At 39.6% G+C, this 71,149-nt stretch overlaps 5 protein-coding genes across 16 annotated transcripts in view; 4 read left to right on the forward strand and 1 right to left on the reverse strand.

Moving 5' to 3' along the window:
• Positions 1–4,968: 4,968 nt before the first annotated feature.
• znf652 (zinc finger protein 652) lies at positions 4,969–32,622 on the forward strand. 6 transcript variants are annotated; one of them, XM_017457771.3, is made up of 9 exons: positions 5,318–5,464; positions 13,762–13,815; positions 13,973–14,008; positions 17,345–17,444; positions 17,705–19,125; positions 20,236–20,383; positions 22,405–22,520; positions 24,336–24,480; positions 28,042–32,622. In XM_017457771.3, exons 5-9 carry the CDS (start codon positions 18,151–18,153, stop codon positions 28,599–28,601), a joined length of 1,944 nt encoding a protein of 647 aa, XP_017313260.1. In that variant the 5' UTR covers positions 5,318–5,464; positions 13,762–13,815; positions 13,973–14,008; positions 17,345–17,444; positions 17,705–18,150; the 3' UTR covers positions 28,602–32,622. The 6 variants fall into 6 exon arrangements, with proteins under 6 accessions (XP_017313277.1, XP_017313260.1, XP_017313267.1 ...); XM_017457772.3 differs by lacking the exon at positions 5,318–5,464 and adding an exon at positions 5,524–6,411; XM_017457778.3 differs by lacking the exon at positions 17,345–17,444.
• A 4,618-nt stretch (positions 32,623–37,240) lies between these two features.
• phospho1 (phosphoethanolamine/phosphocholine phosphatase 1) lies at positions 37,241–40,823 on the forward strand. Of its 6 annotated transcripts, none has more exons than XM_017483720.3 (3): positions 37,242–37,395; positions 38,483–38,522; positions 39,251–40,823. In XM_017483720.3, exon 3 carries the CDS (start codon positions 39,283–39,285, stop codon positions 40,135–40,137), a length of 855 nt encoding a protein of 284 aa, XP_017339209.1. In that variant the 5' UTR covers positions 37,242–37,395; positions 38,483–38,522; positions 39,251–39,282; the 3' UTR covers positions 40,138–40,823. The 6 variants fall into 6 exon arrangements, with proteins under 6 accessions (XP_017339236.1, XP_017339209.1, XP_017339227.1 ...); XM_017483729.3 differs by lacking the exon at positions 37,242–37,395 and adding an exon at positions 37,421–37,981; XM_017483755.3 differs by lacking the exon at positions 37,242–37,395 and adding an exon at positions 37,421–37,924.
• Positions 40,824–43,013: 2,190 nt separating this feature from the next.
• Positions 43,014–48,645, forward strand: natd1 (protein NATD1). The gene is made up of 3 exons (XM_017461716.1): positions 43,014–43,253; positions 45,802–45,920; positions 47,447–48,645. Exons 1-3 carry the CDS (start codon positions 43,157–43,159, stop codon positions 47,561–47,563), a joined length of 333 nt encoding a protein of 110 aa, XP_017317205.1. The 5' UTR covers positions 43,014–43,156; the 3' UTR covers positions 47,564–48,645.
• A 2,720-nt stretch (positions 48,646–51,365) lies between these two features.
• tmem11 (transmembrane protein 11) lies at positions 51,366–55,018 on the forward strand. Of its 2 annotated transcripts, XM_017461682.3 has the most exons (3): positions 51,368–51,522; positions 52,011–52,077; positions 53,889–55,018. In XM_017461682.3, exons 1-3 carry the CDS (start codon positions 51,519–51,521, stop codon positions 54,406–54,408), a joined length of 591 nt encoding a protein of 196 aa, XP_017317171.1. In that variant the 5' UTR covers positions 51,368–51,518; the 3' UTR covers positions 54,409–55,018. The 2 variants fall into 2 exon arrangements, with proteins under 2 accessions (XP_017317181.1, XP_017317171.1); XM_017461692.3 differs by lacking the exon at positions 52,011–52,077 and having other exon boundaries at positions 51,366–51,522.
• A 5,910-nt stretch (positions 55,019–60,928) lies between these two features.
• dhrs7b (dehydrogenase/reductase (SDR family) member 7B) overlaps positions 60,929–71,149 on the reverse strand; it is a 10,659-nt gene continuing 438 nt past the window's right edge. The window contains exons 2-7 of the mRNA XM_017461379.3: positions 68,866–69,023; positions 65,705–65,820; positions 65,390–65,600; positions 64,506–64,598; positions 63,445–63,597; positions 60,929–61,734 (exon numbers count right to left, since the gene is read on the reverse strand). Of these exons, the coding sequence (XP_017316868.1) occupies positions 61,529–61,734; positions 63,445–63,597; positions 64,506–64,598; positions 65,390–65,600; positions 65,705–65,820; positions 68,866–69,023 (937 nt within the window). The 3' untranslated portion in view covers positions 60,929–61,528. The remainder of the gene's footprint in view (positions 61,735–63,444; positions 63,598–64,505; positions 64,599–65,389; positions 65,601–65,704; positions 65,821–68,865; positions 69,024–71,149) is intronic.

A 71,149-nucleotide genomic window follows, 5' to 3' on the forward strand; every position in this document is an offset into this window, starting at 1 on the left:
GTAAACACTTTAGTCCAGAGCCTATCTTCGGAACACTGGGCATGAGGTGGGAATACACCTTGAATAGGACACCAGTTGATTGTAGGGCACCATGCACACATTGGGAGGAAACCAGAGAACCCACATGGACACAGTGACATGTGAAACTCCTTTCAGAGATTAACCCAAGTTCAGGATCAAACTGGAGACTTTGGAGTTGTGATGTAGCAGCCAACGTGCTGCCCACCTAAATCACTATGGTAGTTTTGCCTTATTTTATTAATTCTACACATTTAAATTAATAATTCTAATAATGATATAAACCTTAGTAAATAGAGAGTATAAGAACTGGAAAACCTAGGCTCTGTAAATCTTCCTTAGACTGTAATACATCAACATCAACTTAACTGTTTGCTATCAAGCAACAAATTTACCCAAATACAGTCAGATCCATAAATAGTTGGAACTTGACAATGTTATTGTGTTATCAATAATTAAATAGTAATGAAATTATGTAATGCCAACCCCAGACATTAATTTGTGGGTATTTACATCCAAATCAGATGAACAATGTGGGAACTACAACACTTTTTTTTGTAGCCAAAAGTAATTTGATAAACTATCAATCATATCAATTCAATTGTCATTTTTAACACTTGGTTGCAAATCTTTTGCGGTCCGTAACTGCCTGCAGTCCGAAACCATACTCTGGTGAAGTCTTCTGTTGATTTTTGACTTTGACAGTGATATACCTACTTCCTGGTGTGTGTTCTTGATCTGACCAACTGTTGCTGAAGGGGTTTTTCCTTTACCAATGAAATAATTCTTCTTGCAGTTGTTTTCACTACAGAATTCACCACAGTTGTTTTCTGTGGTCTTCTGATATTCCTGAGCTCACTAATGCGTTCTTTTTTTTTTAAGAAGGTCCAGAATAGTTTGACACATTATATTTTGCTATAACTCTGATTTTTTTCAGCCTAATGATGGCTTGCTTCACTGGCAGTGACAGCTCTTTGGACTTCATATTGAGAGTTAACAGCAACATATTTCAAATGCAAATGCCGTACATCAACTGTAGATATATACACACCTGTCCATGGAACAGCCGAGCAGCCAACTGTCCGATTACTTTTGGTTCCTTAAAAGGGGGGGACCACATATAAAAAGTTCCTAGACCCCATTTGGATGTAAATCCCTTCAAATTAAAGCTGAAGCTTGCACTTTGAGGTCATGTTCATTATTTCACCGTCCAAATGTTTGAGTATTTATGTGCCTGATGGTAGCTAGCATTTACAAGTGGGGCTTGCCTGAGAAAATGTATTTTTATTTAGCCACATGGTTTGGTGGTTATCGCCACATAACAATAAATTGCTGTCAATATTTTGCAGTCTGTATTTATGTTACTTAAAAGGCTAATAAATGGTCCTTTGACCTGTTGCCATTTTGCCCCACAAGTTTCAGAAGGTTTATAAATATTATAATACTCCTCCTTAAATGAATTAATTCTACTTCCTAAAGCATATCAGTCTTAAATATTTACTTTTACTTAAAATTTGAAGGAAAATGTTCTACCTAAAAATTACTTCATTGTTGAAATAACCTGACAATTTCACTGAGCTAAAACGTAGCTGTCTAATAGCAACAACATAAACAATTAACATAGTAATTACTATTAAAGCTACATGGGGGAAGCCATTTTAACCCACTTTACCTTACTATAAGGGAAATATTTACAGCTTAATGCACCAGGTTAGGGGTTTCCACCCATTGTTTTCCAAATGGCACGTTATTTACCAAAATTGTTCATCCATGTAATGTTGCACTTTACCCTTGACCTGTGTTTAGCTCGCTGTGTACACTTGTGTATTTTTATTGAACATTGTCCACTAGATGGCCTGATCATCCATCTGTTACACAATCTCACATCTAAGCCTTTCAAAAAAAACTGATTCCTGTCTTTTCCTAGACACTAATTTAATACTAGCTAAAGTTTGAGGCATCCCATATTGTATTTTACTGTAGTTATCATTAGCATGCTTCCATAGATATTCATCCATCATATATTTTCGTGAAGCCAACTAATTTTCTACAGATACAGGTACAAATCTGGAATAGATTGTTAATTATTATCCTTTTTATATTGTGATGCCAATATATTAGAAGCAGCTTTCTCATTTTGAACGAGTGTGTTTCACATAAAACAGTTTCTTCATACAACTTCAATTCAGTTTTATTTGAATAGCACTTTCAACCATAAACATTGTCACAAGGCAGCTTTACAAAAATCTGGATGTAGATTTAGTTTGAGATCCTTGAAAAGGAAACCAGAGGTGATGGTGGCAATGAGAAACTCCCTGAGATGATATGAGGAAAAAACCTTGAGAGGATCCAGACTCAAAAGTGAACCCATCCTCATACTGGATAATCCGTCCATCCATTTTCGCTACCACTTATCCTACATATGGTCACAAGCCTGGAGCCTATACCAGGGAACTCAGGGCACAAGGCAGGGGACACTCTGGACGGGGTCCCAACCTATCATAGGGCACAATCACACACATTCACACACTACTAACAATTTTGAACTGCCAATTTGGAAATGCCATTCAGATTAGGGGTGGAAACCGGAGTACCCAAAGGAAACCCCTGAAGCACTGGGAGAACATGCAAACTCCACGCAAACAGGGCAGAGATGGAATTCGAACCCCCAACCCCAAAGGTGCGAGGAAAATGTGCTAACCACTAAGCCACTGTGCCCCCCAACACCAGATAGTGTGATTATTTTTAAAACATTCACTTCTATTTAACGGTATACTGTAGAGTCAAGTACTGCTAAGTGTGTTGACAAGATGTTCACTTTGAGCATCATAGTCTTAATAATTACAGCCACATTTCTTAGGTACACGATTACAGTATTCAGGTGAGATTATCCACTTACATATGTTAAGCACGTTTACTGAGCCCATGCTATCCTAGTGCAGTGTTCTGTCTCGGTTTTCACTTCATCTTAAGAATATGATGTAACATATAATACACAAACTGCAGAGCTTTTGGTGAAATATCTATGACTTTCTGTCTCCTTTTGATCTACCTTTATACAGAGCATTCAGAATAGTCAATGGTCTTTATACCACATTATCTTTGTTCAAAACTTGACACCCGCTTGCCAACTCAGTCCCCCATTCCATCCACAGAGGTCTAAAGACTTGCTTCTTCAGACAGTTGTCTCTTTGTTTTGTATAAGTAGTTACTTAAGTCAGAATTTGTCCTTGTCTTCTTAGTTACCAACTGTACCACCCCAGCACTTGGATAAACTTATGGGGAAAAGGGGTTATTAAATCTGCCTTCTGTCACCATAATGTCTTAATTTTGTGCCTTTATTTTTCAGCCCATTTTCATTGTTTTAATTGATAATGACTGCTAGAAAATTGTAGGCTATCCCTCTTGGTATATGGAAATTTCTGTGTTTCTACACCTGGTATTTAGACACCCACGTTATTGTTCTCATTCACGTGTTGTTCATTCATTAGAAGTGTCTCGTTGTTTTTATTTTATTTTATTTTATTTTATTTAGCTTAAAAAAGTGTTTTTAAAAACAATCCCTCAGGAAAGGCACATTACAGGTCTGTGATTATCTTTATTATTATTATTATTATTATTATTATTATTATTATTATTATTATTATTATTATTTGAAATGCATGCATTAAAAAATGCATGCAAGAATAAGCAAATGGTATGAATTTGCAACAAAGCAAATGAATAAACTGTAGTTTGAGCTTGTTTTTAGAATGTAATATAGATATATAGCCTTTTCAGTCTAACACATATTTAGGGGGGAATGGTCCATGCACAGGGTTATAATGACAATTACTGGTGATCAGTGATTTCACATAAATTTGATTCCACATACAGGAACAGGGCAAGGCACATAAAGGGGGAGGAAAGAAAAGATAGGAGAAGGGAAAAAGTCAACAACAACAACAAAACACAGCATAACCAAAATGGAACAAGTCAGACTATTACGAAGTCAGACTATAAATAACACTTGCTACATTAATCACATCACCTTTTCCATATGTATCTATAAAGGTCTTAAGATCTTTAGAGTAAATTTTTGATGCAAGACGTATGTTCAATTTTTCTAAGGGAATTGGTTACTTTTATGAGCCACATCTTAACCTATGGCACTTCAGGCTTAGACAATAATAATAATAATAATAATAATAATAATAATAATAATAATAATAATAATCTACATTTTGGCCAAATATTTATAAATGTTTAATGCATAGATCTCTTCATCCACGGCATCACAATATAAATAAAAAAATAAATAAATAAACACTGGGTCAAACTCTTTAAAATCCTTTGCATGAACCATTTTCCAAAAAGCTTCAATCTTGTCACAATTCCAGAACATGTGCATTACAGAGCCTATATTGAGCCTATATTAACCTGACATTTAAAACACAAATTGGAGGTGTTGGGGATATTTTCTGAAGAAGGATAGGAGTTAAATAGGTCCATGCATTTTTAACTAGCAGACTGTTATTGATGCTCCCTTTTATGGGATTTAAAAAGAAAAAACAATAGTTTATCCTTAATAGCTTGTCCAAAATGCAGCTGACAGATTTTTTTAATTATTATTACATAATATACTGTTTTGCAAGAATTGCACATGTTTTAACTGCCATCCAGATGAGCTATTTCACCCTGCATACTCGAATGAATTATTTTAAATCAGTAACTACAATCTCACATCCTGTTCCCAAAGCAAAATACAGAAATTGTTGTTTTAATGCACCAAGTATCCGGAACTTAATAGCACTTTTTTTCCCCAGGCAAAAAAAATATTTTTAACAAGGTTTTAGTTTTTAAAAAAAAAAAGTGTAATTGACTGTATATTACATGGGGTTGTCTGTTGAATGTTTAAAGCATCTTGAGCTGCTTTACCATTGGAAAGGTGGTATAAGTCCTTTCTGTAGGCGATAAAGGTCATGGCACTTAATGGATGGATAGATAGCTTTGGCACTTAAGACGAGCGCGAGACTAAAGCCAGGCAGCCACGTAGCGCGAGCTCTGCCGAGAATCTCCAGCTTTAGCACGGTAAACAGTGGAGGGCGGTAGTTGCAGAAGAAACTCATTATTCCGCACAGAACGCATGCAAACAGCTGTAAAAGATCCATACGTGCTCGCTCATATCGCCGAGGTGATCTCTATTTCGATTTGCAAACCATATTGATTTCTCCGATTATTCTTTCACGCCCGTGGAGCTCGCGCTCTGCAACTCCGAGTGCTCGCGATGACGGAGAGGGCGCTCGTGCTTCGGGTGAGTAGTCCAGCGGAGACCGGAGCTCGCCACAACTTCTATTTCCCCTCCACCCCCCTTTCATTTGCAATTATTTACAAAACAATAACAATAATGACATCCGTTCGTCTGTCGCGAAACGGCACAGAAATCCTCGCACGAGGATCTGCAAAGGTATGTCACTGTCACAAACAAACAGTGCTCGTTTTGGAGACTTATTTGTCAATCTGTAGATGGCTTTTTTTGTTGTTGTTTGTTTGTTTGTTTGTTCGGAATCGAGCACGAGGATTGCTCAAATGTTTTTGCTTGACGTTAAATGTTTGTTTGCAAACAAAACCATGCAAAGCAACGTCGCGCGCTGCGGTGCAGTTTGGATTTGCAAGCGTGCAGCAGAGCATGGGAACGTTAGCAAACGTGTATGTGCGAAAGGGGAGAAAGAGAAAAAATCTCAGGAGCAGCGTGTTGTAAATCTGGGCGCCTTTTGATGGTTTTGTGAAAAAAGAGGCAAAGTCTTAAGCATACCGCTAGGCTTGTGGTTATGTCAGTTAATGCAGTTTGCTGTTGGAAATGGTGTATCTGGGAAGCAGGGATTAAAAAAATATAAAGCATATGAGGCAGCACTGTGTGTACGGTCTGGTATTTGTTTAGCTAGCTAGCCAGTTGCTAACTACATTCACAGAGTCCCATTGCACGCAGCTGTGTTCTTGCTAACTGACTAGCACTACTCGGTTAGCCCAAAACGGCCTGCTGCTTGTCTCGTTTTGACCAACCAAGGTTTCCTTCAGCTTAACCCTTTCTTTGCGCTCTTTTCCTTGAAAGTTGTTCATTGTCTACAAGGCTGCTTTTTGTCCACAGCCTTTCACAGGTGTTGCTAGATTGAGGTTGTTCAACCGTGGCCTTTCTATAACGGAGCTGATTTTTGGTGCTGGACGCAAGGCCTTTCTGAAACACGAGTGGTTCTTGTTGTTTTTGTTTTTGTTTTTGGTTAAAGCAGAGTTGGAGCAAAGCGAACTTTTTTGCCAAGCTCGAGGGAGGAATTTCTACTTCCCTGCTTTAGAAACTTGTAGACCTGGGTCAACTGACAGCTATTCGGAATATGTTTTGTCCATCACAACAAACTAGTATGTATTAAGGACATGATTAGCATTAGCTAAAATAACTGTAACTCCTATTCCTTGTTTACAATCCGTGCCATAAAAGGGCCTTTAGGATACATGTTGAATATTTCTCGCCCCCCCCCCAAAAAAAATGGTAGCTTCATGTCCTGTCAGTCCATGAAACAGGACATGAAGCTACCATTTTTGGTGTTTCATGAAACACTTTGATGAATATGTTTATTGAGTTTTTGGACATTTTCGTTAAAAACAAACAGTCGAGGGATAGACTATGACATGAAGTGTTTACTTGGTAAGTAAATAGACCACTGAAAGATTCGTTTAGGTTTAGTTTATTGTTTTAAAACAACAGATGTTGGAACCAAAAGTGCTGTACAAGAAATATAAAACAGTATTAAAAACTAAACAACAACAAAAAAGGACCAATGAAAAAATTTACACCCTCAGTGAAAACATATTGAAAACAAAAAGGTCTTCGAGGAGGATTTAAACACAGGAACAGAATTAGAAGATCTAATGTGGAGAGTAGTGATGGGAAGTTCGGATCGTTTCAGCAGAATATAATTAAAACGTTGCATGTTAAATTCCCCAACTCTTTTAGTACTTATGCAAACGATCACATTTGGAATAAAATGTAAAAAAAAAAAATAATAATAATTTTAAAAAATATATAGGTTAATGCAGCCAAGGTTGAATTATGAGAAACAGAAATTATTCATTAATTGCTTAGCATTATGTCTTCAGGCTGTGCAATCTGTTAGGTCACCTCCCGATCCGAGTCGTTCTTTTGTCACGTCACGTTTGTAACGTCTGTTCCCCGTGTCTTGAGTGTTTGGGTTCGAGTTGTTTGTACGTCTCGTCACGTGACATCTCCATAGGCTGAATGCAGTAGGGCGTTCATGTGACGAACGATTCTAACCCAAAGACTCGAGAGGTGAACTAGTCATTTCTGTTTCCTGTGCAAAACCTATGGGGATGTTGCAGCGCATGCATGGTCATAAAGTTAACAAATCACTCTCTGAGACAACTCGTTCAAAATGAGCGAATCATTCATGAATGACACATGACTAGTGGAGAGGAAGATTATTCCAAAGCCTAGGAGCAGCCACAGAGAAAGCCCGGCCACCTTTAGCCTTAAAACGTGAGTGGGGAACTGAGAGTAGTAATTGACTGGATGATCGAAGGTGTCTTGTTGCAGTGTGCGGGGTGAGAAAATCACAAATATACTGCAGAGCAAGTCCATGCAAAGGTTTATAAACAAAAAGCAACATTTTAAAATCAATACTGAACTTGACCTGTAACAGTTGTGTCGAGGTAAAAATGGGCAACAGAACTACATCACCATCAACAATAAATGTTGAACAGACGAATATTGTGCAACAAGTTCCTGTTATAGCTTAATAACAAGATTATTTAAATGATTATTAAAATTATAGTAACTTTAAACAGGCATTCCTTCACCAGCCTCTCTTTTTAATAAGACACAAATTAGTTCTGCTTCTTACGTTAACTGTGAGAAAATGTACTGTTTCAAAACACTGACACTTGAGACTCCTTCCTTAAATGTTTTTCTTTGATATTTATTTATTTTTTTATTAGTCTTAGATTATGTGGAGCGTCTCTGTCGATGAGTTACTATAGAAATGATAATGTATAAGAACAAGCACATTAATATTTAAAAAAAAAAAAAAAAATCTTTTGAAACGGTGAGTAAAAATGGTTTGCCGTTTGTAATGTCAGTTGAACGGCCTCTTCCTGTGAAAGCAGGAGGTTCTTTCTCATGTTTAGTGACAAAATATATCAGACACTACCAAAAGCTTAATGCCTGGCTTGTGATACTAGTACAGAAGGTGCTTAACAGAGATGAAGACATCGAGGAGTGTCTGTATGAGTCAGAACTGCGAGCTTCTCTGAGAAAAATCACTGATTGTCTATTGAACAACATTTTCGCACCTGTCATCTGAGTTCAGATTTTAATCACTGCAAAAATCTTCAAGTGAAGTTCAAAGCATCAGAAGTATTAATGTATATTACACTTGGAATCAAAATGATTCAACCCCCATTGCAAATCAGGTTTATTGTCAAAATTTACAGACTTTCAGCTGTTTGCAATGTACAGTTCAAACAAAAGCATTTGAAATAGTTCAGCACAACGAATGCTTAAAGTGGTTTCCCCAAATTCAACTGAAAATGCAACTTATAATGGTTTCTCCACTTTCAAAATTATTCAACCCCTTCATGGCAAGCATCTTCAGTACTTAGTAGAGTGCCTTTTTGCTGTTATGACCTGCTGCAAAGGAGATGCATAGCCAGGCACCAGCTTCTGGCTGGTGTCAGGCTGCAACTGCCTTCTTGAAATCCCACCAGAGATTTTCTATGGGGTTCAAGTCAGGTGACTGTGATGGCCCTGTAGAATCTTCCAGGACTTCTGCAACCAAGCTTGATTGAATTTGAGGTATGCTTGGGATCATCATCCTGTTGGAATGTCCAGTGACCCCCAAGCTTCAGCTTCCTCACAGACGGCATGACGTTTTTCTCATAGGATTTCCTGATACCTCAATGAATCCATCTTGCCTCCCACACGCTGCAGGTTTCCAGTGCCAGAGGATGCAAAGCAGCCCCAGAGCATCACCGAGCCACCACCATGCTTGACTGTGGACAGTGTTTTTTCTTCCAGACATACAGCTGATCCATCGTGCCGAAAAGTTCCAGTTTTGTTTCATCGCTCCACAGAACAGAATCCCAAAACTTCTGTTGCTTATTTATATGATTTTGAGCCGACTTTTCTTGTGCTTTTGGGTCAGTAGTGGTGTAAGTCTTGGAGTTCTGGCATGGAAACCTTCTGCGCTTAGTATGTGCCTTACTGTGCTCACTGAAACCTGAGTGCCTGTTGCCACCAAGTCTTGCTGCAGGTCTTTTGCAGTCACTCGAGGGTTTTTCACAACCTGCCTTATCAGCTGGTTGCAGATTTCATTTTCTGCCCTGTCCAGGTATTTCATACGTTTTCTACCCCTAGCCAGTTCAGGTATTTCATGTGTTCCAGCTCAAGCACACCTGGTGCAACTAATGACACCCTTGATTATTTGTGTCAGGTATGCTTGAGACAACACCTGTTTTTATATTTGTGCTGTTGTGAGGGATCTATTCAGGGGATTGAGTAATTTTGAAACAGGAGAAGTCGTTATAAGTTGCATTTTCAGTTGAATTTGGGGAAACCACTTGAAGCATTTGTTGTGTTGAACTTTTTCAATTACTTTTGCTTGATTTGTTCATTGCAAACAGCTGAAAATCTGCAAATTTTGACAATAAACCTGATTTGCAATGAGGGTTGAATAATTTTAATTGCAACTGTATACTAAAAGGATTTGTTTTAAATAAATCACGTAGATGTAACTCAATAGTTTCCATACAGCGTCAACCTTTTCACTTTCTGTTTGATCAGTTCCACAACTGGCTTAACCTGATCTAACCAAAATTTACATTTGTTGCATTTATCAGCTGCTCTGTAGAATGACTTGGAGACTCAGGTTTTATAGTCTCCGTCAAAAAAAATCTAGTAAAAATGCTAGTAAAATTGTCAGGGTCTATTAAGCTGAATCCTGTTAGAGAGGAGTACCAGTAGGTAAATTTATGGGGTCAGGTTATTGAATTTCTTCCCTTCCAAGCTCTCTGTTGCTTTATTTTGCTTAGTTCTTGGCTCTTGGTGAATTCTTGGCGCAGTATTTTGGCCACCACTTCACTGCAGACGAAAGTGGTAAAGCATCTGAGTTCAGTAAGAATGGAAAATCTTAAAGATCCTGTTTTATCCCATCCTGTACATTACATTACATGGCATTATGTAATGGATCATTTGACTACAACTGACTTTTCAGATGAGAGTCCAAGACTGTAATGTTGCACTTTTTGGACAATTTGTATACAAAAAAAGACAGCTCAATTTAATTTATCACTTTAGTTTTGCTCTGTAGAATGTCTTCTAATAACGTGAATGAGTAATAACTATACAGAGAGCTCGATGGTTTGACAGTTTCCCACATCAAAGGGAGATACGTGTTGATACGTGTTGATGTTTGGTTTCATGCAGCATGCAATTAAACAAAGGTTTGTAGAGATGAAAAATTTTACTCTTTAAAAACAAAGATGATCACAGTATGGTTGATCAGAAATATGGCACAAGAAAAAGGTATTCAAACTTCTGTGTGTAGTGCATGGGTAAATTGCAAAAATGACTCAAGCATAAAGATCAGTGGGCCAGCACTAGATTTAAAAAATATATTTTTTAAAGCATTTACTTTTTTTGTTTTGTTTGCCAGTCCAAAAACAGAACATGTGACATTTCTGCAGCACTAAAGCTCTGTCCTTTGGCTCAGTTTGCAGCTTGAGGTTCAGTTTAGCAGCTCATATTGACACGATCTACACCCCCATCCTCAGGGCACGAGGGCTCGCAGAATGGTTTTATGAGGATGAAAATGCTGTAGATCATATGCTGTGGCCTTAATAATGAGCAGATTTTAACCCCATTAAACACCTTTGTGAGATTTTGGAGCGACATGTTAGATGGCGTTCCCACACATCATTTAAAACACCAGTTGATCTTTTGGTAGATGTTTTATACTGTTTATACTTCCACAATTGTTTATATTATCTAATATACTGTTATTAATATGATTGTGCTGTACAAGCTTTCTACTCTGTAAAACGTAGCTTTATGCAGCCTTAATCCCAAACTTGATTAATCTCTTTTAATCTTGGACATTCATTCTTCATGCAGGTTGACCAGTTTTCAGAATAATCCAAGTGACCACGTTAGTTATGATGGAGCTGAATGTGCCAATATACTGGTTAAAAATGAAAGGCTCATAATATCCCTTTGAATGAAACTCTCTTCCCATGCAGGAGTTCTTCTGTGCTATCAAGTCTTGGGAAGAATTAGAGAAGCCTCAGCATTGATTTGGTACAGGGCCAGCAGGTCTACTGTTAATGTCTCTTTTGGTAACGAAACCACAAAACTTTGGTTTCTTGTTGATTGACCCATCTGCCACAGCACAGCTTTCTGTTCATGTGCCTACACGCACAGTGACACAATTACAGACTCTGCTGATGTTAGAAGCAGGTTTGCAGATTTAGAAGATTGGTCAGATACATGTGTTTTGGTAAATTCACCTGTGCCTGTTCAAGTACATTGCTGGTTCTTGGGAAACTCAGAGATTGTGATGCTGTAAGACCCTTAATGAGAATTTGAAAAAGCCTCCAGTTCTTGCAACTGAAAAACAACATAAGTAGGTTACAGAATGACAAAAGCTGTCACAGTCTGTGCTGAGACTTTGAAACAATTTGATGATTGCACTAGTTGGCTACCAAATAGCAATCTGTTTACTCATTAGTCAGTGACCTGTTCTCAACCTTTCTTCAGTGGATAACCTCACCTAGATACCGTTGATTGGTGCGTAATATTATTGCTATAGTCATAAAGACTGTCCTGTGCTCACCACAGAACTTCACAATATGTTAGAATAATAATGACTCAAAATCCCACTATCCAGCTGGATTCCCTTTCACAGTTTCTCTCAAGGTTTCTTTTTCCTTCCTATTGTGGCATCTGACTTGCTTAAATCTGCTTTGTGACAATGTCACATTTTTTAATAGTATAGAAATGGAATTGAAGAAAAGGCTAAAACAGCCATTGTACATGCTGTGCTTTAGCTTAACTGGTTTACAGGAGATGGCACCATCTCTCCAGCCAGTTTATGAGTAACACCTGTAAACCTGCAGTTATCCAATCAGCCAATCATGTGACAGCAGGGCAGTGCATAAAATCATACGTATACAGGTGAAGCACTCTAGTTAATGTTTGCATCAAACATCAGAACATGGAACTTAAAAACAATATAAGTACTTTCTAGTGCAATCATCAAATTGTTTCAAAGTCTCAGCACAGACTGTGACAGCTTTTGTCATTCTGTAACAACACATTGATATCAGTGACTGTGTCATGGTTGTTGGTGCCAATGGTTTGAGTAATTCAGAAACAGTCTCTAGAATATGGGTGGGCAATCTTATCGGGAAAGGACCGGTGGGGGTGCAGGTTTTCATTCCAACCAGTCAGGAGCCACACCTGATTCCACCTGTTTACTCAGTTGATCTTTGCTTTCAATAGATTCAAGTGTGGTTTCTGCTTGGTTGGAATGAAAACCTGCACCCACACCGGCCCTTTACCGATAAGATTGTTCACCCCTGCTCTAGAATGTAGACAGAATAGTGGTAAAAACGGCAAACAAAAAACATTCAGTAACTGACAGTTCTGCAGGCGTGAATGCCTTGTTGATGAGAAAGCACTCTACAACTGTGGTGAGCAGAAAAACAACTCAGAATGCACACTGAACATTGAGGTGGATGGGCTACAACAGAAAAAGACCACACCCGATTCCAGTTCTGTCAGCCAAGAACACTAATCTGAGGCAATGATGTACAGAGGTTGATTAAAACTGGACATGTGAAAATGGGGGGAAATATTGCTTGGTCCAATGAGCTTGAATTTCTGCAGATGTCAGCAGCATTAATCCTTGGCCCCAATTTGCCTTGTATCAACAGTTCAGGCTGGTGGTGGAGGTGAAGTAATGGTGTGGGGAATGCTTTCTTGGCACACACTAGGCCCCTTAATACCAGTTGAGCATCGTTTGAATGCCACAGCCTATTTGACTATAGTTGCTGACCATGTGCATTTGTTTATGGTCACAGTTTACCCATCTTATAATGGCTACTTCCTGCATGATAAAACACAAGTCATCTCAAACTGGTTCCATGAACATGACAATAAGTTCAGTGTACTTTAAGGGTTGCACCTGTCACCAGGTTGGAATCCAATGGAGATTCGCAGCATGAATGTGCCACTGACAAATGTGAGGCTCAACATGGGCCTGAATCTCAAAGGAATGTTTCCAGTATCACATGGAGTTTTTCCCATGAATAATTGAGGCTGTTTTGAGTGTAAAGTGAGGTCCTGCTCAGTATTTGTTAGCTGTTAGCTAAAAATTGGCTGGTGAGTGTGTAAACAACTGCATATTATTGCGCATATCAAATCAAAATCGATATTACTACATTCTACAGTGCAGCTCAATTCCCGGTAACACACAAATAAACACATAGATATGACCGCTTGTGCACCCGTTGTGTGGTCTCTCAGTGCATATGCTGATTCTCAGAAAGCTGCAGGAAGAAAGGTAGCAGAGTTTGTCTGTATTTAGGTGTGGGTGTATGTGGGAGTGTACAGTGTTTTTGTTTTTTACTACACCTATCAGTCTGATTTTATGCTTATTTACCAGGTATTTCTGTGCTTTTTTTTTTGGATTAATGTAGAATTTTGACGAGGCATTACCATTGAAGCATGCTTTGCTTAACACGCATTTGCAGGTGGGCATGCAACACACACACACACACACATATATTCAAAGATGTGACTGTGACTCAGGAAGTAAAGACTGAGACCGTTAAAGGTAGAGCGTGGTTAAACTGAGCTGTTTTTCTTCCTTGCCATGTTGATCAGCGATTGTTGTTTATCTTCTTTCAGCATCCACACACTGGTCTACTCCATTGATTTCTGAAGGTCAGTGAGATCATTATAAAGCCACCCGCGCCTCATTGTGCGTTCTTCAGATGAATGCGATGTTTAAATGCTATAACTTCTCATAAAATCATTCCTTGAAAACACACACATATAGCCCGCTTCACACACAGTTCCACAGAACTCACTCAGATTGAAAGCTGTGGTTTCAGTGCTTTTCTGAATCTTACAACTGCCAACTGAAGGTTCGCTATACATTCTGACTATATACATTAGTAAATATTGGTTTCGGTTTGTCTGCCAATTTCCTGAGCACACGCGCGTTCACACGGACTAGCGATGATAAACAACTGCAAAATGTAAAGGTGCTGCCAAATACCAATGTAATGTTAATTCCACACGTTGACTGTGAAGGAGTGCTGTACGTTTGATTGGTTGTACAGTAAAAATCCATAGTTCATGGATCAACTCTGCTTCTCTGAAAATGAGTGTTGATACGAATAATGGTTTACACCCATCAGCCATAACATTTAAAACCACCTACCGAGTATTGTATCGGTTCCCCCTTGTGCCGCTACAACAGCTCTGACTCATCGAGGTGTGGACTCCACAAGACCTCTGCAGGTGTGCTGTGGTATCTGGCACCAAGATTTTAGCAGCAGATTCTTTAAGTCCTGTCAGTTGCGAGGTGGGGCCTCCTTCCATGGATTGGACTTGTTTTGTCCAGCACATCCCACAGATGATGCTCAATCGGATTGAGATCCGGGGAACTTTGAGGCCAAATCAACACCTTGAACTCTGTCATGTTCCTCAAAACATTCCTGAACAGTTTTTGTAGTGTGCCAGAACGCATTATCCTGCTGAAAGAGGCCATTAGGGAATGCCGTTGCAACTAAGGGGTGCACTTGGTCTGCGATAATGTTTAGGTAGGTGGTACGTGTCATAGTAACATCTACATGAACGCCAGGGCCCAAGGTTTCGCAGCAGAACATTGCCCAAGGCATCACACTGCCTTGGTGCCATCTCTTCCCCCTGGTAAGTAATGCACAGATCTAAAAGAAAACGAGATTCATCAGACCAGGCCACCTTCTTCTGTTGCTCAATGGTTCGAATCTAATGCTCACGTGGCCGTTGTAGTAGTTGGTTCTTTTGGAGGTGGATAAGGTCAGCATGGGGTACTCTGACCAGTCTTGGCTACATAGCCCCATATGGAGCAAGCTGCGATGCACTCTGTTTTGACACCTTTCTGTCATTAACATTCTCAGCAATTTGTGCTACAGTAGTTTTTCTGTGGGATCGGACCCCTGTCACCGGTTCACCAGTTATCCTAACTCGGAACACTTTTGGTAGGTACTACCACTGCATACCGTGAACACCCCACAAGACCTGTTGTTTTGGAGTTGCTCTGACCCAGTCGTCTAGTCATCACAGTTTGGCCCTTAATCGCTCAGATCCTTATGCTTGCCCATTTTTCCTGCTTCCAACACATCCACTCCAAGAACTGATGGTTGAGTTGCTGCATAATATATCTAATATATGATATACATCATTTGACTGGCACCATTGTAACTACATAATCAATGTTATTCACTTCACCTATCAGACTTTTTATGCTATGGCTGATTAGTGTATGTCCAAGCAGTATTATTGGTTGAATATTAATGATGAACTCCACCCTAAAAATGTTCATATTGAAGTATTTGTGATGTGCTTACAAGTCTGGTGTTAATTTGTTGATTTTCAACGATATCAGAAAAACAGATATTGGTTAAGTTTCGCTGTTCGTTCCTAGAAACAAAAGCGCAAGAGCTTCTTTTCTCAGATTAACCCCCCCTCCCGCATGTTGCTATATCATGCTTAATCATTGTTTTGTTTTTATTTTTTTTTACACAACACAAAAGCCTGCAATTTTAACAGGAGCGTGCAGACTTTTTATATCCGCTGTAAATGTCTTAGGTTTCCATTTTAAAGCATTCAACATTATACAACTACAATAATTGAAGCTTAATAATGACAGTGTTTGTATGATCCATTCAGACTCAGCAGCATATAATGAAACAAAAGCTGTGCATTATTAGAATGTAACAAAATTAACCATGGCCAAGCTTTCAGTGGTGTGACTCTCAAGGGAGCATCTATTGAAGCTTTTTATATCTCATTATGCTCTTCGCTATGTGTGCTGTCAGAAACACATTGCTCTCTGTAGCCCTGGAAGCATTTCTGAGTCCTGCATATTCCACTACAATACATAGTTTTCTTATCTGTAGTTAATACAATTGCTTTGGCATTATTTCTTTAGCCCATGTTGAATCAGACGGGAAATGCTGCCTGAATGCAGCAGAGAGGCATGTGCGCGCGCGCGCGTGTGTGTGTGTCGCGTAGTTTTTTTTTCATCTAGCATGTGTCTTGTTTCATAACTTACTTGGAAGCCAAAGTGTTCCCAAACACCAGACCCTAAAGATTTGAGAGGAAACTTCTAGCTTCTGCTTGCTGCTGACCATATACATTGCTGCTTTTCCTGAGCAATTATGTCAGTATGCTAGCATATTATCTCAGGAAAAACAGCATGCTTAGAAGAAGCGTGTTGTAAAAAATAAATAAATAATATTCTTTTTCAGAGGTGGGAGTTTGGACTTGTATTGTTCAATGTGCAGATGCATGAAATTGAGAGCGTCATATTGCATGATACGATAGGTCTTAGAAGCGGTTCTGTTTGACAGAGCTGGACAGACTGAAGGAATAAAGCACTGCTGCATCGCTCTCTTTAGGTAGAGATGAAGCAAGGGCTACAGCCCACTGGCTCCAGCAGTCCGTCGAACAACTTTGTGGGTAACATAGGAAACCATTAACAAAAGTGAAAATAGATGAATATGTCGATTTAAAGTTTCAACTAAAAAAAAAAAAAAGTCAACTCAGAATTGTATTAAAAAATAAATGTAGTTATTTAGGGTAACATCCCCCCCCCCCCTCCCGCCCCACACACACACAGATTTTCCAAAAATAACATTACTTTTTGATACCTTTGCGATACAGTTCATTTGGTAAATATATAGAACAGTCAATAAAAGTAAAACTTTCAGTTGCTTTGTGATCACACATTTAATATTCAGGTGTTTGTGTGTGTGTGTGTGTGTGTGTGTGTGTGTGTGTGTGTGTGTGTGTTTAAGGGTTTTAGTTTTCTCTACTCAGCTCCTTTGTGGTTTTAATTTAAGTTGCTCACACATGCTCCCACACAGAAGTGAAACGGTTGCGGTCAGGACTGTGTGTGTGTGTGTGTGTGCGTGTGTGCATGCCTATATGTGTGTCGGTAGTAGTGAGATTTCTAGATCTCTGCACCTTAACCAGATAACAGTTTCGTTTATCTCTCCCATTTCGTAGTGGATGCCGAAATGCTGACTTGCCTTTTATGGCCAGATATATGGTTTAAGAGCTAGCAATCTCAGCACTAGGAGGTCAGTTTGGGTAGAAAAAATAGCAGGTAATGTTACTTCTTGTACTAAATTGATATGCAGAATAATTTGCTCGTTGTGAGCGTGTCTGTGTTGTTTCATATCCTGTTTCACGTTCTTCTGTTTCATCTCCTTAGCTCCGGTTTGTAAGTTAAGTGTTGTATATGTCGCCTTTATTTAGCTGTCGGGTTTTAAGTATCAAGAAAAATTGGACTGAGTTTCTGGTTGTTGTTGTTTTTTTTGTTTGTTTGTTTTTTTTTTCACCCCCTTTCCTTCATTCTACTTTCAGGCCCCGTGTGGAACAGCGCTTCTGAAACAGACATGGAGGGTTGTTATGACCACAAGAGGTTAATCTCCATGCACAACTAGCCATCTAGCCCTTTTTGCTGAATCAGTAAATATTAACAGGACAGAGTATCCTCTCCGTCACCTAAAGTCATAAAGACGTTTCGATGCAAAAGCCAGCTGATTTGCTCCTACAGTGAGTGCAGCTTGCATGTAATTACCGAGCTGAAAATAAAGTGTGAACCTGCTACGTCTTCCATTTCCATTTCTTTTCTACCTCCTTCTGATGTGGTGGTCATGGAGGCTAGGTTCGGTTTGGGCTGAGGCATCTTCCTTTCTTCTCCCCTCGAGAGAGGGGTAGGAGATTGGTTGCTGCCTGGTTTATAGGAAACAGCCACATTGCTTGTTAAGCAAACTGTACAGACAACGCAAAGGACTATCTATACTGAGATGAAGTCGTGCCAGACGCGGAAGGGAGAGACGATAAAGGAAGCTATGTCACAGGAGGAAGGGTCGAGGACGCATTCCACGCAGACCTACTACCATCATACCTCTCTAGCAGACAGCGACCTATCACCAAAGCTCTACAAGCAGGAGGGAGTGTCCAAGCCCTATTCGGTGCTGGTGGACAACAAGATGCCCACCAAAGCGCTGGTTCCTGACCTCGAACCCAGTCCGGCTCCTCTTCAGCATTACTACAAAGAAGCTTCCGGAACCGCTGGAGCCGAGGGAGGGGTGAAGACCAAAAATGACGGGACGTCTGATGACACAGAGGAGGAGGAGGAGGAGGAAGAAGAAGAAGAAGAAGAGGCGGAGGAGTTCAAGCGAGCACAGATCATTGTTGAGGTGAACTTGAACAATCAGACCTTGCACGTTTCCAAAGGAGACAAGAGCATCCCTGCAGGAGAGGTGAAAAGTGACAGCGAAGAGGAAGAAGAGGAAGAGGAGGATGAGGAAGAAGAAGAGGAGGAGGAGGAGGAGGAAGATGGGGAAGACGATAGTATAGAAGAGGAGAGTGTTGAGGAGGACCCTGACGATGAGGAGGAAGAGGAAAACGAGACCCGGAGGACGAGATCCAAGCGGGCACGCGCAAAGAGTCACCACGTCACTGCAGCTACAGGCTCCATCGGAGTAACCACAAGGGGGCGGAGAAAGAGCGCTGAAGCCCCGCCTCAGAAGCGCAGGTCGGCGAGGGATGGAAGGAGCTCTGGTCCATCTGCTTCAGGAGGAGGGAGGGAGGGTGAGGAGCGTGGAACACTGGCGTGTGAGAAATGCCCACGCGTGTTCAACACCCGCTGGTACCTGGAGAAGCACATGAACGTCACACACCGGCGCATGCAGATCTGCGACAAGTGCGGCAAGAAGTTCGTGCTAGAGAGCGAGCTGGCCCTGCACCAGCAGACTGACTGCGAGAAGAACATCCAGGTGAGAGGCACATGCATTTATTCGCACGGCACAACACTATCCAATTATAGTTATTAATGGAAAAATCCACCTTGAACAACTTGCATATCAATAATGATAATAAATATCTGAATTTCAATGGTGCTTAAGATTGTTGTTATGATTAAATCTTGAGGTCAGCATGTTGGTCCATTTTCACTTTGGTGTACCGTTTCCTACATTACTCCCAGTGCTATTCGACTACCTGCTGATAGTGGCGCCAGTGGGAATTAGCACTTCTCTCTAAAGAGAGTGATGCAGCAGAGCTTTAGTGCGTAGTGCAATTGAGCCTGTTCAGCTCCTCATCTGTACACTCTGCTCAAACAGATCAGCTTCCAAAGCTTCAACCTTCACGCTAATACCGCTAGCATCATGCTAGTCATCTCATCAGCCTAGCCATGCTAGTCATGCTAATACTATTAAAACCATTTTATTTGCACTAGCAATGTCAACCTGTGACATCAGAGCCGCAGACAACCATTAACGTCTAAGAGGAATAATGAAAATACAGCACCATCCAACACATTAGTGACCGAATCACTAAGCACATCCTATATATTTCACTATGAGTGTGTTTAATGTGTTTCAAGGTGAACCGTTCCTTTAAAGGAGCTGACCAAAAGGCCAGAGACGTATGCAAAAACCATTGAGATGCAACCAAACGGTTATTACTCAGGAGTGCAAACTTAAAATTGTTTAATCATTTCATTGTCTCCTAATCTTAATGTACCAAACATTTTGATCTTGAAGGTTTACTTTTCAAAAGTTTTTGTCTCACTATTCTGTGACTCATAGAAAATTGTATGGCATATTAATATTCTCCTTAATAAAATGAATAAAATGGAGGTTTTTTCATAGATGGGTACAGATCAGATTTCTTGTGTTGCCAGCAGAGGGAGACAGAGTTCGAGACAGACAGATAGAGACATTGTGCAGACATTGTAGAGACCTTGCGGAAACATTGTGCAGCATTCAGGATACAACATTTAGTTTAGCATCAAACGGTCGATTTAATATTTTTAATTTGATGCTGTGAATCTCTATAATTGGCCATGTTTATGTGAGTGTGTGTGTTTGTGCTTTGCTCCTCAGTGTGTGTCATGTAATAAATCTTTCAAAAAGCTCTGGTCGCTTCATGAGCACATTAAGATTGTCCATGGCTATGCCGAGAAGAAATTCGCCTGTGAGATATGTGAGAAGAAGTTCTACACAATGGCTCATGTTCGCAAGCACATGGTCGGTGAGTAAGAAAAATATCCCCATCACATATAGTGGACACTCTTTACACATACACACACAGGTGCATCTCAAAAATTTTAATATTGTGGAAAAGTACATTTTTTTTCCATAATTTAATTTTAAAAAATTAACTTTCATATATTCTAGATTCATTAAACATAAAGTGAAATATTTCTAGCCTTTTTGTTTGTTTGTTTTAATCTCGATGATTGTGGCTTACAGCTCATGGAAATCAAAAATTCAGCATCTCGAAATATTAAAATAAAGAATTTATAATACAGAAATGTCGACCTGAGAAGAGGTCTAATCAGCGAATTAACTCTAAACACCTGCTAAGGTTTCCTGAGCCTTGAATCTCCCAGTCTGGTTCAGTACACACAACCACAATCACAGGGAAGATGAAAGTAAATGTTGCATTTGGAAATCACGGTCCCAGAGTCTGGAGGAAGAATGGAGAGGATCCAAGTTGAATCCAAGTTGCTTGAAATCCAGTGTGAAGTTTCCACAGTCAGTGATGATTTGGGATGCCATGTCATCCGCTGGTGTTGGTCCACTGTGTTTTCTCAAGTCGAGAGTCGATGCAGCGTATACCAGGAGATTTTAGAGAACGTCACGCTTCCATCTGCTGATAAGATTTATGGAGATGCTGATTTCCTTTTCCAGCAGGACTGTGAACCTGCCCACAGTGCCAAAACTACTAGTAGCTGGTTTTCTGACCGTGGTGTTACTGTGCTTGATTGGCCAGCCACCTCACCTGACCCGAACCCCATAGAGAATCTATGAGAGACACGACACCCAACAATACAGACGAGCTGAAGGCTATCAAAGCAACCTGGACTTCCATAACGCCTCAGCAGTGCCACAGGCTGATTGCCTCCATGCCACGCCGCATTGATGAAGTAATTCATGCAAAAGGATTAAAGCCCCGACCGAGTATTGAGTACATAAATGAACATACTTTTCATAAGGCCAACATTTCTGTATTATAAATTCTTTATTCTAATATTTGTATATATCTGTATGTATGTCTTTATAGTGTGCTTTTAAGATGAGGAAGTGAAAATAATGTCAGTTTAAACACAAGCAGAGTTTGAAATGAACTTTCACCAGCAATTATGGTTTAATGTTTTCAAACTTAGTAGCCAGTCAGATTTTATTTAAAAACTGTCACAACAATTACACATGAAAGTGGATCTGAATTCAGGCAAACAGACCAAAGTTTTGGCCAAAATTGTGTTTTTCTGCCTGTAGTGTGCTTTGATGCCTCAGCTTTAGAAACCGTGAATATATTTAACCAAGACGTCATGGAAAGACCATGTTGTCTAAGGAGCCAGTTTAGCAAACGCTGTGAGGAAACACAGTCAGCCTTCCTAAAGATGTCTGAATGCCTCAATTTGATCAACCTGTTGCGTCGTCGTGAACCTGATCAATTCAGTCTGTAATCAGATACCGGCTGTCAAAATCTCCACAATGCTCCTGACGTTTTTCTGAACCCAGATTTCTTCCACTTTGCAACCACTAGCGCTAACTCTTCCTATCACACGTTGGCTCCTAACCCAGGAATGTCAGAGCTAACACGTGATTTCTCCAAGACGCGTGAAGCCGTTCAAACGTATCTTTTCAAACTGCTGCTCATGTTGTCACAGGCAGCATTACACACTCGGAGGAAAGTGCTATCTGCCCTCTTCCACATACACGAGCTCACACAGATGCCTTTGATTGGTTAGTGTCGCTGTGATTGATAGAAAAGAGTGTCACATTTAGGCCAATATATAGAAAACCAGTCATATAGAACTCACATGTGCAGGGAGTTATTACATGCCTGGTACAAGTTCAACTATTTCATTTCAGTCCCTGCTCATGAGATATAATTTGTCGTCTTAATCGGCATGAGGTGTAGCAGACACTTAGAGAGACATATTTTTTTTAATTAAGCTCCATTAATATTCTAGCACCTGGTTTTCATATAAGCTGCAGTTGTAAATATTACTCTCTGTTCCTCTCTCATCTTTTCTCCTCCAGCTCACACTAAGGACATGCCATTTACATGTGAAACCTGTGGAAAGTCCTTTAAGCGCAGCATGTCCCTAAAGGTGCACTCACTTCAGCATTCAGGAGAGAAGCCTTTCCGTTGTGAGGTACACACACACGCACTCATACGCACACACTCACAAACTACTGCATTCATTAATCCTCTCACATGGAGGTAAAGCAAACACACATGCAGCCATCAATGCATATACGCTTGTAGCTTGCCTTTCTGTGTGTTTGTGTGTGTAGAGGACACCTGCCAATCTTTTCTGACGACATGAAAATAAGGCTCTATTTATTTTCTTTACACCAAACCCTATATTTGCATAAAAGTTTAATGAGGTCTATTTTTGTGTTAGTGTTGGTTACACATGTTCATATTTCAGTCTCAATATGGCATCGTGCTGTTTACAGCCAAATAAAGATTTATATTTGTCAAATCTTTTGGCTGTAGTGTTAACGTTGCCCAGGTTTTGGCTATTGCGACTATACCGTCGAATGCAGAAATATTGGCACCCTTCATTAAAATGAAGTTACGGATTTTCCAAGCCTAAAGCTTTAATCGAATGCACTATATTTCCAAGCTGAGTTTTCCTACAGAGCACTGGTTTTAAACATTTCGGCACCCCACATAAGTTATCGTTGGCCCAGGTATACGGTTAGCTCTAGAATTATTGGCACCTGTTGTGACTGAGCAAAAATGAATAGGGGATATAGTTCATTTTCTGGTGTGTTTTAGTTTAATTTGAGTGCAATATTTTTCAGGCAGGGCAAATTTTCTTACAAAACACTCGTTTTAAAATTTTCGCCACCCCACAGTTGATAGTTGGCGTAATCTCCATCATCATCCTCGTCACAGAGGAGGAATGTGTAACATTTTGAGACTTTTTTGAAGCCTCTTTTTTTTATTATTATATGGCTCTGATTGTGTTTAATGGTTGTGTTTAATTGTATTGCATTTATTATGCATATTTCTTAGTTGTATCAACGCTACTTTAATAATTAGGATGTTTTTTTTAAAGAAGCGAGTGGAAAATTTTAATCCCTGTATGTAGTGTGTGTCTGTGTGTATGTTACACACACAATTTAGTTTTGTTTTTTTTTAACAATAGTTTCTGCTCTTTCTTTTTAAAGGGTGCCAATAATTCCACTGTATATTCCACTATGTATTGATAAGTATTGTGTGTTGCTTCATTCTGAATATAATGATTGAGGCTCCAGATTGGGTTATTGCTCGTATGTTTGCTGTAGGTATTTATATTTGATTAACTACCCAGGGTTTGATTAAGCGATGTTCACTGTTCTTTCAATCAGTAACAAAAGAGATCACTCTAACTGATCCGGTGTCTTTCATTGTCCTCTCTGTTTCCTAAATAGCTTGTCTGGTGGTTGAACCATTTACATTTCTAGTATCATATGTGTGTGACAGCTGTATGCTGACATTTTATAGATTTAGAGCTGTTCCTCTAGAAAGATTACATTTATGTAGTTTTTTCTACTGTAAGGTCTAGCTGAGGTTTAATCTGTGTCTACAAGTTCATGTTCACACCCCCGCCCCCAGTATAATGAAATGAAAAAGCTGATTCTGCATCAGCACTGATGCTTTGAGTGTATGAGAGTAGACACTCCTGACCTCGTGGCAGTTTCCAACACCACAGTGGGTGTGGGGCCCACAGGGTGGTCTGGGTGGAGCTGCTTTTAGTCAAAAGCACAGTACAAGTGTGTTTACGTGAAAGAGGATGTGTGCGTGCGTGTGTGACTCATACAGGGTTGGGCTGTTTCATATATAAATAACTTTGGTAATGACAGGCTTATAAGATGTAATAACAGGTTATATCACTTATATTACAAAGCTCCCATCCTGTATTCTAGCTACAACTACTGCTTTCACCCACACTGTCTATTTCCGTGTGTATGCACAGAATTGTGATGAGCGTTTCCAGTATAAGTATCAGCTGCGGTCTCACATGAGCATCCACATTGGACACAAGCAGTTCATGTGCCAGTGGTGTGGCAAAGACTTCAACATGAAGCAGTATTTCGATGAGCATATGAAGACACACACAGGTGAGAGACACACATGCATATAGTAACACCACATATACACACATAAATACATGTGTACAGTTACATACAGTAACCACACGCATATACAGTGCCCTCCACTAATATTGGCATCCTTGGTAAATATGAGCAAAGAAGGCTGTGAGAATTTGTCTTTTATTGTTTAACCTTTTGGTCTTTTGTTTAGAAAATTCACAAAAATACTCTGCTCTTGTAGACATCGAATTAAGTGCAAATTAAACACAAGTTAAATATAGGTGTGCAACAATTATTGGCACTCTTTTAGTCAATACTTTGTGCCTTTGCCAAGATAACAGCTCTGAATATTCTCCTATAATGCCTGATGAGGTTGGAGAATACATGGCAAGGGATCTGAGACCATTCCTCCATACAGAATCTCTCCAGATCCTTCAAATTTCGAGGTCCACTTTGGTGGACTCTCCTCTTTGAATTCAATTCAATTTCATTTGTATAGCACTTTTAACTGTGGACATTGTCTCAAAGCAGCTTTACAGAAACATATAAACACACGATACAGATTTTAAATGTGTTAATTTATCCCTAATGAGCAAACCGGTGGCGACGGTGGCAAGGAAAAACTCCCTAAGATGAAAACAGGAAACCTTGAGAGGAACCAGACTGAAAAGAGAACCCATCCTCATCTGGGTAACACCGGATAGTGTGAAAGTAAAGTGAAGTTCATTATGGTTTTTATATGAAGTCTGTTTGTTGAACTAATCCACTGTTCACTAAAGGAGACTTGAGTGCAAAATTGTATGTGGTAATTGCATAGCAGCGACCGTAGTCCCAGTGACCACAGCGCAACTGTTCATGTGAAATTGAGGTCCAAAACCATTTCCATCTTTTTTCAAGCGGCACCATCCTCAGCAATCTCCAGTCTGCACTGCTTGGGGGCATTCTCAGTAGCAGAATGTAGCCTCCAGTTGATGAGAGCGCCAACCAGAAGTAGGGCATCAGGCAGGTCCGGAGAGCAGAAAGGGTTAGGATCACTGGAATCTCTATGATATAATGTGTAGCTTGACAGAAGAAGAGAGGGAGAGGGAGGTAAAGAGAGGGAGAGATTGTTAGGTATGCTTACCATCCCGTAATGGTTAAGACTGTGTACTTTGCGTAAAAGAAAGTCTGTTCATGGTAAGCTTGAGTAAACAAATGTTTTCAGCCTAGACTTAAACACTGAGACTATATCTGAGTCTCGAACACTAATTGGAAAGCTGTTCCATAACTGTAGGGTTTTGTAAGAGAAAGCTCTTCCCCCTGCTGTAGCCTTCACTATTCGAGGTACCAGCAAATAGCCTGCACCTTTTGATCCAGGTAGAAGTGGCGGATCAAAAAAGACTAAAAGTTCGCTCCGGTACTGAGGTGCGAGACCATTCAGTGGTTTATAGGTCATTATTAGTATTTTATAATTAATGCGAAATTTTACTGGGAGCCAATGCAGTGTTGATAAGATAAGGGTGGTGGTGTCATATATCTTCTGGTTCTAGTAAGGACTCTAGCAGCTGCATTCTGGAATAACTGGAGTTTGTTTATGCACCTATTGGAACATCCAGACAGTAAGGCTATTTTTTCTGCATCATGTAGTGACATTTTATTTCTTATCTTAGTAATATTTCTGAGATGAACGAAGGCTATCCTAGTAATATTATCTTCAAGAGCGCCAAATGAAAGACTGGGGTCAGTAATCACTCCAAGGTCTTTAACTGCTGAACATGATGAAACAGAAATTCCATCCAGAGTTACTGTGTAATCAAAAGCTTACTTCTAGCTACATGTGGTCCTAGTACAAGTACATCTGTCTTGTCAGAATTAAGTAGAAGGAAGTTAATAAGCATCCAATGTCTAATGTCCTTTACACATTCCTCAAATTTATTAGGCTGCTGACTGTCGTCTGGATACGCTGAAACATACAACTGTGTATCATCAGCATAACAGTGGAAGCTAATTTCATGCTTATGAATAATTTGACCCAGAGGTAGCATATATAAAGTAAAAAGTAGTGGGCCTAAAACAGAACCTTGTGGAACTCCAAATTTAACCTCGGTACGCATGGAGAGGTTGCCATTTACATCTATGAACTGATGGTGATCGGTCAAATAAGACGTGAGCCAGGAGAGGGCTGTTCCCTTAGTGCCAACAACATTTTCTAGTCTATCAAGGAGAATAGTATGATCAATGGTATCAAAAGCTGCACTAAGTTCAAGTTATACAAGCAATGAGACACAACCCTGATCAGAGGCCAGTAGTAGGTCATTTAACATTTTTTACCAGCGCTGTCTCTGTCCTATGATGAGGCCTGAATCCCGACTGATACATTTCATGTATGTTATTCCTATGTAGGTACGAGCATAGCTGCTGTGCTACAGCCTTTTCTAAGATCTTGAAATAAAGGGGAGATTTAATATTGGCCTATAGCTGGACAATTGAAAAGGGTTGAGGTCAGGTTTTTTAATCAGGGGTTTGATAGCTGCTAGTTTAAATGATTTAGGTACATGAGAGTAGAGGCTTTATTCTTGAAACCCTTACAAACAACTTGTGGTGATGTAGGTGACTTCAGATTGTAGTTTTGGAGACTTTCTGACCCCAAGACGCAACTAACTTCTGCAATTCTCCAGATGGGATCTTTGGAGATTTTTTGACCAGATTCCAGGTCGATTCATAACATTTCCAATTAACTAGAACTTCTTAATTATTGCCCTCATGGTGGAAATGGCCATTTTCAACGCTTGTGCTATTTTCTTAGAGCCACTTCCCATTTTGTGAAGTTCAACAACCTTTTGCCGCACATCACAGCTATATTCCTTTCTCTTACCCATTGTTATGAGTGATTAAGGGAATTTGGCCATTGTGTTACCTCATATTTATACCCCTGTGAAACATTGAAACATGTATTTAAAAAAAAAAAAGGAAAAATAAATATCAGATAATATAAAGTTTATTGAAAATCTCATTCCGTTTAACAGTTATTACTATGTAACTAATGTGGCCAAGTCAAGAGCTATCATACGATATATATTACTTGTGTTTTTTGAAAAGACACAAAATACAACCATTAACACCTACAAAAATCATGATCGCACCACCTAGTGGCTGATTTTGTTTAAATTTTGCACAAACCTTTTCGACCAAGAGTAAAATGGGTCCACCAAGTTTCTTTCCAATCGGCCATTGTTGACCTTGTCTAATAGCAGCTGAAAACTGATTGGCCGATGGTGGCCATGTTTTTCAACATACGTGAATGTCCTCATAGACACTTATGGCACCTGAGGCAAAGACACTGTCGGCAAATTCTGAAGTCAATCGGATCAACGGTTCCATAGTTTCAGCCAATTTCAGGTTTTTTCGGTATTATAGCGCCACCATGTGGTAAAACTGAGGCACCTTTTCTGGGTGACCATTGTCCACCATTGAGGACCACTATTTAGTACATTAGAATCATAGTCAGTCATTTTGATGCATTCTGCATTTCCAAGCATTCTTAGAGAAGACTACGTGTTGAACTGTTTAATTTTTGCAAACTCAAGCACTCTCGCTTCGTTGTTGTAGGTGAGAAGCCATTCATCTGTGAAATCTGTGGGAAGAGTTTCACCAGTCGACCCAACATGAAGCGTCACCGGCGCACACACACCGGAGAGAAGCCTTACCCGTGCGAAGTGTGCGGTCAGCGCTTTCGCTTCTCCAACATGCTCAAGGCGCACCGAGAGAAGTGCTTCCGGGTCACGAGCCCCATGACCCAACAGCCTGCCAGCATGCCCATCTCTGTTCATCTCACTGGCCACACCCCTTCTCCTTCTGGCCACACCTCCAGCCCACCACTACCCTCTCAAGGCACATCCACTGCAGCAGCCGTGGGCCCAGGAATGATTGCTTCGGGAATCATTGGACATGGCTTTTCCCATTTGCACATGCAGGCCACGCCCACGCAGCACCACCAAACCCATTTGCATCACCCTGGGCATGCTCCTATGACGAGCCACGCCTCTCCGCACCAGTCCGTGCCGTCCTCTCTCCTGCCGTCTCCCCCTGCGCTATTTAAAAGTGAGCCGATCAACCACTGCGCCCATGAGGACGTGTACCTGAGGCCAGGCTCCACACAGCAGCACTAAAAATAACCACACAGATCCGCCAGCTGTTCACACACACAGACAGATAGTGTGTTCAGGGGTGTATGAGGGAAGCTCAGCAAAACATTTGTGTGTGTGTGTGTGTGTGTTTGTGTGTTTGTGTTAGAGAGAGGCATATATGTAAGTGCTGATTGTGCATTTCATTGCTGGGAAGCAATCATGTGATCAGAGAGGATGTTAAAGGCTGGTGACCTCGGTGAACTTTCTCTCAAGTAATTATAAGCATTATTTTACACCTCATATACTGATAAGGAAAAATTCCACTTGCATCATAATGATGAAAACACGCCACTGTGTGTGAGCCAGCACACCTTCAGTCTCTTTCCTTTCTCTCTCTATCTCTCTCTCCGTCTCACATTCTGTATGTTTCTTTGTCCCTCTATCTTTTTCCCCTCACTTTCTATCTGTTCCTCGCTCCCTGAGTGTCTGTCCTCTCGCTATTATCTCTCTTGTCTCCCTCACTGTCTCACTCTCTTACACACGTTCTTTATACCCCTTTTCCCCCTCTGTCTTTCTTGCTGTCTGACTGTTTTGCCCTCCCTTGTTTTATCCTCTCTCTCTTTCTCTCTCTTTCTCATGCTCTTTCTCTCTGGCTGTCTCTATTTATCCACCTATCTCACTCTCTCACACATTCTGTGTCAGTTTCTTTGTCCCTCTGTCACTTTCTCTCTATGTCTCTCTCATCTTTTTGTCTATCGTCTCTCTCTGTCTCACTCTCCATCTTTTTGTCTCTCATAACGTATCCAGCTGCTGCTGCCAGGTTCTACGGGTTCAACACAATTACTTGTAAAAGCTCTAAATTTGAATAATGCAGTTTAGCCTTCTCTATATGGAAGTACACATTTGACATAAACACTTTGTGTGTGTGTGTCTAGAAACTTACACATGCAGACTTTTAGGCACTTAAACTCATAGATAATGTAACGCACTCATACTTTTTTCATGGTCGTCAGATTTATTGTGCGTTATTGAAACCTTTTTTTTTTTTTTTTGGTGCTGATGGCTTTGGGGAGTGTATGTTCTGGATGAGGACTCATGGATGTATTCAGGCAAAACTTTTTAGGGGAAAAGAGACTGTTAAGAAATGATGTCGTGTCATAAAAGACTTTTTAAAAAAAACATAATTCATTAATTATGTTCTGTATCATCTAACCCACTTACCACATATTCTTATTTGTAAACATTACTGTTTTTAAGAGGAATTTTTATGTGCGTGCGCATTAATGGGCTTAAAAAAAAAGAGGTTTATTTGTATTTGTTTATTCAGATGAATGTGCGATTAGGGCGCCATAGCGTGCGGCAGTGAGTGTGTACTTGTTCTGATTGTCATTACACCTCGGGAGGTGCTGCATTGAAAGCTGCTTCTCTGTCTTTTATGTGACTATCCATCGTGTGTGTGTATGGGTACGTGTGTGTATGTGTGCACCCATTTTTAAAGTCTATTTTGTTTCTGTTCTCTGCACTTTACTGCTGCATTACAGATTTGAGCTGAAACTGACAAGACTTTGTTAATTATGTCTAGCAAGTGAGAGTGTGTTCGTGTGTGAGATGGTCAGCTTTTGGAAAAGGAGGAGAATCACATCTAAAGATGGACCTCGATTTTAACTTTCGCAGAACTTCATTTATTTTATACTTTAACTGATTTCTTCTTCTTACTGTAGAGACAGGGTAGAGATGTTTGTCAGTCATGTCTAACTTTTCGGTTTACTGATTGTCCTCCTTTTCTTACGGTTGATAGAATGCACTTTCTACGTAAACCTTTCTAGTTAAGAAATATGAAGCCCATGTTTAATGTATACTCTGGAGTGATTTAAAGCAGAGGAATGAACCCTTCTCCGTTTCTACCACTCGAGTGTAGCAGCGTGTGATTGCATCACTGTATGGTACTCAGATGCGTGGCTTTGCCAACCTCCAACTGTTTTTTTTTTTTTTTGTTTGTTTGTTTTTTTTTTTGGGGGGGGATGTGTATAAGAACAGACGACAGACATGTATTACAGGCCTTTTTTTTTATAATGCTCATTTAACATACTTTCTGATAACTTTAGGAAGTAAAGAAATAATAATAAGTAGCCACATTTGTAACCTTGTTAGTCATCATTTCTAATTATTATTATTTTTTATTTTTTTTATTTTTTTTATGAAATGTGAAGTTTGTCTTATGTTCAGGGTGTGTGTGTTTTTATAATCAATCCAGCTCCTGTTTTTGACCCTTTGACCCTTTTCTGTCTAGTCCACAGAAGCACAGCTGTTCCACATGATTGTGTTGAGGTTAAAAGAGTGATTAGATTACAGAAGTGTTAGCGAAAATAAGATCACTTCCTTCAGGGAATGTTCACTTTGACAAATCACAGTGTTCTGAGAATACGCAATCCCTGATACTTTGAATGATCAAAGGCCAACAAACCCATACATCAGGTAAGTGAAGAACAGTATTATAATTCTGCAGTCTGATAAAGGTATCTGTGGTTTTTGACAAGTTTAAGCATCATTCGCACTTTCAGCACTGTTGTGGATGGACATACGTACAGCATTTTATTGAACTAAACAGATATGAATACAGATAAGAATAAGAGGTGCATTATTGTTGTTTTCCTTAAATCTGGTTAACCCGAGAGTTGTGCATCAGACTGGGACCCTTGTTTAAATTTTGGGGCAATAGAATGAATAATAATTGCACAAGCATGATTAAAAACCAGTATTGCTCACAGCTATTGATAAGATCAATTATGAATCTGAGTGATGTAGCTGAGGTTGAGGAACTGTCAGAGCCAGATTCAACACACCATACTGACAGTGCTGACACATCTACCTTTTGGGATTTATTTCCCCAGTGTTTCCAGGACAGCGTGGTAGGTTCATATTTAAATTCTGAAAAAAATGCATTCTGGTTTAGGTCACGCCTACGTCTGGGTTAAATACAAATAAACTTGGAAGCTGTAATACATTTACAGAAGTTATTTATCAGAACATTGGATATATGTATGAACAAAACATATTTTTTCCCCCCAATTTGTTCACCTGTGATGTAAATATTTTCCTATCCACCAGCCAGCTCTTGTTTGTCATACGCCATATAACAACCAGGAAGACTGAAGTCTAACACGTGCTTCCTCTGAAACAAGCAGAGGAAGCCAGCCAGACGTATTTTCATGGTGCATCACGGCAGCGTTACACACTTGGAGGAACGTGCTGTCTGCCATCTTCTGCATACATGAGCAAACAGACAACACATATTGGTTGAGTTACGGTGACAGCAGACAGAGAGTATGGCTAATTCTGCTCCCTTGGCTCTTGTGGTTTTGTCAGGATTTGAACTTATGATCTCTCAAAGATACCAAATGCTTTTCTGGTGCACCTCTTGGGAGCAAACAGATTTTTTTTTTCTAGAGAGCATTTGCATTTAACTGTTTGGCTTGTTGTTGTATTATGCATGTTACTCCCCAGCTGAAATTTTGAGGTTAAAAACACAGTGCAGTACTGTCATAAACAAGTAAAGAAGCACACTGATGATGCAGCTTACATCCAATCAACCAAGTCTGGAAATACTGCTGTCTAATGAAAGCGTTTCTGTTTATGGCCCAGACTGAAGAAGTGAAAAGTAATATTCAGCATGTCCTCAGCAGAATTACAAATCCCTTATGAAGAAAGTGAGTCAAAGGACAGTGCAAATGTTCCATCTGAGTGCCTCTTCCTACAGTCTGAATGATCTTTGTACAGATGTGGAAGGTCAGGTGTGTTGACATATTGCTGTTTCCTTGAACATGCACGACACACTTACTGCAAAAAAAAAAAAAAAAAAAAAAAAACATTGCAATCGATGTTAACAATCTGGCTACTTTTCACCAGATTTCATCACCGAAGGAATCCATCCTCTGCCTTAATTGGAGTGAAATACCAACAGTTACGCACCTGACTTCAGATCAGTAAACCTAGACATGTATTGATCAATGAATTTGAAGACTTTTGTGGTGCTCAGCTGGATTAAAAGTCTGCACACAGTGAACCTAAATGTATGCTTGTCTGGGGGAATCCTTCCTCATGATCAAATTTTTTAACTGTTTACTGTTCTACTGAGAACTACAGGTTTAAGTCTCCATTTAGCATGTGTCTCATCCAGAAGTAAAGTTGTTGCATTTCAAAATCTGGTTTCAAAATGCCAAGCCCCACATACACTATATGTATGTGGACACCTGATTATTGTACCTACTTGTGCTTGTTGAACATCCCATTCCAAAATGTATGTCTTCTTTGTTGTTATAATAGCACATATCCTTCTGGGAATGCTTTCCATTACATTCTGGATTATGGCTGTATGGATTTCTGCCCATTCAACTACAAAAGCATTAGTGAGGTCAGGCATTGATGTCGGGTGAGGGGGACTGGTGTGCAATTGCCGTTCTAATACATCCCAAAGGTGTTCAGTAGGGTTGAGGTCAGAGCTCTGTGCAGGCAATGCTAGTTCTTCCATTCCAACCTTGGCAAACCATGTCTTAATGGAGCTCACTTTGTGCACAGGGACATTGTCATGGTGGAACAAGTTTGGGCCACTTGGTTCCAGTGAAGGGAAATTGTAATGCTACAGCATACAAAGACATTTGTGTGTTTCCAACTTTGTGACAATATTTTAGGGAAGAACCACATATAGGTTTGATGGGCAGATGTTTTTAGCACATTATTTTGCCCATATAATGTGCATATATCCAAGCAAGCAACTCTCACAGCTACACAAGCAGACAGCTATGTTTTTGTTAGCTGAATGTTGTTTGATACAATTTTTGTGTGAGGATGTCACATTATACGGGTACCAAAAGAACCCTTAAGCATCAGTGTTCACACTGTTCAGGTCTCTTCGGTTTGTCCATTAGAGCAACACACCAACGTTAACTCTTGTCATCCTTCTTGTTTTGAATAAACCTGAACGCTTCATTTTCTTTAGTTATGTTGTAGTGGAAACCATTGTCGGCGATAGTGTAACCAGAACCTTGGGTGAAATGTCAGCCATCTCTGTAAAAGATTCTCTGATGCATCAGTAACTCCAGTATAATCATAGGGACATTTCCTATACCATTCCTTCAAATGAGCTTTCAATGCACACACAAAATAAGTTAGCGGTAAAGTAATTTCCTATTTGGTTATCACAGCCTTAATTAAATGTTTAATTGTTGATTAAAGAGGCCATGCCAGTCCGAAAGAATTTTTCTCTCATCAAAGCATCTATTTTAGTTTACATCATAATGAAGACAGTTTAGACAGATTTCTTAAAAATATCTTGCAGTAATGTAAACTTTTGGAGTACGCCTATTACCATGCCATCTAGTACTGCAATTGTTAAAATCCCATGGAAGTTGTTTAAGTGCATACGCTGTGCTCTGATGCCACTGCTTAAAATAACCAGTCAAATTGCCTGTTATTAGAGAGGGCTGTTGCGGACAAGCAGGAGAGAAGAGAGGAACGCTACAGATGAATGTATCAAGCAAAATTATTTTAAAAATTTTATACAAAAATCAAGGGTTGTATGTTTGTCTCCATATCAACCGTAATGTATTTTTACTCTATTTTTGTTAACGTTGCTTTATAGTCAAATACAAGAAGTACATTTCCACACCTAGTACTTGTAATCTATGCACCAACTTCCCCACTAGATAGACACTCTCAAGCTACAAAGTTCAACAAGTTATATTTACATTATTCATACCTTGAGCAACAAAAATCTACCTTCATTGGATTCTACCTTTTTTTCCGATCACAGGGAAAAGTAAAAGGTAGTTTAGAATTATTTGAGAAGACATTCCAGCATGTCTCATCTTTGGGGGTTTTTTCCCCTGCCAAACATTGTCCTTAAGGAATACATTTATGAGTGGAGATAGAGATCTTCCAATTAAAAACTACAGGAAAGCCAAATTCAATTACACAGCTTAGCTGAAAAAGAAGTTTACTGCCAATGACACCAGCTGAGTGCGAAAAATCCTGCAAATCAAGGCCATCCCACTAGGAGATGATGAGTCTGATCTTCTAGATAAAGTCAACCTTCCTTTTTTGCTCGCTTTACAAGAGAAGTTTTCCACCCTATCCACCCCCTCCACTGTTTACCATCTCAGAAGAAGTGGTGAGAAGTGCCTTCAAAAGGCTAAACAAAAGACAGACATCTGGCCCAGATTACCTCTATTGCCCTGTTGTGCTCTCCTCTGTCTTCATGAAGATCCTCAACACCTTTTAAGAGGTCTATTATCATTTCTATACCCAAATCACCAAAAAAAAAAAAAAAATGCATGATGCTTGATTGCTATGTTTTGGAAAAGATATCCCCTATCTTTAATCCTTTGGATGATAAAAAATATCTTTGTGTATTAGCCGAGCACCTTGTGTACACAATTAAACACTAAAAGAGCATTTAAAATGTATTTTTCACTACAAAATGCAAGTGGAAGAATTCAGGGTGGGTGGGTTACCATAATCTTTTTTTTTCTTTTTCAGATGTCATCACATCTCATCAAGAATGACATTGCATAATACACAGTACATTTGCACACTATTATCATTGAATTGAATCATTGTACACTGGGACATCAGGTAACTGGGACAGTCAAACTTATCAGCAGTTATTTTCTGGCCTGATAAGTGAAAAGTCAAACCATAGGTGACTAAACCCTTTCAACTGACAAAAAGCTGATAGAAAAAAAAATGTGACTTAACTCATGTAACATCAGCTAAGGGGAGGTTGTAAGGATCAAACATCACAAAAATCTTGAGGTAGGAAAGTTATAGCAAATTATATATAGATAGTCATAATTTATTTATCAATATTAAAATACAGTAAGTGGAGGGAGGAAAAGTGAAGGGAAATAATCCATCCATCCAGCCATCTTCAATACCACTTATCCTTCTTCAGGGTCACGGGGGAACCTGGAGCCTGTCCCAGGGAGCATGGGGCACAAGGTGGGGTACACCCTGGACAGGGTGCCAATCCATCGCAGGGCACACAATCACATACACGTTCACACACCCATTCATACACTACGGGCAAGCCAATCAGCCTACCATGCATGTCTTTGGACTGGGGTAGGAAACTGGAGTACCTGGAGGAAACCCCCGCAGAGAACATGCAAACTCTGCACACACAGAGTAGCAGCGGGAATCGAACCCCCAACCTGGCGAACGTTCAATGATGAACTGATGGATTGACATGTATGTTTTTATGAAACATCTTAAGAAGCAGAAGAATAACGTAGCCTGGGTAATATCTCATGTTAAGCCTATTACTGAGTACATGCAGATTTTTGCTTACTCCATTCAATTCAGTTTTATTTGTATAGTGCTTTTAACAATGAACATTCTCAAAGCAGCTTTACAGAAACATATAAACACAGGATACAGATTTTAAGTGTGTTATTTTATGCTGTGTTCATATAATTTTAGAGATTCATGTTAATTTTTTGTTTACTTATTTTAAATCCTGGATTATGCTGCGGCTGCAGGTAATAAATTATAAAATGTTGCTTACCTTTTCGTAATCTTTTCAAACTGAAGTATCTTCTTAACATGAATTTCTCTTGAATTAACATCTACTTTGGTATGATAATTTTGTACAAATCAGTACACAGGACATACATAAGACATAAGCATAGTCCATTGTTCTAGCAAACACTGCAGTGTAAATCCTATTTTATATCATTGCACTTGGGGGTCAGGGAGCATGCGTGGGGTGAATGAAATGACAGAGTTTGCTAACACTATACAAGGTTTTTTTTCTTATTTAAAAAATGCAACAGCACATGTAAAGATTTGCCAATTGAAGCATATAAATAAGCAGGTAAATAAAATACATGAAAAACTAGAGTATGTTTTGGCTCACACAACTTTGTGAGACCAAATACAGCTGTGCATTACAAGTACTTGTGCTACATTATTTTGATCATAAGAAGATGAAGCATTTTGAAGCGTAGTCACTTGAAATATAAGTAGGTCTATATAACTGCACATGCAGAGAGAGCATTTTGTGTTGTAATGGAAACATTACAAAGGACTGTACTATCCATCCATCTTCTATACCGCTTATCCTTCTTCAGGGTCACAGGGGAACCTGGAGCCTATCCCAGGCAGCATGGGGCACAAGGCAGGGTACACCCTGGACAGGGTGCCAATCCATCGCAGGGCACACAATCACATACACATTCACACACTCATTCATACACTACAGACACTTTGGACATGCCAATCAGCCTACCATGCATGTCTTTGGACTGGGGGAGGAAACCGGAGTACCCGGAGGAAACCCCCGCAGCATGGGGAGAACATGCAAACTCCACACACGGGGCACGGTGGGAATTGAAACCCTGGAGATGTGAGGCGAACGTGCTAACCACTAAGCCACCGTGCACCTTAGTACTGTACTAGTTCATGGAAATTGTGTTATGGACTCGGCTGGTGTGGAGTCTTTGCAGTCTGAAACCGAGACAAGAACGAGTAATTTCACCTGAGTTTATGACAAGATCGTGACTATGGATTTGTGGTCTCAAATAGCTTATTTTTACTTATTTTTTTTAAGGCCCATGTTCTTAATCTTCCGTCCTCACAATATTTCAGTAGGCTGTGTTAGTCTGCGTCAGTGCACAGGGGCGGAGCGTCGCTGCCTGTCTGAGCTCATAAAGCGCGAGCAGCGACGCTAGGATGTCGGAGCAGTCGGCACTGAGAGGCGCGCGCTGCGCACAGATCATTACACGGAACTGCAAATAGACAACACTCGCCATACGGTTTCTTTTCAATTTGCACTCTTCAGGTAAAAAAAAAAAATTTAAAAATTAATCTTTGACATTTGGTGTGAGTTACGGATTTAAAACTAGTGTAAACAGCGTGTCAAAATAGAAGCGTGCACACTAAAATGCGAACTATTTAAGCGCACTGTTTAATGCGGTAGAATAAAGTTCAGGACGCAGCCGTAGTTCTTTCGCTTTTGTTTTTTGTTTTTTTGTTTTTTTGTTTTGGGTAGATCATAATACATGAATTAAGATTTTGTGGTTTGTCAGAACAAGTGGCAGTATCAGATTATACCACGGTGCTGTTGAATTTTGATGAACTACTCAGAAAATGAATCAGTGTTGGTTAATTCTCCACAATGGCGGCTTTGGCAATAGTTCCAGCTGCAAGGTTTATATTAATGCGCTCGTTCTAATACGTTATCGTTTCTATGGTAACAGCTCAGTCACTGGGAGTTGTATGGTTGAAGCTCCACTCTTTGCTGTGGTGAAATTTTCTTTAAGGAGACATTTATGGAAGGAATCCCCATTGTCAGCACTTCGTAACAGTCAGTAACCGGAGAGTCTTCAAGCTAGAGGATGCTTTTCAGTAACATGACAAACTGCAGGGTATTGTTGGTTGTTTGTTTGTTTGTTTGTTTGAACCTCAAGGGATAACCACAGAGGCTAATTAGAGAATAACTGTAAACCTTGATGTATGTATGTGTGTGTGTGTGTGTGTGTGTGTGTGTGTGTGTGTGTTTAAATGTATTTGTTGTCCAATTGCTGTTGTGTAAGAGGAATAGGACTTCGGGACATCACACCACATTTTTTTGTCCGATATTTTCCTATAATACCAGATTTATTCTTTAAATAATGAAATAATGGATTGTCTTTGGGCTGTGGCTAGCTGGAAAAATAGTTTTAGGAAGGATCCTGTCATGGATCTTGAAAATGTTTCATCCTTGTAAATGCAGCCTATAGACTTTTTTTTTTTTTTTTTTAAAGTGCCAATAAGAAAGTTGCGTAGAAAGCTATATCGAAAGCATTATAGAAAGCATTTGGTGAGCTCTTGTGCTAACAAAGCCAAAATGTGGTTTCAGCTCATAATGTTACATTTTTCTGTTACAGCTGTAAGTCGCAGGACATTGACGTAAAGGAAATTCTGAAGGTGAAATATAAATACACATTAACAAGTTCATGTTGAGTATGAGAGAGCAGTCTAAACCAAATGTCTTTGCATGCTGAATCCACACATGCATGTACCTCACTTATTTATTTATTTTAAAGAATATTGTTTCTGATGTGGACGTGATGAATATTCTGATATAATATTCTTCTTGGATGTATTTTTATTTTAAGTGAAATTCTTGTTAACAGATGTGGCAGGTTCTTGAGACATGCTGTCTCTTAATTTGTTCTTTTTTTCAGTTCTGCATTTTGTTGATCTTTTGAAATGGCAGAATTTTATAATAGTAAAACTACTTTTGCACACTATCACATAACCTGGCTGGTTGGGGTGCCTCATTTCCGTAGTAAAATTGTGATGATTCCAGGAAATGTATATAAATCAACACTGTTAGATAGATGTTTTTTCATCAGAAATAATAAAATCCGGGAAGAATTTGGCTGTACCTTCATTGTTATTTGTTTAGGATGTTATACTTCTATTTAACATTTTTAGGTTCATCTTAAATTGATCCAAAATAATGGAGAAGGAATATTTAGAAATTAGTAGATAATGTTTAATATTTTGGAAACACATTACCCTTTTCCAAGATTCGACTACATCGTGCCATCTCTACACCCCAGATTATTTCTATATTTCAATTGCTAATTGTAATTAATTTATTCTTTTATTTTCTGCTGAATACCAAAATACACTTTGTGTCCCCTCAGAATTAAAAAGAGAGCCTCCGAGGTCAGTGCTAATGATGCGGGACTCCGTCTTCAACTGCTGTTTTAACCCACCTCATCCTCCAGGTGTAGTGGAAGAGACACAGTGGCACGGCAGCAGAGCACAGGCCCTTCCCCCAAATAACCAGCGCTTTCTTATCTTTTTTGATTTTGATGAGACGCTTGTGGACGAGTGCAGCGATGATGCCATGGTCACAGTGGCTCCCAATGGTTCTCTGCCCTCCTGGCTTAAAGACACGTACAGGCCGGGCAGGTACAACGAGTACATGCAGCGAGTTTTGACCTACCTTGCTGAGCAGGGAGTCACTCCTTCAACTGTCCGTAACACTATAGAGCGTCTTCCGCCATGCCCAGGCATCCCTGCCCTGCTACGCTTCCTGAGGTCATGCCCATCACAGGACTTTGAGATCATTTGTGTATCAGATGCCAACACGGTGTTCATCGAAACATGGCTCCAGAGCCTCGGCTTTCACACGCTCTTCACGCGCATCTTCACGAACCCTGCTCATTTTGATGAGAATGGACAACTTCAGCTGCGCCCCTTCCACTCCCACGACTGCCTGCGGTGTCCGATGAACATGTGCAAGGCTGAAATTGTGCGACGCTACACGGCTCAGAGGGTGCACGAAAGAGGAGGCAGGCGATACCAAAGGGTGCTGTACGTCGGTGATGGTGCAAACGACTTCTGCCCATCGCTGACGCTGGGACCAGGTGATGTGGCGTTTCCTCGGCATGACTTCCCCATGCACAGGCTGATCCAGGAGATGTACGAGGCCAAACCTGGAGAGTTCAAAGCCACTGTGGTGCCTTGGCGCAGTGGAGAGGAAATCATCAACAAGCTCAGGAAAGTCGTGGAAGAACAGGTTTAACTATGGCTGAAATACATAAACAAGGACATAAATAAAAACAAATTCTCAGCACAGTTACTTTTAATAATCATGATGCATGGAGATACACCAACAAGGAGATGATATGTTAGTGGGAGCTGCTGTTATACTTGCACAAAACCAAGGTTGTCTTTTCAGTTTCTGTAGCAGAAATTCATACTTATAAAATTGTATGAACGTCAATGTATGAAGAGATGGAAAAAGTTGTCTGAAAGAACTCATGGCTTATGTGAAATATGGTCAGAACCTATGTTTCACGCATAAAGAAGATTTCTCAATGGTTTTTAAATATTTAAACTGATTCCACTTCCATAAACACTCTTAAAAACACTTTTAGAGTTCTACATACAACCTTTATGGTTTTCCCTGGATCAACAAACTGAAACAACCAGTATGTTCTAGTATAGAAGAATTTCCTTTGGGGGCGAGCGAAGACTGAGTGTGAGAATTATGTGTAAGCAATAATGAAGACAATATTTTTAATGAGTTTGTTTTAAATTGGCAATTTAGTATTTAAAATAGCTTCACTAATTTGTATTCTTTTCTATTTGCCTATAAATTGCTTGTCAGCACATCATCTGGGGTAAATGTCCCTGGTTTGCTATTCAGGTGAAATATGTATGCTATTAGTGATGTAAATCATTTGCTTAAAACCAGTACTGAAATAATTTTGTCTCTGAGTCTCCATTTACCTGACTTGCACCATGGTCTAGGGCCATGGTTCCTAGTTCAAGTGAATGTATGAGTTTCTTCTAGGTACACTCTTCACCCATCTTCCAAGAAAATGCTGGCAGGTGAATGATCTGCTCTAAATGTGAATGTGTGTCTGTGTTGTGTCTTGTGATGAACTGGTGTCCCATCCAGTATGTATTCCTGCCTTGCACCCAGTGTTCCCACAATAGGCTCAGGATCCCAGGATCAGGATAAAGTGGTTACTGAAAATAAATTAATGTTGGGGTGAAGAAGGTGGAAGGAATTAAAAAACAAAGTGATAAAAAATTAGCTACACAATATATTATAGTTACCAGTATTTATGATACATAATAATAACATCCATCCATCCATTTTCCATACCGCTTATTTTTCACAGGGTTGCAGGGAGCCTGGAGGCTGTCCCAGGGGACTCGGGACAGAAGGTGGAGGACACCCTGGACAGGGTGGCAACACCTCACAGTGCACACTCATACATATTCACACACTATGGACAATTTAGAGATGCCAGTCAGTCTACAACATGTCTTTGGACTGGGGAGGAAACCAGAGTAATCAGAATCAAATCCCCAACAGAAAGGTGTGAGGGAAATGTGCAAACCACTAAGCCACTATGCCCCCATAAATACTAACATTAATAGAGTAATATAAGTGGCTGTGATGTTCACAGGTTTCCATAAGAAATACAGTATAAATACAGTACACACTATTACAAACACCCAGAAAGAGGATGTCTAATTGTTCTCGGAAGATAATCTTGAAGCTCAGGGAAAGTAGATTAAAGATTGTAAATCTACAAAATGACGCAAATCTGTATGTAACATTTTAGCTTAACCTCCACCCACCACATTTGTAGCATATGTGTGATTACCACAGACAAAAATTTCTTGTTTCTATTTCTGTTGTTACAATGTAATAAGAAAAGAACAGAAAGTTTGTTGAAGTTTCAAGTTAACAGGCTTTCTGTTGTTTTCTCAGTACAATTAAACTTTTTTAATTATCTGTGGTCGTCAGCAGTTAATTTATATTCATAATCTGCTTGTAATGTATAGACAATTTAGGCAATAAATAATTAGTAGACAATAAGCAAACGTTATCAGCAATATTGATTTCTCAGCCTAGCTATTACAATAGATTGTTTACTGAATTTAGCCAATTTCTTTAGGCCAGTGATTCTCAAAATGGGGATGCGGAGGGGTCTGTGATTGATTTTGATTTTTTTTCATTGGTGGAAACCACCGATTAAAACTCTAATGTGCTATCAGACTGGAAAGATAAGATTAAAAAGAAAAAGCCCTGTGGTTTGAATATATAGGTAAGCTATAATTGTACCCATACAGTATGATCAAAAATTTGTGGGCACCTGATCATCACACCAATATCTGCTTTTTGAGCATCCCATACCAGATTTAGTGCTTCCTTTGATCTAATAATAACCTCCACTCTTCTGGGAAAGCTTTCCACTAGATTCCGGAGTATGGCCGTTGGGATTTGTGCTCATTCAGTCCAGTCACGAGAGCATTAGTGAGATGACGTCGTGTGAGAAGGCCTGAGGTACGGTCTACATTCCAGTTCATCCGAAAGTTGTTCAGTATGGTTAAAGTCAAGGCTCTGTACAGGTCACTCAAGGTCATCCAAACAAACCTTGGCAAACTATGTCTTTACAGACCTCACTTTGTGCACTGGGGCATTGCCATGCAGAAACATGTTTGGACCTCTTAGTTCCGGTAGAGGTAAATTGTAAATCTACAGCCATACTGTACAAAGACAATTCTGTGCTTGCAGCAGTTTGGTGAACACCCACATATGGGTGTGATAATCAAGTGTCCACAAACTTTCGGCCATAAAACATAAGTAGCCTAATATTGGAATAGATGTATTGTGTTTAATAAAGAAAAAATAGAATACTAGAACTAATAAGGATAAATAAAATGAGTAAAATAATTATGCACTGAAGTGGTCTGTGGAATTTATTTCACAGTTAAAACGAGTGCAAACAAAAATAATAACAAGTTTTCGCACCCCCTACTCCAGTCTCCTGGCTTTAAAGAGCCAGAGGGTTTGCGCGCGCCCTGGCGGTGAAGCGCTGCACGCGCATCCACGAGGCCATACATCAAAACATTGCCGCTGCTTCGGATTGGCCGAGGCGAGACACGTGACCTTACAGCTGATTTCCTTGGATGGATTGTTTTCGCTTGATGTTCGCCTCGCGCTGCCTGGCTATGACTGCGCTTCTGGGAGATTTCAGATCAGTCGTGGTGCACTGACACGCAGCGATCCCCGAGACATTATGGCCCAGGCTGCTCAGATGAATGTCATCGAGATCAACAGCCCCATTCGCGTTGAACATGACAAGAAACGACGCCAATTCAGCATCCGTCTCAACGGTAACGTGACTTTGGTTATTGCTAACCTCGGGGGGCTCCGCGGCGGTCAGGCGCGCGCCACTGCATTTTACCGTTGTTTTCATAAAAGCCTCAGCATACGACTGACACAGGCTAGCTGCTTCGCTACTTAGCTAGCTAGCTTCTTAGCATAAGAACGTGTGTCAGTGTGTGTGTATTAACTTTTTTTGTCACCAGAATAAGTAGCGGAAACGGTGACTTGTTTATGTATTTAATATCCGGTATTTAAGCACAGTGTGTCGGTCGGTGCTGAAACTCATTTCCCAGACAAGTTTTGTTCAGCTCTCTTGTTTTGGTTTAGCTTAGCTAGCTAGTAATGTAGTTATTTTTGTGTGTTAATTATACATATTAGCCAGCGACTCGTCCAGAGCTACACATCGCTTCGAAATGTACACAACAGCACCCGTCTTCATTTCACATGCTTTGCTGTTGTTCAGGGCTCAAATCCTCACAATTCTTAGTTTCTTTGTCTTTATCAATGAGTATAAACTTGGTTTGTTGCTTCAGAGCAGCAGGCAGGCAAGCCAGTTCTTGTTACACTTCCTGTTACATCAATAACAGATTTTTATCAGAGGAAAAACAAGTCAGAGTGGTGTTTATTTGTTTAGGGGTTTGTTTTTGTTTTTGCTTTTTTAATCCTTTGAATCTTGGGAGTGTAGTGTTGTATACACTTTATGGAGATGAACACATGCATGTACTATTTTAACAATAGTGCTCAATAATTTTTCATGACTCCAGGATTTGCATTCATAGCAATAGAAGTAAAGGCCCTGGATTAGTTAGTTCAGGTGCCTCAGGACTAGGCCTCTCTGTTAGTGTTCGCACTGGAGTTTATCCAATTTTATTCTCAGGTTAAATACAAATGACGACTACACACCTGTGACCTTAGAGTGGAGTGATGGCATGATGTTTTGCGTGTGTGATTTGAGTAAAGGATGTGCAGTTGCAAAAGTTTGCATCCCCTCCAGAAAATGAAGTGTGTGTTGTCTGGCAACAATCTAAAAATATAAATAAGAATTAAAACACCTCGGGATGTGCTTTTATAGGAAGCTGGTCAACAAGGATTCGGTGTGACGTGAAGCATCAGGCCCTTAAATGAATGCAAAATCAAGCCAACGCTGCAATTTTGCGCACTTTTTCAAATTTCTCGCAGATTTGGTCCGAGGTGCGTCATTTGACATTATCCCAACGCGAGTTCTTGCAAAGCCCTCTTCGATTCATGTGCGTCGAACGTGAGGACAGCTAAAAGGTGTCATTTATCAACAAACAGCACTGTGAAAAAGCGTGGAAAACTATTTAGTGCGATTTTGCAAATCTGGTAGCTTTTTTTTTTTTTTGGAAAATAAAACAAGAAAAACCTCTGCAAATTGCAGCACAAATTTTGAAAAAAAGCCGCAGCAAAATCAAGCATTTTTGGCCACAACAATCACAACACTCTGGAGTAATCCTGTACGCTCTGCCTATTACCTCCTTGAAGTCCCGAAGTGTTTTATTCTACTTATACCACAGCAGCTTGCCAACAGTTACTTTTTTTTTTTTTTAATTGTCAATGAATGTGTCATACATTAAACTTTTTATAATCTCATATTTTCCCTTGGGGATCAGTGAAGTCCATCCAGCTGTCGCTCGTTCATTCGTTATGAAATGTCCGAGACAACTCGGTTCCTTTTGTCACCTACTTTATAGCGGGTATAAACCCTCTATCCCTCACCAGGCTCGTGGGGTTTTTTACTTTGTCTTTAAGTTAATATGACAAAAATAAATAAATACACAGCTTTGTCCTAAAGACTTGAATGAAAAAGCCTTGGAACTGTTGCAAAGTGCTGACACTGGAGACTCCTTCCATAAGTGTTCAACAAATGTTATAAATTAATTCTTCACCATATCAAAGACTTTGTTTTTATTTGATGAATAACTGATTTTTTTTTTTCCGTTTACTATTAACCATTGATTCATGTGTTTTTGAATGAGCTGTTCCTATAGATAATATTAATGCTAACATATTAGAAAGAGAGCATTAATGTAAACCTGTGATTTGAACCACTGGCTACGTGACAGAAAATTAATTGACACCTTCTGACCAGTCAGCTCTGAGAACTCAACAGTCTGAGTCTGGTTCCTCTGAAGGTTTCTTCCTCATATCATCTTAGGGAGTTTTTCCTCACCACCAGCTTGCTCATTAGGGATAAATTCACACACTTAAAATCTGTATCCTGTGTTTATACGTTTCTGTAAAGCTGCTTTAAGACAATGGCCATTGTTAAAAGCGCTATACAAATAAAATTGAATTGAATTTCCAGATCTCATTTGAATGTTATCTATTATATGAGAGGAAAAATTGGCCATGCAACCTGGCAGCGTTAGAACAGCTGAGCAGATCAAAAATAAATTAATAAATAAATAACCGAGCTGATATTTTGATATTTTCCCCTGCTGTTAATATCTTTTAACACACTATTTCTTGATACTTGTGATCATTTTTGTGTTTATTTTTGTCCTAAGCATGTGCAAACTTTTTTCTGTGTGCTAGGGTCTTATGATCGAGCTGTGCTGCTCTATGAATATGTGGGGAAGAAGACGGTGGATCTGCAACACACTGAGGTTCCAGATGCTTACCGAGGACGAGGAATTGCCAAGCACCTGGCCAAGGTTGAGTATTACAATATTCTAGTAATTCACTGTCGACCAGTGTGATGTTTATCTGTATCTTTAAGCATTTAAATTGAATCAACTACACCTAATTTATGAATGTAACAGAGCACACGTCTGATACAAGCAATCAACTTTAATAAGCGTTAATGAGCAATTTGCATGGTGTTTGTTGTTGCCATTCCATCACACTACCACAGACTGCTTCAGGAACTGTTTTTACCACAATGCTGGTGAATTTGTGAATCTGATTGGTTAGGAGGACCTGGCTACAAGGCAGTTCCCAGGTTTATATTATTTCTGAAATGTTTATTTAGCATTTCCGTCAGGATCAGTAAAGATATTTTGACACAGGAAAATGTTCAGGACAGAGAACTTTCCGTTTTCTCAGTGACACTGCACGCTGCTTTTATTCTGTTTTACTAACTTCAAGAGGTTATTTTCCTATAAGAGTATGCCCTGTTGTGTGTTTTTTTTATTATTATTTATTTTTTTTTATTTTTTTATCTTTACTTAATTATCTTATATCAGTTATGGCTCGGTACAGTTTACTAACTGCTTGTTAAGTGTAAAGGCTTTTTGTTGGATTTGACCTCCTTATTTCCTGTGTTGTGCTGGTCAGTGTCTTTCCATTTCACGACAATCATGAAACAGCAAAATTTGGTACCATGATGGAGGGTGGAGTCCATGAAAGTCTTTGATTTTATGAATTTAGGTTATTATTTACTTTTATTGTTCTTTATTTGATGCCAATATTAGTTTTATTTTATTAAGGAATTCTAAATTAAGTGATAAGTTCAATCTTTATAAATTTTGAATTAAAGGATTATAAATTGGAAAATGTACAAAAATAATATGTTGGATAGGGGTGTAACAATACTCTCCGGTCACGATTCGATTTGATTAACAACACTGGATTCATAATTCAATTCCATTTGATTGTCAGAATATTTCGAACAAAATTTTAATGAAGAAAGATTATGACCGAAAAGACAGAATGCAAAACCATGTGTGTTTTTTGTTTGTATAGAACTAAAAATAAAAACGAACAGAGGTTTAATATTGTAAACAAAATGTACTGCAGTTTCACCATATCTTAATAAATACATTTTGTAAATTTGTAGTGTCTGACCCTTGGCAAAATGATCGATTGAAACATATTCAGCTTGTGGAAGCATGTGAGGTGGCATCTGAACCAGAAATAGAGCTCCAAAGTCGGCTAAAATGACAGACTTCCGCAGCCTCTGACTTGGGCACTGTAGATCACAGTGACATGGGGCTGGTGTCATTTGAAAGCTACAAATATATAATATACAAACAAATTCTGTGGGATGTGCAGATAAAAAAAAATCATTTTCAATGGTGTTTTTCAACATGTACAGTCACATGGTGCTGCTCTGTGCATCAGCAAATGGTACCTGCATATTCTGGAAAGTAATCCGTCTAGTTTGCTTTGCCAAACATGTTGGATGTGGACATTATATTCTGACTTCACTCTTCTTTTTTTTTTTCTTTTGTTTTTTTAGGCAGCAATGGATTTTGTGGTCGAGGAAGACCTCAGGGCTCACCTGACCTGCTGGTACATTCAAAAGTATGTGAAAGAAAACCCTCACCCTCACTACCTGGAGCACATCATCCACTGAGAGAGATGCCAACAGGATGAAAAGACTCCTGATGTTGACTGGGTGGACAGGGCATTTGAGCTCCTGGGGTGGGGTGGGGGGGTTGAAGCGAACTGGTCTTCAATGAGTGATATTGTGTGAGTATGTGTGAGAGAGAGAGAGAGAGAGAGAGAGAAAGAGAGTGAATGTTTTAAGGTGACAAGACAGAGATGAACAGCAACTGTACAGACAACACTGCAGACGTATCTACGACGTTTGGAGCATGCGTTTTCCACGAGAGGGGGTACAATTGTGTGCTTTGTGAACAACTGGGTCTGTTTTTACAGCATTAATGACTTTGTGGTTATGGGATCCACATGCCAACATGCCAAAAACAGGGTTCCATGCATACCATACACAGAAAAAAGAAAACAGCAATTTTTGTTACTTCACATGCCTTTCTAGAACAATGCCTTGAGGTCCAAGTGGTGCTCAAAACAAAAAATGTAGCTGTTTGATTGGGAAGACAACATGGGTCACAGTAACTGCCATGTATTGTGTGTAAGTGTATTTAGGTACCATGTGGAAACCAGGGTCAGTGAGGAGTCAATACTCGGGATAAAACAAACCCCTCCCAACCCCCAAAATCACCATACACTAAGGGGCAGATGCTCTCAGGATCGACATTTGAAACAGTCAGCACTGCCCTTCAGGACAGGGAGTGTGTTTGCATAACAGGCGCATGGTGTGAGACATGTCATCTCTGTGTGCGTTAGAGTCGGGGTGTGTAGGGTGAATGTGTGTGTTATTCCCATACCTAACTTTCCCCATGGCCTTATTAAGCATGGTGTCCGTGAAGGCCACCAATAAACAGGGTGAGTAAGGTGCTCAAACTACAGCAGCGCAGTCTGCCCTTCCACTATAACAACTGTAGCAACATCCACCATTTTGATGAGAATGAAGGTCATGCTCTCTGAATATTTAGAGGCTTGCCATAGTCTGTAGTGACTGTTACAAGAGGTTGATTCACGCAGATGAACGAGGCCTGAAATTCATCAGTTTTTACACATTCATGTAATCTATATTAATATTCAAGTTTGAAAATAAATAAGTAGCTGTATCAAGTCTTTTTGCTGTCACTGTTATTTACATAATTATTGAGCACATGGAAATCAATTCATGTCCTGCAAGTTTAGTTGGAACATTTTATATTCTTATAATCTTATCAAATAAACTTGTGCATTCATGCAATTATTCAATCAGCCAATCATGGGGCAATCTGAAGCTACAGCGGGCACATGTTCACCAAAACTGGACAGCTGAAGATTGGAAAAAGACCAGGTGATATTTTTCCACTGGTCAGCTGTCCAACTGACATCCAACTGCTTCAAATCTAGTCTCTTAGAAGTATAGCTGCCTCAAATCTAGTCTCTTAGAGGTATAGCTGCCTCAAATCTAGTCTTTTGGAGGTATAGCTGCTTCAAATTTAATCTCTTGGAGGTATAGCTGCTTCAAATCTAGTCTTTGAGAGGTATAGCTGGCTCCAATCATGTCTCGGAGAGGTCGAGCTATGTGAAATCATGTTTGTATGAGGTCCAGCTGCCTCAAAGCCCTACTACAAGAGATCTAGCTGCCTCAAATCTAAAATGGAGCGATATTAATGTTTCCAGTCTGGATCACATTCATGAACTGATGATTAGTCCATTGCCTAATGTGTCTACACTCACAAATATGATCTGTTAATTCTACCTTCCTACATACAGTAAATGTTGCCCAAGTCATTTAGTCCCTATTGATAATCCAGTTAATGTGACATGTTTTAAAAAATAAAATATATATATTTTTTTATTTTCTTCTGTTCAGGTACAGAGGTGCATATATCATGTATTTAGAAAGAAAATTACTTAATGACTGAATCATGTAGACCCCATTAGTATATTATCTAAATGCATGTAAAGACATGCAAATTATTGACAAAAATTCTATGTGTAGTTATCAGATTTGTACATGTAAAAGTAGTTATTTCTTGGAGTTTGGAAAATGAGTTCTCAACCTGATCAGCAAGACCCTTCATTCTTTGTTTGTTTATTATATGAGAATATCTGTTTGTAGATTATTTTAGGTACCTATGAACCATCACCTCACAACCACAGATGTCATGTATGGTCTTTTCTGAACAAAAACTGAAGTTTAGTGAAAGGTTAAGATGTTCTGCAAATGTCAATTAAACCAGTAACAGGGTTATTCACTGCACCAAGTACTCCGTTGCACTGGACATTTTGGGTGATCCAGTAAAGAGTGATTTAGGATTTTTCTGTGAAAACACAAAAGCAAGACTGTCGAAGTCTTTGCCTCCTATGCCTCCAGTGTAATAAAAAGAACCAGGAATGTAACCAAAGGTCGACAGTGCTATTTCTCTCTAGTCCTCTTTGCTTAACAATCAGGTTTTTATTTTTATAAGTTATTATTCTCACCAGAGACTTTTCATAGACAGTACATTGTGTCTTATCTGAGATCATTACCATACATTGTGCATTTTATCGTGTTCACAATAGACCACTGTCTCTTTCCAGATGGTTGAAGGGGTACTTCTCCTACGCAGTCCAAGACACTAGACCACTTTTTTTTAAAACTTGTTGTTATTGTGCCAAATAAACATGTACACCACTACAGATCTACTATTTAATCCTTGTCATTACCACTGACACTGCAAATCTGACCTCAGTTCAGGAGTGCCTCTTACTTGTGTAAACGCAATATTGCCAAAAATCCATGCTAAGCAGTGTACATGCTAGCATCCTACTAGACTTTTGTGCTTTTATTTATGCTCAAAAGCTTCAAGAAAGGATATGCTTGGGTTAAACAAAACTGTCAATAGTTGCTGGTAGTGTGAATTATACACCAAATAGACTGCTTTATTGTCAGCTATGAAAAGTAGTAATATTGGTGATAGTGTCTTATAGACATCTAATTGCCTCAAATCCCAACTTTGAGAGATCTAGTTGCCACAAATCCAGTCTCTTAGAGTTCTAGCTGGCTCACGTCATATCTGAGAAGTCTACTTGCCTCAATTGACATTTCTGAGAGGTCAAGCTGCCTCAGTTCCATCTCTAAGCAGTCTAACTGCTTAAAATCATAACTCCTGAGAAGTCTAACTGATTGAAATCATGTTTCTCAGAAGTCTAGCTGCCTCAAGTAACATCTCTGAAAGGTCCAACTGTCTAAAATTAATTCTATGAGGCATCTTTCTGACTAAATCATGCTTCTAAGAGGTCTAGCTGCCTCAAATCACGTCTGGGAAGTGTCTACTTTCCTTAAATCCCGTCTCTATGAGAAGTCTAGCTGCCTCAAATCACATCTCTGATGGGTCTACTTTCCTTAAATCACGTCTCTATGAGAAGTCTAGCTGCCTCAAAACACGTCTCTGAAGTGTCTGCTTGCCTCAAATCACGTCTCTCTTAAAGGTCTAGCCGTCTCAAATCACATCTTTGAGACTTTCAAATTATTTTATAGGCATTTTGACCAAATCGTATGAAGTGAAGACCCATATAGTTATTATGTGGCCACTGATGTTACCCCAAGGAACAAATCCTTTAATCTGAAAATATAACACGGTATAAGGCTAGACATATTTATCTGGTGCCATCCCTTAGTGTGTTTTTGTCCCCCTTTGCCATCCATGTCTAAGGACCTGGTTATATTTCCCAGTTTGAAAAAAATGAAATATATATATTAGTGTTTTCACTTGAGCTACTTAGCTTTTCACCTTTAACCCATTTGGCACGTCTCCCATCACGGGATGCTTAAGCAGAGGCTACATTTCAGACTTGGGCCTTATGCAATGCGCGGCTACAGGGGGAGACAGTGAGCGGAAGGCTGCACGTGCGGCCGTGTACGTGCAGCGCTAGCTGCCTATATCTCGCCCTCGCCAGCTCGGTGAGCGTCGCGCGCGACAGCCGACGGGTACCTCAGTGCTGAAGCGTGAGAAGACCACAGTATGGGTAAGTCTGCGCTAGCTGAGTGTTTTATAAGACCTGCTGGGTTGTAATGCAGTCATTATAAGAGGAAATCCTGATTGTCGGTGCCAAGCCTTTGTGCAGCGTTTACACAAACAAATGGGTTTCTCCTGCTGGGAGTTTTGTATGTATATATTTGTTGTCCTTGCTTTCGATTGGCCGTTGCGGAATATTTCAATATCCATAAACTAAGACCTGTGCACTCGGTGTTAAATAGTAAGTTTAAAATTAACACACACTTTATCTATCATTTTCGTTTTCACACACTGTGGTCCGCATATAACACACCCCTGACCTCTAAATTGACATTTTTAGGGTATTAATTTCTTTGAACAAATAGAAGTGGTAGGCGCCTCGTTATGGAGCTGCGTGACGGGAAGTGTAGTCCGGAACAGCTCATATCTACTTAAGACTATGAGGAGAAAACTACGCTACCCAGAGTGCACTGCTACAATTTTTCTTTACGTCAACAGCAACGCGCTGGTTCTCCAAGATGGCGTCGTTCGGAAGGAGGCGCGGTGTCCCAGTCAACAGGGAGAGGTCAGTTAAGACTAAAACGTTAGCTCAGAACCATATTTTGAATAAAAAATACCAGTGCTCGTGTTGAGCTTCGAGTCTGAACGTTTATCTATAAGTTAGCGAGCTGCGTGGTGTTGGAAACTGCTTTGGAAAGTGTGAAAACATTGTTTTCTTTCGGCTCATGTAATGTTTTTCTTGGATTTTTTTTTTGCTCAGAGCTAGTTAGCTAGCTATCTTGAAAACGTTGAAAGAGACTATAATATTTACGTTAGGTTTTAAATTAAGTAACGAGAAGGTGAAATTGTTTAAACTTCGAAAGAAACGTGTTTTTGGGGGGGTAAATTTAGGATTTTTGCAGAAACAAACCTAGAAAGTCACTAGTACTAAAGTTAGCAGAGACAATTTTCCAAAGCGAACTTGACTCACAAACCAAACCGACTTCTTTTTTTAGTAACGCGACAAATAATCACATCTTTGTCCTAACTTTGGTATTTTTTTATACATATATTTATAAATATATTTTTTATCTGTAGTATCCAGGTGCTCACGGTTAATAAATGAAGTCAGGTAAATGTTTAACCTCTGCCATTTTAGGGACAAAAACATACATATGTTAGCTGCCTGCAATAACTTTCTAGACACTTAAAATGGGGAGGAAAAAAACATAGATGCACATAGTTATTTTTAAGTACGTGTACATTTTCCCATTACCATTAATGTCAGTTTTCTAACAATGAACAAGTCTAAACCATTACAATTAAAGACGCTAATTTCTTGGTCTGAAAATGTTTTAGGAGAAAGTGCAGATTGTCAGTCAAACATTTATTCAGACATCCCCATGTTATATGCACTAAAGTGGACTCTCTAATCCATCTTCTATTTCACGTTTTTCTGTTTTCATGATGCTAGGGAAGCTGTGAAAATGGCCAAGCATGACACTTTCAATTTCAGCTGAAATGTGTAGCTAATTAACAAATGTTACCTATGTTTGGCCATTATAGGTTTAAAACACCTCCTGAAAACAGGACATCTCTGTTAATATGCAGACCAAAAATATGTAGGAATATTTTGATGTATTATTTGTTTGTTTTTTCTGCTTGGTTTTGACTTCTCAATTAAAGTGTTCCAGGACTTCGCAGAAATGAACTCAACATCAAGCAAACTCCACAATACTCGGAGGAGCTTGCGATTTTAACGAATAAATTACCACAGGTTTGGGCCAAGACCCGTCATGTGACGTCATCACGACGCACGTTCAGCCAAAGCTCTCTTCGATTCATGTACCTCGAACACGAGTACAACGAGAAGGTCTCATTTATCAATAAACATCACTGCGAAAGAGCGTGTAAAACTATTTTGCGCAATTGCGATTTTGCCACTTCTAATAGTTTTCCACAAAAAAAAACACGAAAAACTCCACAAGTCGCATTGCAAGTTTTGAAAAGAAACCACAGCAAAATCGAGTGTTTTTTTGCCTGCAAGGATCATGCAAAAATCTCTGAAATCCCGTACAGACTGAATCAGTCATTCCGTTGTTGTGTCTTAATTCTTTTTCTGAAGGATAACATTCATAATAAAGCCAATATTTTTCATTTCATTGCATCACATGACACAGTTCATTCTTTTTAAACATTAATAAGAACCAAACACAAAGCGTGGAAAGTATAGAAATCAATCTGACTTTAAGAACCCTGACGTGTCTGCCTGATTAGATTTGTAAGTTTAAATAATTAAATATTTAAGTGATTTTTGATTGCATAATTTTAGAAACCTTGCTAGATTTGCGGTTACCCAATTAATGACTTGGCCTTCTTTTTCCCTCCTGTCTTTAGGGGAGTGATGGCGGCGGCGGGTGAATGTTACATCGTGCAGGAGATCTACAATGGCGAGAATGCGCAGGAGCAGTTTGAGTACGAGCTGGAGCAGGCACTGGAGGCACAATATCCCTACATTGTCATCGAGCCGACACGCATTGGCGACGAGACGGCGCGCTGGGTGGCTGTGGGGAACTGCCTGCACAAGACGGCCGTACTAGCGGGCGCCGCGTGTCTATTTACACCGCTGGCACTGCCTGCTGATTATTCTCGCTACGTAGCTCTGCCTGCTGGCGCCCTCAGTCTGGCCTGCGCCGCTCTCTACGGCATCTCATGGCAGTTTGACCCGTGCTGCAAGTACCAGGTGGAGTACGACAGCCAGAAGCTCGCGTGTCTCCCGCTGCACACGCTCACCTCGTCCACGCCGGTGGTGCTGGTGCGCCGCGATGACGTGCACAGAAAGAGACTGCACAACACGATAGCACTCGCCGCCCTGGCCTACTGCGCCAAGAAGATCTACGAACTGTACGCCGTATGAACGTACAAACACACACACGTGTACTGATGCATCATCTCACACACATGTACACACATACACACACACACACTCGCACACTCGCAGGGAGGGAGGTGAGAAGCACTACTAAATACAAACAGCAGACACAAATGTGACAGAAAGCCAACCGGCAGATGGATGCAGGGACGGAGAGAGCGATCACCCAGAACGGGAAGAACCTAGCAGCGCTCTCTTCTTCACTCTTTTCCCATCTGTGCGCTTCAACAGAGGAACAAAGGAACAGAATACCGGGCGGGATGGGAGGATGAATGGATGAGAAGACTGTGCAACGGGGGGGGTTTATGGTTTATTGGAGAAGTAAGGTTCTCTTCCCCTCTTTTTCTGCACTGTTAAGTGACATCAGCAATGCGTTTGACAACCCCCTCCCCCACCTTTTCTCTCCTAGTCCCTCTCTGAGCTCCTGCACCTGCGCAGCGATTGTCAGATCGCGACCACGTGGTGGACAGGCGAGCACACGGACATGTTTTAAGTATTACTTTGAAGACCTCTCTCTCCCCTCCCCCTGTGTAGTTTTACTGTACCCTGCCTCGGTGCATCACCTTTTCATTAAACAGTAGGAGATTTAACCTCACCTGTCATCTTTGCTGACCATTTATTTGACGTTTAATTCCAGTGCTTTTTTTTAGTAGGTTTGGGAAATACGGGCCAGGCTTTGTTTTCTGGTCTACTGCGAGTGCATAAAAGTCTAAAACTACAGGGTGTCCCAAAACTCCCCATTTGTAGGGGACTGTTTGCCAGCACCACATCGGTTGTGCCTTCATCAGTGGCTGGTGGATGTCAACTTCTCAGTCGGGGCTCGTCACTTCCAGTCTTTTTTTGAATTTGTTAATAAGTGTGGTAACTGTGTGTGATGTTTCCTGTTAAAGTCCATCGCAACCTTTCGACAGCTTTCCGATCCAGCCATGAGAATGATTTCAATACCTTCTTCTTTTGTCAACGGCATTCTTAAAGGCTATCTAGGAAAAATAAAAAATTTTAAAAAATTTTGGAGGACATTTAGCTGACAAGTGTTAATTTCCCCTATGAATGGAGACAATTGGGACACCTGTAGTCTGCATTGAAACCTTGAGACTTGAAAGCAGGTATTAATTCTGTTTCTGAAGTGTGGAAGGTTTTTGTCACTTTATTGCCACTAGATCAGTGGTCACCAACCCTGTTCCTGGAGATCTACCTTCCTGAAGACTAGCTCCAAACATAATCGTGCCCCCCTGACCATCTAATTACTGCCTTAAGAAGTTCTTGATCAACTAAAACAGGTGTGTTGGTTGGAGATGAAACCTGTAGGAAGTTTGATCTCCAGGCACAGGGTTGGTGACCACCGATCTAGTGGCAGTAAAGTTACCCCTGTCTGAACATTAGCACCATTTGCTTTCTGTGAATGGGTTTTTCTCAATTTCCTGCGCTTGGACATTTCTCGGATCAATCCAGCATTGCCATCCCTGCTTGTCTTCACAACCACCGTTTCTACCTTGGTTTAGTTCTCATTCAAAAGTCTGATTTGCTGGCTGAATACCTGCTGTTCAATAAGGCCGTCTAGTATTCAACGATCCTTAATTATTATTGCCATAAAAACTTAAGAGCGATAGTTCTCAGACTTTGCTTCCTGTAAATGTTTTCCTACATACACAATGACTCGTACATTGTTTCAACTTTGAACACTGATCTCAACAGCATTCCTTCATTCCTTTTACTTGTACTGGGTATGCTCTGAATGGAGATAAAATGAAATTAAGTTAATATGTTCAAAGTGAGTTATGGTGGATATTAACCTCTATATAAGATGAGAGGGTGTGTGTGTATATACAGTCATGTGAAAAAATAAGTCCACTCCATGGAAATGTTGGCTTTTTTTGACATATCTGGACAAGTAAACATTTGGTAATCTTTGAAACAGTGCTTATTAATAAAGTGGATCTACTTGAAAAAAAACACAAAGAAAATTTAGCTTTTTCAATCACTTACTTGACAAAAATGTTAATAGATTTGATATTCTTCTGTGGAAAAAGTAAGTACACCCTTGGCCTCAGAAGCTAGTATTGCCCCCTTTAGCAGAAATAACTTCGTGTAGGAATTTTGCATTATTGTCCAAGAGGTTTGCTGGAATTTTTAACCACTCTTCCATTCAATATTCTTTCAGTTGCAAGATGTTTGAGAGTTTTCTTGCATGTGCTGCCTGTTTCAAATCCCCCTACAACATTTCAATGGGATTCAAAGCCGGGCTTTGACTAGGCCATTCCATGACCCTTCATTTCTCTTTTTGAGCCATTCCTTGGTGGATTTGCTAGTGTGCTTAGGATCATTATCCTGTTGAAAGGTCCACTTTCGGTTAAACTTTTGGACAGATGGCCTCACATCATCTTCAAGCACTCTTTGATATGATGCAGAATTTATAGTTGAATCGATGAATGCAAGCTGTCCAGTCCCTGAGGCAGTGAAACAGCACCAAACCATAACATTTCCACCACCGTGCTTCACAGTCGGTATGAGGTGCTTCTGAAAAGCTGTCTTTGATCTGTGCTAAACATGTGTTACTGTGACCAAACAACTCTCATCTCTGTTCGTCTGTGCAGAGCATATTATTCCAAGAGTCCTGGTCTTTGCCTATATGCTCATTAGCAAACTGTAGTCTTGTAAAAGATTTTTCCTGGCACACCTCCCATGCAGGTCCAATTTGTGCAATCTCTTTCTGATTGTAGAAGCATGCACTTTGATCCAAACAGTTGCAAGACTTACTAACACATCCTGTGATTAAATTTTGGGGTTCTTGGAGATTTCTTTTTGCATCAGACGATCTGCTCTTGGGCTGAATTTGCTTGTTCAGCCAGCAAATTGGCAGTCATTTGAAATCTGCGCTATTTGTAGATTACACACACCTCAATAATGAAGGGAACAGCAGGCATATGTGAGGTTTAAATAAGACAGGTTCCACCTGCGCTCCCTAAGCAGGTTCTAACCACCGACATGCAATCCTGAACACCTGATTCTAATTTTATGTGTAAGGTGTGATAAATGTACGGGTGTACTTACTTTTTCCATGTGATTGATCTGTTTTTTGTTCATTTAAATTGTGAAAATTACAACAAAATGTCAATTTCGAGTTTATTTACTTCATTAATAGACACTGTTTCATAGATCAAATGTTTGTTGGCCAAATATGTCAAAAAGCCAAGAATTTCCATGGGGTGTACTTAGTTTTTCACGTGTGTGTGTATACATACACACATGACACTCAATGGCAAAAAAACAAAGCAAAAAAACAACCTGAGGTTTTGAAAATGGGGTTTTGTGGGGTGTGTGTGTGGAACAGCTGTATTGTGGGGTTCTGTTTTATGTCTCCACACAGAGATGGAAAGCTTAAACAGTTCATCTGTTAACCCATTTACTGATGAAATCTCTCAGATCTCTTTATGCTCCTCTTTTTCAGATGCAAACATGAATGTAGGTCATGTTTAGTAAATTAAGGTTTAGGTCTCAAACACAAATTAAGTGATGATGTGGGTACACCGTAGAGTATAATTTGAAAGGATTAGTACCGTGTTGAATTTGTAGTCAGAACCTTGTCCATTGCTCCAAACAACGTGGGTTCATGAGGATGAATTATGACCAGGTGAAATTGTTCCTTCTAATATAGGAAACGTTCAGGAGCTAAATTTATTACCTATAATGCTTTTACCAGAGCATTTTATGGCACAGAGTATAGCGCTGGAGGTTTATTGAAATGTTTTAATGAGTTCAGGAGATGAACACCTCAAATGGACAGACGAGTCCATGGAAACATGGCATGCCACATTAACCCTGCTGACAAACAGCAAAAGAAATGCAAACTTCAAACCAGACCACAAAGCTAGAACTATGCTATGAAGTAAAATTGCTGAAGTTTTCATAGCACGAGTCTTCAGTCTTCTCTTCAAACGTGCAGTTTGGAGGTTTTCGTTCCAACCTGATACAACTTGTTTAGTTATTTGAACACTGGTTGATTAAACAAATAAAATCGGTTCCTGTTTGCTTGGAGGGAAAACCTTCAGCCATAATTAGCCTCAAGATAAGATTGGGCATGCCTTTTATTAGTAGTGATGGTGCAGAAGTTTCAGAACTCTTAATGCAGTGGTTCTCAACCAGGGGGGTGAAAATAGTTTTCAAGGCAAAAAAAACACAGACAGGGCATCATTTGGGAACTCTGAATTTTATTGCTTTTCAAATAGGATGTGCATAAATGAAAAACCCTGCATTCCCTCTCCCTCTGTATTGTCTTTTTGCTGTGGAGAGGCGAAGCTTAGTCTTAGTCTTTTATCTAGCTGTCAGTGCAGACCAGTGTTGCCAACTTAGCGACTTTTCAGACCCCTTTAGCGCATTTTTTTTTTTTGGAAAAAGAAAAAAAAAAGCGCCTAGCAACTTTAGACAAACCTTATAACTTTACAGATGTCGGCAGTACTGCCCTGCAAGTGCGAGGTCTTGCTTTCTCACTGCACACACACCTCTCTCTGCATCTGCTCTGTTCAGTGAGTGGCTCAGAGCCAGAGATTTAACGTCATGGATAACGAGACGCGCCCTTCGTCCCGATTTACATCAATCGTATGCGAATGTTTTTAAAAAGCAAGACGAATGGAATGCAACATGTTTTACATGTAAAATAGTCCAGGTTATTACAGCCTAGTTCTCTTGTTAAAAGTAGTTATAGTGTTCAGAAACATTTTTGATCATTCATATAGTTTTATAAAAGTTATTTAAAGTAATTTTAAAAAAGTGCAAAAACAATCTATCAGAACAGATTTATATATATTAAATCTGTTTTGATAGATTGCGTGTATATATATATATATATATATATATATATATATATATATATATAATCATTATACATGGTCTCCTCCAATATGGTGGGGGGGCTTTAGTTACAAACGGTTGAGAACCTCTGTCTTAATGTATTAAGAGTAGAATGTAGCACCCTAAGCAGTTATTTGGTTTGGAACCCCTAAAGAAATCTTTTCTAAACCTTACAATAGAATGTTTCCTTTTTTATATAAACTTTTCCAAGCAGAACTTCTTTGGGCAAGCTCTTATTTCTGAGTGTAGGATTCTTCAGACCATTTGTTGCAGACTGAAAACAAATGCACGTTTGTTCAAAATGACTAATTTAGAGAATAATCAATTTTTTATTTTAAAAATAAAATTGTGTGTGTAAATACGGTGGCTTAGTGGTTAGCACGTTTGCCTCACACCGCCAGGGTCGGGGGTTTGATTCCCGCGGCCCCGTGTGTGCGGAGTTTGCATGTTCTCCCCGTGCTTCAGGGGTTTCCTCCCCCAGTCCAAAGACATGCATGGTAGGCTGATTGGCATGTCTAAAGTGTCAGTAGTGTATGAATGGGTGTGTGAGTGTGTGTGTGATTGTGCCCTGCGATGGAGTAGCACCCTGTCCAGGGTGTACCCTGCCTTGTGCCCGATGCTCCCTGGGATAGGCTCCAGGTTCCCCACGACCCTGAAAAGAGTAAGCGGTTGAAGATGGATAGATGTGTGTGTGTGTAAATATTTTCGTAGGCCAAACTGAACAAAAATAATTCTGCCAGATTTACAAACTTTTCAGTAACGCTGGTTTTCTTTGTATTTACGTGCATGTGTTGATGAATGTCGATTACCTATAAAGTGCGAAGCGTGTTCTAGACACCGCTCATTTAAATTTAGTCACGTCCACAAATATCCATAAAAGGTAAAACTCGCAGGGAGTCTCAAATGTGGACAAAACAGCAGAAGTGAATGTTCGGATCAGGTCTATGGTCATTGAAATATATTATTTCACAGGGTAACATCAGCAGAAAAGTTCAATTAGGTCTGAAGTAAGTGAGGTGTAAAGAATGATCTTCTCTGTACCCAAGTGATCATGGACACCAGACACAGGGAATCACAGGCAAACTGCTATGTTTAATTGTTTAAAGTATCAACGTGACTGTAACTTACGCAATCTCGAGCGCTCTTATAAGATAACTGTTTTTCTGAACAGGCTGATCATGAATAACAAATGTCTTGTGTAAATACTTCATACGAATGAATTTATTTGAACGTGGTCATTGACAAATGAGGCTTTAATAAGGAGTTAGTAAACTGACGGTAGGTGACATCACTTTGAAATGAGGTCACAGTCTGAAGCATCTCGGTGTATAAATACAGTGCAGTGCTGCCCACTCTGCAAAGCAAATGAATGCCTGGAATTTTACTACATTTGTCTGTCTCGGTCCATCGCCGAAGCACATAATCAAGTTAAATGTCAAGTTTAACAAAGTTAAAGGTGTTAATTAAAGGCGTTAAAGGTGATGAAAGACATGTAGTTGTTGCATTGTTCTAAACAGCAAATCTTTGTTTTTTTTCTTCCTGAAGAAGGTGCTAGGTAAAACATCACTAGAATGAAAAAGTAGTAGTAGAGGGGGAAATGACCAAAAGGTTCAATATAGGAATTAAGACAATGGTTTGGGGAAATAATACCACAGAGAACATCTTAATACCCTTGTCTTTTATTCCATTTATTAGCATGATTACATTACAACAACTGTCATTCAAGATCTATGTTCAAATGGCAATATTATATCTTTTTTTAAATCACATTATAGTGCAGGAGGTAGCTCTACCACCTCACAGCTCCAGGGTTCCTAGTTCAACCGTGAGCTCGTGTTCTCTGCATGTTCATGTGGGTTTCCATCAGGTTCTCCATTTTCCCCTCACCGCCCAAAAACATGCCAGTAGGTGGACTGGCTACTCTAAAATGCCTCTAGGTGTAAAGGAGTGTGTGAGGGTGTGTAAATGGTGTCCTGGGATGGACTGGCGTTCCATCCATTGTGTATTTCTGCCTCAGTCCCAGGAAATGCATATCGAATACGTTATAGGAGCAGCTTGTAAGCTCGGCTTCAGCGCTACGCGAGCCTAGTTCTGGGCCAGAAAGATGCAAACAGAAGCCTGAAATGGAGAAACTAACCAGATCTACTGCATGGCAATATTTTTTATGCTATATTTGAAATGCCGTTATAATTAAACTTCTAGGAACACTGTTAAAAATGCACTCAAGACTCACAAGACTCTGAACTGTGGCTGCAACTTATTGTTCTTTTATTCCCTTCTCTTTCTTGGCTCGAGAGGCCATCAATCTGAAGAAGGCGGCTGGCCAGAGAGTGCGGAGGTAGACAGCGAGAGCGGGCAGCGGCCCAGCTAATAAAACATCTTTCTGCCTGTAAGTGACAGCCTTCAGAACAGCATGAGCCACGTCCACTGGGTCCCATCCTGCTGCTGTGGTCTTATCCATCACTGAGAAACAACAATAAAGTGCATTCAAGGTGCTGTAAATGTTTAAGGTGCCACTATAGTCACTATTTGGGTACTGGTTATGGTCTACTGTACATCCATATCAAGTACGAGAGAAAACAAAGAGCTATGTCTGGCAATATTAGATTTTTTTTTTATTTACAGACAGCACCAATATTCTGGTCTACAAATTAGAGGTGTGGGTCGAAATTAAAAGGACTAAAGAGCGTCAGGTTTTTACTCTTTTGCTGGATAGTTTGAAGCTCGCAGGATAAACAAGAAAGATACATTTCCAGTAACATTTAGTAAAACTTCATTTATGTATGGAATGGAATAACACGACAGTGTGCGGTTGTAGAAAAATAATCAAAAACAAACCACCAATAAACGCCACAGCAATTAGCCAAAGATAACCCTGACTCGGTCCGTACAGGATTTCGCTGTTTTTTTGTGATTGTTGCGGCCAAAAATTCTTGATTTTGCTGCGGATTTTTTCAAAACTTTTTTGTGATTTTTTTTTTTGCGGAAACTACTTGAATTGGCGCAATTGCACTAAATTGTTTTGCACGGTCTTTCGCAGTGATGTTTGTTAGTAAATGAGACCTTTTAGCTGTACTCATATTCGACACACGTGAATTGAAAGGGGCTTTGGTTGAATGTGTTGTGATGACGTCATATGACGTGTCTTGGCCCAAATCTGTGGAAATTTTGAAAAACTGGAAGCTGCTGCAAATGTTGCAGGAGCTTCCAGGGACTGAATGACTGTTTATAGCTACTAAGTGGAGAACATGAAGACTCTTATGTTCAGTTCTACAGCCAACAACAGAACACTTACAAAGCTTACGAAGCTGAGACATTCTTCTGATCACTGTAGCTGCTCCAGCACGGAAAACTGTGTGCAGCTCACTCAGTGGAGGAGCTATGATAATAGGGCAAATGTTCCACTTTCACCCTAACGTCACGTCACGTTAGAGTGAAAATGAAAACGGCTCATTTTGAGACACTGTTTATGATTTATGGGGAATATTAAAAAAAAAAAAAAAAAGGGTGGGTGGATTTTTACCATTGTAGGGTGGTTTTGTACACACACTTATCTTCAAACACCATAATAGGTCCCCTTTAAGGTCCGAAAAAAAGGGACATGTCCGGGAAAAAGAGGACGTATGGTCACCCTAACAAAAGCATTTCAGAGAACAATGTGTTCATTTCTACCAAATGAAGTTAAATTTAACAAAAGTTATTAACGCTTGCACGAGGAACTTGTTCATGTGAGTCACGACTGGCAAGACAGAACCAGAACTATAATAAAGCAGCTGTCTATATTGTGTTATTCCAAAAGATTCATTTCTTTGGTTCTAAATGAAAAAATTGTAATCCTGATAGTATTTCCCATTTTGTACAAAATGTACCTGTAATCTGATTATCTTGTTTTTTGACGTAACTGGTACGAATTACACTTACCAGTTTTTTGTATCCTGATTATGTAACGCCGTTACATGTATTCCGTTACTCCCCAAGCCTGATTACTCCACATTAAAGACATTTTCCGGTCTCTTCCAGCAGTTAACCAAACATCTGTTCATTAAGTCTTTCAAACAGCTGAATTAAGCAAATTAGGCACATCCCTATTCAGGGTCGTCTTCTTGAAGCATATGATTCAGTAATCTGAAGTGAAGAGTATAAGTCTGGGTCTCTCATATCACATACACTTACCGCCATATTTGGATCCATCTCCGGTTACAGCGTTGAGTGACAGGTTGGTTCTAATGTATCCAGGGCTGATGACTGACACATGTAGGCCAAACCGTTCCACCTCAGCCCGTAAGCAGTCGAAGAATGCCTGTGTCGCATGCTTGGAGGCTGCATCTAAAACAAACAAATGTTCATGTGTACATTATTTTAAATCATGAAATTAGCAATAACCCAGTAAATACATTCCAGTAAATTCCCCAATATTAATTGCTTGTTGGTAGAATAGTAAATCCAGCTGTTTGTCATTCTACATAATTCCTCAAAAACTGTATTAAATAACTGCAAACCTGTGTTGCTTCTCCTTTGCACGTGTTTTATGGCATACAATCAGAATTAAAAAAAAAAACATGACACAAACAGGATTAAAAATGCTATATACCAATCTGAAATGTCCCTCATTTGTTTTTCACACCATTCTGTGTAAACTCTAGAGGCTGTTGTGTGTGAAAATCCCAGGAGATCAGCAGTTTCTGAAATACTAAAACCAGCCCATCTGGAACCAACAACGATACCACGGTTAAAGTCACAAAACGGAGACTACATTTTTTCTTCATTTTGATGTTTGATGTGAACATTAACGGAAGCTCTTGACCTGTACTGTATCTGCATGTCCAAAAGTATCCAGACACCTACTCATCCAAAATGTCTTCTACAATCATGTTCACGCCTACACTATCACCCTGTAATAGCCTCTACTGGAAATTTCTGGAATATTGATGCAGGGCTTTCCTTCCATTCAGCCAGAGGGGCACTACTGAGGTCAGACACTGAAATCTTTATAGCAAAAACAAAAGAATTGGCCTTTGCCTTTCCAGTATTTTCGGAGGGGACTGTGTATGGACATTTGGAGCACTGGACAGACATAGTGGGATTGAGTTACACCACTATTGTGGACATTTTCTATTGTAAAAATCTAACATTTAAAAAAAAAACCAACCCCAAGGTCTGATCTAGAAATCCACTTTTGATTAGTACATGTTTTTGGAAAGAGCAAATCAGGGATAGGATGTGTGTATACTCACAGGCAGATCTGTAGGGAATGGCAATCTTCCCCTGGACGCTGCTGATGACGACTATATGTCCAGCACCTCGTTCCACCATGGACGGAAGAATTGCTAGGAAAAGAAGAAGAAAGGATGCGTTTCAAGCGTTTTGATTCTTAAATCCCTGTTTTATTCAATAGCCCTTCCAATGTAGACATCTTTGAATCTAAATAAGGCCGCTTTTTAGTCACATTAACTGGGTGGATCATTTATATGCTAGACACAAAATTAGATTTAGATGACACAAAACCAGACTTAGATGTGTTGTTTTATTTCTTAGTGAATTCGTTAACATAATTAAAATCGGCAGTCGTTTGAAATCTGCAGCATTTGTAGATTTTTTTCCTTTCAGTGGAATGATGTACTTCAAATACTTTGGAGATCTTTTTATGTCCCTTGCCAGACTCATAGACATCCACAACCTTTTTCCTGAAGGCCTAACAGAACTCTTTAGATCTTTATATGATGACACCACACACCTCAATAACAAAGGGAACACCAGACACTAGATGTGAGACGGGTATAAATAAGACAGGTTCCACCTGCGCTCCCTAAGCAGGTTCTAATCACTGGCACACAATCCTGAACACCTGATTTTAATTTTATGGATTTGAAGGTGTGATAAATGTAGGGGTGTACTAACTTTTTCCATGTGACTGATCTGATTTGTTAATTTAAAATGTGAAAATTACTACAAAATGTCAATTTTATGTGACATTTGATAGTGTATCACCTTTTATTAATAGGCACTGTTTCAAAGAGGATCAAATGTTTGCTTGTCCAAATAGGTCAAAAAAGCCAACAATTTCCATGGGGTGTACTTATTTTTTCACATGACTATACAAAAATGCTGCAGCTGTCACCTTGAGTTAGAGCAACAGGGCCGAAGTAGTTTGTGTCCATGACGTCCTTCTGCACCGAGACGTGTGTGTCCAGGATGGACCCGCGGTAGCTAATGCCTGCGTTGTTAACCAGGACGTCCACGTGACCGTGGCATTTCAGAATCTCTGCTGCTGCGCTGGCGACTGTCTCCGTGTCAGAGAGGTCAAAGGTCACTGTGCAGGGTGTATAGGTCTGACCAGACAAACAAAGATACAAATAACATTTGGTATTGTATCGTTATCTTGTATAAGTAGAGGCTGCTGGTGGTTATTCAGAGTGTGAGCCTGTCTGTGTACCTTTGTTTTGCCATCTGTTTTAACCCCCAACTCCTCTACGACCTCCTGTAGTCTCTTCTGGTCACGTCCACACAGGATAAGTCGTGCTCCCGCAGCATGAAAGACTCGCGCACATTCTGAGGAAACCCTACACATGTGTTAGGCCTCCAAAACAATGGGGGATAAAAACCCTCACTGTGCTACATATTAGCATTATTGTGTGCTAAGTGTAACCAATCATCAGCAAAGAAATGATACGTGATGAATATTTAGTCCTATAGAATTATTGGCATTCCTAAACATTTTTATTTTCTGTATCCTCTCATGGAGACAATAACAGCATGGAGCCTCTTCCTGTTATGTCTAACGAGGTTGGAGAGACTTGTTGAGGAATCTCTGGTCCACTCTTCCGTCCAGAACATTTTTATATTCCTAAGTTTTATGCTTGTGGACATCTTCGATTCAGACCACGGGTTTAAATAGATATGAGGCTTACCACAGGTTTAAACCCAGAGACGGAGTCGGTCGTTGCAAAACATTGATATTTATGTCCCAAAAGCATTTCATTATCTTGTTGAAACGAGGGTCAGTCACTGAGTTCCAGGGGACATTTTAAGCAAGCAAATTAAAGTGCACCTATGATGCTTTTCCAGATATTACCTTTCACGTATTGTGTTATAGAGCTGTTTGTGAATGTGAAAAGTCTGCAAAGTTTCAAAAATCAAAGTGCACGATAAACAGAGTTATCGACTCCCAAAAGAAGGAACCGATTCTGAACAGTTGAAACGAGTCGTTGGTAAAACCCGCCTCTGGTTTTCATTGGCTGCTCGCGAACAGACGGAGCTGAAACTCGTTATGGTAGTGTGCGTTTCCTTTTTGAAACACGCTGACAGCGGTAGACTAATCACAACAGACTGGGACATCTGACCACTCAGAGCAGAGTATGCTCTCTGAAAGGAGTTTAGAATGAATCCTTTAGAACGGATCACTGAACGAGTCGTTCGTGAAACTGGGGTAAAAAGGTAATGCTGCAGTTTATATTATGAGCATGTTAAACCGATAAAGGCTATTTTTCCCCGCTATGGGCCATCGGCCGATAGTTTAATAACACCCGATGATCAGGGCGAGTTATATCCTGTCAATCAAAAGAGGGAGGGAAAACACATGGATTTCCTGCTGTGTGTAAAGATGATGTTTCTTGTGTGGAATGATGATAAAACTGCAGTTTGTAATCTCTGCACTGATAAAATTTTACACCGGACGCTGCAGCAGTGAAGCGGGAGTTTCAGCTTCGAATCTAATTTTATATTTAAAAAAACAAATTTTTGCCGCACTGCTCGCACTGAATTAAAGCCCCAGTACACCGTTGAAAGATTTAAATGAAGATGAGTTGACAAAAAAGTACATACTGCACAGAAAAATATATTTGTAGAGTATTTCATATCCAGTTAATGTTAATATATATATATATATATAAAAAGTTATTATATATTACCAGTTTGATGTCAGTGATGCAGTAGAAATGCTTTTGTTTGTGGTGAGTGAATGTGAGACTATCAGGAGGTTTTTTTTTTATATAATTCAGTCAATGTTAATATGAATTAATAACATTCAATAAGTTAAGAAATCTTACTTTAATCTTCAGAATTGAGTTCATGTGTTTGTTACTTAGAGTAATGTGTGTTCTGTTTATGAGACCAGTTATTGTGAAACAACTTGTTGAAATGGAGAAAATAAAGTTTTTACTTGCATTTCCTTCAGAATTGTGGAATTAATTATTATTCATTTAAAAGAAGGTATAAAAGGCAGAACTATTGGTATCGGTTACGGTCGATATCACTCTGAATAACTGGTTATCGGTATCGGCTGAGAAATTTAGTATCGGTGAATCTCTAGCTTTTTAACCTTGGATGCGTGTAAATCTATTGTATGAGACCTTTAAAACACAATTAGGCACGTTTCAAAACCATAATAGGTGCTCTTTAAGATAAACAGATTTTTTTTCCCAAGCAAATACGTTATCATTTATTTTGAATATTCAGCAAAGGTGTCAATAATGTTGCAACATGTTTTATATGTGAGAAAACAGCATTACTTTAAACGTTAAAGTTTAAAGAAACGTCATATGTGTATGCTTTTATTAGAGAAAAGGTAAGAATCTTGTTTGAGTGGAAAATTTGTATCGACGGGCCTCGTTTATCGATCTTTCAGTAAGGTTGTGTTTAAATGTTTGCGCAAGCCAAACTGAACTTGACATTTCTGCCGGATTTACAAAAGTTTCGTAAACGCTGGTTTTCTCCGTATTCACGTGTTGATGTACCTCAATTACCTGTACATTACCGGGCGCATGCCCAGCACATGCACAGCTGGTTTGAATTGAGTGACGCCCACAAAACTCCGTAAAAGGCAAAGCTCAGAGAGCAGAAAGCACAAAGTGACTACTAAATGGCCAAAAAGGCTAAATTTCTCAAAGGCAGAATTGTAAGTACATATATAAGAATTTTAAAATATATTATTTAGCAGAATAACCAGTGGAGTCCCAGCTCCTGAAAAGCTCAAAATACAGTGAAAACCCAAGAGTCCTTACTGATGCTGTGCTGGAAAAGCAGGACGCTCTGCTCAGACCACTGGAGGACATTGCAGCAAATCTAAGAGACATGAGTTGACGTTTCAAGCGAATAACCTCAGCAAAAACGTGAAAAAAAAGAAAATAAAGCTTGCGATGTCAATTTAACAGATGGCTGAATTTCTCCGGGGTTTTTATGCCAGAAACCTTTGCTTCATTGATGCATGATGTGGCGCTGATGTACAATAACCACGCTTTTTAAAAAGTTTTTGCTTACGGCTGGAGGAGGAATGGCTCTGATGTATTCAGGAATAAGTCACGCAGCACACTATGGAGCATACGGCTCATTGCACGTTGAGACATAGCAGATTTCTTGTGTAAATGCCTGTACAAAGGATTTACAAATAAATCTGTTCGCATCCAGTTTGATAAATGAGGTGTAATGTAATAAATGTGTGTAATGTTTATTTTATAAAGTCATTTTAGGCCATTTACATGAAAAGTGCCAATAATTCTGGAGTTGACTTTAATTGTATTTTGAAATACACATGCCATAATAATAGCCATCCTGCACTGTTTATTAATTTTTTTATTATTATTTATTTTTTTTCATTACCTTTGCCCAGGCCTGAACTGGCTCCAGTGATCACCACCACTTTATCCTGGAGAACTTGCTTTCTTCTCACTCTGCGGATTATCTGCAGTAACAACAGCACACCAACTGCACCTATAGCCAGCGGTCCCACTCCCACACCTGCTAAACGCTCCATTCGCCTAAAGACACACACACACACACGTGTGCAAATGAACAACATTCTCCTCATCATTTATCTACCAGGGATTCTTAAGCTCCAGGCCTGAAGGATCCATCTCATGCCTGGTTTAATAATAGAGCTCATATGTTTGATCAAATGTATTAGAACAGGAAAAAACATTCAATTGTAGACGGGTGGAGAAAGGAACTCTTGATAAAGATCTCACTGCAGCAGTGATGGTCCAGCAGCAGGATCCTGTACAGTTTGGTGACATCTTCTGAACTCAAGTGTGTTGAATTAGTTGTGTTTGGAGGGGAAGATCACCGAACATCAGGCCTCGCTGACTTGTAAAATATACTCTGACCTTTTTATATTGCCGCTTTCCTCCACACCTTCTTATACCAACATGAAATGGGCATCTGGAACAATTTTAAACCATTCGATGAAGCCACTTTTATATTATAATCCACACAGAAACACTTGGTGTCTTGACGTTCCTACAACAGCTAGAGGTTTGGCTAGGACATTTGTGCATCTCAGACAGGTGGCATGACTGAGAAGGGAGTGCACGGCTTCCTCTCACAGAACACTGATTATGCTTAACACAAAGCAAGTCTGCCATACTTAAGCTACTTAAATAGTTCATGTTACATGCTTGAGATGGTTTGAGGTTGTTTTCGCCAAACACTGATATATATATATATATATATATATATATATATATATATATATATATATATATATATATATATATATACATACATAAATAATATAAATAATTAATAATATATAAATAATATAAACTATTTCCGTACATTTATTTTTGGGTCATTGTCTTGTCAAAATTCCTTACACAACCAAGTCGGTAGCAACCAGATTTTGGGTTACAATAATCCTGGTACTTTCTTCAGTTCTTCCTAATGGTGTTGTGTGGAAGAAAATGTGTCAGAAAGTTTTTATTACATTATTATTATGGTCCAGATTTATGGGGTTTTTTAAAAAAATATTCTTTACCTGACTTAGGTCAACAATAATCTGCCCCTTTCTCAGAGTTGAAAATGATTTGGTTTTACCCATGGACAGGGATTTTACATGTGCACAACCTCATATTTATACCCTAGGGAAATGAATCCTAGTAATTCATACCAAAGATATTGGTAGATAAATTTTCTTATTTTAAGCATTTATTTCCATAAAGAAGCCATATGATCTGCAATAGAATTGAAAAGGAAAAAAAAGCTTGAAATGAGTCAAAATACATGCTAGACAGGCTTAATAATCCATCCATCCATCTATCTTCAACCGCTTACTCCTTTTCAGGGTCACGGGGAACCTGGAGCCTATCACAGGGAGCATCGGGCACAAGGCGGGGTACACCCTGGACAGGGTGCCAATCCATCGGAGATGCTTAATAATCTTATATTTAATGCACTGTGAACTTGTGAACTATCACTGTGAAATACTAGATAAATCTGACTATATTTAAGGTATTTTCACTTGCTAAAACGTCGTTTTTTTAGTGTGCCGATCACACTAATGTGTGTGTTTTATAGATATATATGTTCATTTTCTAATCATAAATATGAAAACCAATTTAAATTTAAATTAAATAAATTTTAAAATGCTGTAAATACGAAACAAAACATTTTTTTTAAATCCATACACAAATCTCACACAATAAAGGTGCTTTGGGATTTGTGGGTGCAAAATTCACGAATAAAATGCACTAATAAGTGAAAAAAAAAACAAAAAAACCACAGCATGGTGCATAATTACATTAGTTAGACTAATTATATTTGATCATTAGATTTATGGGATGTTCATTCGATTAATCTGTGCTTCGATCTTAAGGTTGGATATAATTTTTTGTTTGTTTGTTTTCTACACAGATATAAAGCTCCCTGGGTGCAGAAATATTTGAGATCCCTGAAAAGGAGTTGTTCTCAGTCTTGGAGCACTCCTGCCTAGCTTTAGGTTTTCCTTCTCCTCTAACACAGGGCTAGGAATATAATGCACCTTGTTGGCTGTAAGAAACACGGAAGAGTAAGCAGGACACAGGACGAGTGTACACTACAACACAATACACATCTGGCCAGATGTTTCATTCACACAATTCCATTTACTCATTTGGTTACAAGAAACGAA

This window comes from Ictalurus punctatus, chromosome 2, assembly GCF_001660625.3.
Source record: "Ictalurus punctatus breed USDA103 chromosome 2, Coco_2.0, whole genome shotgun sequence".
NCBI classification, from domain to species: Eukaryota; Metazoa; Chordata; class Actinopteri; order Siluriformes; family Ictaluridae; genus Ictalurus; species Ictalurus punctatus.

Excerpts from the sequence above, each read along its gene's own strand:
- znf652 (XM_017457788.3), top strand. The coding sequence starts at position 18,151 with ATGAAGTCGTGCCAGACGCGGAAGGGAGAGACGATAAAGGAAGCTATG. Across the intron at positions 19,126-20,235 it reads ACTGCGAGAAGAACATCCAG|TGTGTGTCATGTAATAAATC; the intron begins GTGAGAGGCACA and ends TTTGCTCCTCAG. Across the intron at positions 24,481-28,041 it reads GCATATGAAGACACACACAG|GTGAGAAGCCATTCATCTGT; the intron begins GTGAGAGACACA and ends TCGTTGTTGTAG.
- phospho1 (XM_017483747.3), top strand. The coding sequence starts at position 39,283 with ATGATGCGGGACTCCGTCTTCAACTGCTGTTTTAACCCACCTCATCCT.
- natd1 (XM_017461716.1), top strand. The coding sequence starts at position 43,157 with ATGGCCCAGGCTGCTCAGATGAATGTCATCGAGATCAACAGCCCCATT. Across the intron at positions 43,254-45,801 it reads ATTCAGCATCCGTCTCAACG|GGTCTTATGATCGAGCTGTG; the intron begins GTAACGTGACTT and ends TCTGTGTGCTAG. Across the intron at positions 45,921-47,446 it reads TTGCCAAGCACCTGGCCAAG|GCAGCAATGGATTTTGTGGT; the intron begins GTTGAGTATTAC and ends TTGTTTTTTTAG.
- tmem11 (XM_017461682.3), top strand. Across the intron at positions 52,078-53,888 it reads GTCCCAGTCAACAGGGAGAG|GGGAGTGATGGCGGCGGCGG; the intron begins GTCAGTTAAGAC and ends TCCTGTCTTTAG.